Below are 59,464 nucleotides of genomic sequence, written 5' to 3' on the forward strand. Positions count from 1 at the left end.
GTGCAAAAAAACTTTACTAATATTATAAGTGGGCATCATGGAAGATAATACAATTAGAAACAAAAGTATGTCATGACTCATGACCCCTTTAACATTTCAATTAGAGATAACATACGAAGCATTGCCATCTCCCGGACATTACTGTGAATGGCATATGCAGGATCCTTGACTAGCTGACCTGTTCAAATAGCATCCAGACTTCATTCATTCCTTTCAGGATGTATTAAAATAATTTGCATGCGATAAATTATCTTATGGTTTATCTGGAATAGAACATTGGGCTTGTTGACAGAAAATGTTGGCCTGCCTGTCCTACCTAGTGACATGAAGTCATGTGCCAGGAAAATTCACACAAGTGATGTTTAGCAACATTGGATGAATTTCATTTACCATTCCATGTGTGCTCTCTCTCTCTCTCTCTATCTATCTCTCTCTCTCTCTCTCTCTCTCTCTCTCTCTCTCTCTCTCTCATGTGTGTGTGTGTGTCGCTGTGAGAGCACGGGTTTGAGTGGTTTACAAGGTTTTTTAGGTTTCAAACTGATAATTACAAGGGTATTATGCTATAAATATGGTTTATGAGGACATTTCTAGTGTCTCCATAATTCAATTTGATTAAAAAACATACAATGTTTTTTGAAAATGTAAAAATTAGGTTCAGGGTTATTTCGTACAGTATAAAAATGATCATGTCTGTGGAAAATCATAAAAATAGCCGCTCCAACACACACGCACATGTGTGTGTCTGTGTTTGTGTGTGTGTGTGTGTGTGTGTGTGTGTGTGTGTGTGTGTGTGTGTGTGTGTGTGTGTGTGTGTGTGTGTGTGTGTGTGTGTGTGTGTAAAAAGCCTCTGAAAATAGGGATAGGAAATATTCAAAGACAGCATAAGGTAATACATGCATTTCTATATGAATATAGGCACAGATATGCTCATGTGATTATTTGGTATTAATTCAGTGTTAAATATCAATTATGATTTTACATGAAAGGACGTGAGATGATTTATGTACAGTACATGTATTTATTGAGTAGAAAACAGAATGTAGTGCATTAACTTAAAACATTATGAAATATCTTATTAATATAAAGAACCAATTAATTTAAAAATATATATTCTATTCAAAAATTCAAATCAAACATTCAAGTACAAATTAGTATATTACACATGATAATTAAATGATTAAACTACAATTACTACAGCTGACAAAGCAGAATTTTTTGTTAAATGCTTCCAAGCAACTGAAAATATGTTCAGTCTTTTTCATGTTATATGCAAACCTTAATGTTTATACACATTTTGTTTATTTTCTATTAGAGAAAACAGAGTCCACCACTTGTACTTCCAAGTTCAGTCTCTTCACTGAGTGGAAATCTAGATACTGTTTTCCACCAAAAATACACAGCATCTAGGTGTGAACTGATGGATCAAATGTTTAGAGATAATGGGAGGTTCAAATAGTGAAGTCGTGAAGAACTATTCTGTTCTCCACAGAAGAGAAACTGTATATGTATTAGCACAAGCAAACTGGTCATCCAGTCACATCTGACCCAATCACTACATGGCAACATTGGAATATTTTCATAGAACCAGATTGCCAATAATAGTTTGAATCCCATTCTCAGTCTCTGCAAAAGGCGTCAATCATTTTTGGCCTTCTTTAGCCCCAGTCAAACCTCTGCCCCACCATTCTGAAAAATATTTGGTTGGGTACTTGTAGATATCGACAGAGTTTCTGGAATGCCTCATTGCTAAGTGGTGCATGTGGTCTTCCTTTCGACTCATCCAGGCACTTGTCTTGCCCCGCAGACAGCATACAATAAAAACCTTTTGTGATGTTGAAGTAGAAATTATCTGGCTTTATCCGAGGTGGAAGTTCCAAGAATTTCTCAGCTTTCTGGAGCTCAGGGAATGGATTCTGGATCAGTGCCTCTCCATCCACAATGTGAATCTGCTCCCTGGGAAAAACCTCCAACCATCTGGACAGGTGCTGGTAGTAAAAACTCCGCTGAAGGGCCTTGTAGTTGGGGTTGATGTGTCCTTGTGGCAGTAGCAGTTCTTCCAGTGGCTGATATGGCTTGTTCTGCTGAATTCTGTTGTGTAGAACTTGTGTATAATCTGACACTAGTCTCTCTGCTGGGTTGCGAACAATCAGCAGCAATTTCACAGCTGGATTTGTGGCCCATATCCTTTTTGGAGCTGGTGGTGCTGTGAAGTATCCAGGGGTCTTTTCCACTGTCAGCTGTCCAGGGAGGGTGATGGGCATCTGTGCACGGTACCAGTCAAGACCTTTCCGAAAGTTTTCCTCCAGGTTGAAGTAGTGGATCTCAGTTTTGGCTACCTCCACATCTGGGTGTAGGTTGAGCATCTCTAAAAGAGCCCTGGTGCCTCCCTTGCGCACTCCAATGATGATGGCTCCTGGCAGACGTTGCAAAGCAGTGGCATTGGAAGTTCCAGAAGGGGTTGTCGAAGTCACAGCGGTCAGAGTGGTTCGAAGTTGGTGTAGACAAACAAGCAGCTGAGCCTGGAGCAACAGCAGCAGGATCAAAGCCAGGAGGATCGTCCACAGCATGGCGTCAGTCCAGTCAGGTCAAGGGCGGCACGGGGATGCACACAAACAAACACACACAGCTGGAAATCACAAACACACAACAGTGGTTGATTTCTGCTGTTCCACAGCAGCTGTGCAGTCAATTTCTGAAATGGAAAATTAACAGGAAAATGTGCTATTAATTATACAATTTCAACATTTGCATGAAATAAAAAAAAAAACAGTTAACATAGTTAATGCATTATTTAGAGTAAAAAAACAAAAAACAAATATTAAATAATAATAACATTAAGCATAGATCTAAAATCTATCAAAAGACTTCAAATACATTTGAATAAAGTGTCGAAAAAATAACATGTAGGCTAAACACACACACAAAAAAAAATAAACAAAATAAACTTCCCTCTATTTCCTCAGTTTGATTTAATTAACAGAATTATTTAAACACAGAGAGAAGAAACGCATTAAACATTCATGAACAATAGCGCCTCGGAAATCACTGTGGGTTAATTCCCCTCGTCCCAACCCCACTGGAGCCCCAATGCTGCCCTCAAGTGGTCACAATTGGAACAACATTCAGAGCCCCAGTCATTACAATTAGGCTACTGGAATCTCACATGCTCATAGTATTGTTTACAATAACAATTTTAATATTTATTATATAGCACCTTTCGTAGTATCTAAAAGAAACTTACCTAAAAATTTAAAATAAAAAGTGAAAAATTAACAATTAAGAAATCCATAGTATATACGCAATAGAGAAGTATTTATAAAAATATGCGTAACATTAATGCATTTGGCAGATACTTTTATATAAAGCAACTTGCAGTGCATTCAAGATAATTATTTTCTCAATGAAGTTAAAACAAAACCTAACTGAAATTTCTCTGTAAAGATAATTAATGTAATTTTAATTAGTAATATTATTAATAAATTATAATTTAAAATAAATATTCTATTAATTGAATAAAAGTAACATCTGTAAATTTTTTTTTTTAAAAAAGCACTTAAAAGAACTAACCACTGTTTGTCTTTTGTGTCTTTTGTCTTTTTTTTACCAAAAAAATTAAATGGTTCCAAATGCGTTTGACTTTCTTTCTTAAGCCTAAAGTATACTTCGGCTGTCCATGTTGCTTATCGCCCCACGTACAGTATGCATGACGCAAATTTCATCATCAGCACAGTCTGCACGAAATTGAATGCTTTGTAATAAGAGTCCTTTTATGAGCGCATCGTCGTAGCATTCAGGCGTTGATTGTACAAAAAAAGAGCATCACAAAACAGTCGTAGTGCGCATGCGTGGAATGCATTCATATCCACTTGCATCGTCGGCACATCTACCAGTTGTTGACATTACTAAAAGAGTATCACAAAGCAATTCTAGTGGTCATGAGTCAGATGCATACATATTTGCTTGTGGTCAAAAGAGTACCCTTTGAAAGGCAGCACGAAGTCCCCATTCACTTTCATTGTAAGGAAAAAGATGCAATGAAAGTGAATGGTGACTGAGAAATAATGTGCAAGAAAACATAATGTCTAACATCTCCTTTTGTGTTCCACGAAAGAGGAAAAAGTTCAATGTGTTTGGAATAACATGAGGGTGAGTAAATGATTACAGAATTTTCATTTTTGAGTGAACTTTCCCTTTAAATTGTCTGTAACTACAAGTGAAGATTAATAAGCAGAGAAGGATATTGTAGCATAATGGCTGATCAGGACAACTGGCCATTTGAGGCATATATTTTCCCTTCCACTAAGCACAGGATAACAAAATAGTTAACACACCATTTCTGACCTTTATACTCTTTTAAAAACACACACTTGATTGCCTCGTTTCCTCACCTCACAGTTATAAATTCTGATGTTATCGTTCCCTGCTGCTGCCTGTGTCATGGGTTATTAATTTGCTCGTCATCTAGTTTTGAGCAGGCAGTCTTTGTAAATGAGCTGTGGTGTTGCTGTGTACCCTGTATAATTACACAGCTGGGAGTAAGTGTCGAGCCCTGTGGTCTTGCCACTCCGGCACGCCTCTGCTCAGCATCATCATCGTCATTAATTCTAAGCCTCATCAACTCTACCATTATGGGCCTGAGTGTCTGCTAAAGTCTCTCACTTTATTCCCTCATTTCACAGTTTTAATCTTTACAATGTGCTGTTTTGATTCCTCAGGTTGGGCTGCATGTTGGCAAATAACACAAAATGTCAGTTCTTTGACCTGATAAGCTTTTCTTTATTATCACACTCTATAGAACAGTATTCAGAATTGTGTTGACCACATGAACTGTCAGAAGCAATTGGATTTTTACAGGTATTCAACTTTGAATGATGCCTCAAGTCATGCAGGTTGTTAAAGGGCACCTATTATGACCCTTTTCACAAGATGTAATTTAAATCTTTGGTGTCCCCATAATATGTCTGTGAAGTTCAGCTCAAAATAACCTACAGATGACATATTACACCATGTTGAAAATGCCAATTTTTGGGTGGGAATAAAAACAAGCTGTTTGTGTGTGTGTGTGTATTTAAATGCAAATGAGCTGGTGCTCTCCGTCCCCTGTCCAGAATAGGGCAGAGTTTGGACATCTCTGCTTCAGATATCGAGACAGCATAAGCAATATGACTGACAGCGAAAATAGTGGTGTTCAGACCTATATGTTTGAACCGGAGTCAGACACTGATGAAGGAGAGACTCCATCAGAAACTTTGAGGAAGTTTCCTAATGGTTATTTGATACATTTATTTATTTGTTGTAGAAAATTTTCAGCAGTTTAGCAATGATGGATGAGCAAGACACACACACAAATATTGTTACAACACTCACTATGCGCTATAATGAAACAACACACACAAACAAACATGTCCGTTGGCAGTGTCCCTCCATCGAGGGCAGGGCCTGTACAAAGTGACATCACTTTGAACAGAATCTGCGAACAGCTTGTTTATTGATGGGGATTTAAAAAAAGGACTGGGTTTTATCATTATAGGGTGGTTGTGTACACACACTGCCCACACATTTATATTCAAACACCATGTAAATGTGAATTTTGCATTATAGGTTCCCTTTAAGGAAAGGTGTGCTATTACTTTTCATAGACTTAGCCATATCTAAATCACCAAGTCACCACCCTAGCAACGCCCTAGCAACCGTCTCTGTCAAACACACAGGCACAATGGCAGGGGTTGGAATTGCCTTTTTCACCAAGGATGTGCAAAGTGTATGTTTATCCTTATCAGGACTCACAGGCCTACAGATTGAGTCAGACTTCATGCAGTTAAAGTCAGCCTCTCCTTCTATCTCTCTCTCATTCGCACACACATAAACATCTCTAGTTGAGTACAAAAAGCTTGTGCCCGATAAACACACATTCAACTGTCACATCACACAGTGTGCATTCTCTTAATCCTCTTTCCAGAATGCCACTGCACACCAAAAGGAAACTACAGTAAGTTTCACACACACACAAACACAGATGCACACGCACGCACACACACACAAACAAACCTCTGATGATTTTCTTATACAGGTGAAACTCGAAAAATTAGAATATCGTGCAAAAGTTCATTAATTTCAGTAATTCAACTTAAAAGGTGAAACTAATATATTATATAGACTCATTACAAGCAAAGTAAGATATTTCAAGCCTTTATTTGATATAATTTTGATGATTATGGCTTACAGCTTATGAAAACCCCAAATTCAGAATCTCAGAAAATTAGAATATTGTGAAAAGGTTCAGTATTGTAGGCTCAAAGTGTCACACTCTAATCAGCTAAACACCTGAAAGGGTTCCTGAGCCTTTAAATGGTCTCTCAGTCTGGTTCAGTTGAATTCACAATCATGGGGAAGACTGCTGACCTGACAGTTGTGCAGAAAACCATCATTGACACCCTCCACAAGGAGGGAAAGCCTCAAAAGGTAATTGCAAAAGAAGTTGGATGTTCTCAAAGTGCTGTATCAAAGCACATTAATAGAAAGTTAAGTGGAAGGGAAAAGTGTGGAAGAAAAAGGTGCACAAGCAGCAGGGATGACCGTAGCCTGGAGAGGATTGTCAGGAAAAGGCCATTCAAATGTGTGGGGAGCTTCACAAGGAGTGGACTGAGGCTGGAGTTACTGCATCAAGAGCCACCACACACAGGCGGGTCCTGGACATGGGCTTCAAATGTCAAGCGTCTTACCTGGGCTAAAGAAAAAAAGAACTGGTCTGTTGCTCAGTGGTCCAAAGTCCTCTTTTCTGATGAGAGCAAATTTTGCATCTCATTTGGAAACCAAGGTCCCAGAGTCTGGAGGAAGAATGGAGAGGCACACAATCCAAGATGCTTGAAGTCCAGTGTGAAGTTTCCACAGTCTGTGTTGGTTTGGGGAGCCATGTCATTGGCTGGTGTTGGTCCACTGTGCTTTATTAAGTCCAGAGTCAACGCAGCCGTCTACCGGGACATTTTAGAGCACTTCATGCTTCCTTCAGCAGACAAGCTTTATGGAGATGCTGACTTCATTTTCCAGCAGGACTTGGCACCTGCCCACACTGCCAAAAGTACCAAAACCTGGTTCAATGACCATGGTATTACTGTGCTTGATTGGCCAGCAAACTCGCCTGACCTGAACCCCATAGAGAATCTATGGGGCATTATAAGAAAGATGAGAGACATGAGACCAAACAATGCAGAAGAGCTGAAGGCCGCTATTGAAGCATCTTGGTCTTCCATAACACCTCAGCAGTGCCACAGGCTGATAGCATCCATGCCACGCCGCATTGAGGCAGTAATTAATGCAAAAGGGTCCCAAACCAAGTACTGAGTACATATGCATGATTATACTTTTCAGAGGGCCGACATTTCTGTATTTAAAATCCTTTTTTTTATTGATTTCATGTAATATTCTAATTTTCTGAGATTCTGAATTTGGGGTTTTCATAAGCTGTAAGCCATAATCATCAAAATAATATCAAATAAAGGCTTGAAATATCTTACTTTGCTTGTAATGAGTCTATATAATATATTAGTTTCACCTTTTAAGTTGAATTACTGAAATTAATGAACTTTTGCACGATATTCAAATTTTTCGAGTTTCACCTGTATAGTTTTGCATTTATCCTCCTTAGCTTAGAGCAAACTTAGTCTCGCTTTTGTTTCCAGCTTGCAGTAATCCCTGTGCATGGCTATATGTGTGCAATGGACTCACTCATGAACACAGTGAGTTAGATAAGGTGACCAGATTTCTGAAATGAAAAATGGAGACATTTCAAGGTAAGTGTTAATGTGCTGAACTACTGTAAGAAATTATTTTGGTTAAACTTAAAAAAATGTATGTAACCTGGTTTCCTCAAAACGTTGAGTTCATTTCAAATTAAATTTGATAATAATATAAAATAAATAATAATTTGAATATAAAGGTCTAGTTAACTAACAATAAGTGGAATTAACTATTTAATTTACATTATATCAGTGCAGTGCCATTGTGCCATTAGTCTACTCAGTAAAAACAGATTATTATGTTATCTAAACAAATTAGTAAATCTAAGTAGATCTGGCAAAAATATAAAGTTATCAAATCATGGAAATATTTTTTTTTTCATTGTAGTGTATCACGCTGAATACTTGCCTATGTTTTATAATTTATAATTTTTAGTGGTCTTCTGTTTCATCTTCAATGAGTTCATTATTTTCTATGCCGTATAGATGACATTATGGCATACAAGTGGACTAAACATACATGTAGAATCAATGAGGAACTGTTGCAGCTGACTCCACAGAACAGGGGTCCCGCCCTTTGACCATCTTAATCTTGGAATATGCTGAAGAATGTAAACATTTAGCATCTAAAACATATTTTATCATATGACACAAAGATATTCAATATTGTATATAATGATTATAATAATCATCATAATACTGTTTTACATAACCGTTTGTGTATCTCACATGGACCTGGTTTTCTTAATTGCCATCTTTTATTTTGATCAAGTCTTATGTATAATGATGCTCCTTTTAACTCACTTGTTTCCCTGCAAGGGGTCATTTAACCTATGCTGTGATGTACTGACTTACTGTACATTTCTTTTTATTATTTTCTTAGACATTTTTATGTATTTTTCTATGTTATTAATGTCATATTCTTATTTTTAATTTATTTTGGGTATATGTTAATATAAATTAAAAATAAGAATTTTTGGGTATATGTTAATCCCCCCCAAGTCCTATTCGTCCGCCTCACCGTGTCGGGGGTGAAACAGGAGTCTGTCGTCGATGTACAGCGGGAAGCAATTCCTGGCAGGTTCAACCATGCTGAGAAGATGACAGACACCTGGCTAAGGACGAGGGCACAGACCTAGTGGCCTTGCAAGCCGAGGTCTGAACCCAACTGCAACGACAACGACAAACAAGGGCCTCAGTACCCTGCACGCCCCTGCGCCTGTTCTACGGCGGCGGAGCGATCCGGCCAGGGACGAGAGGCTGCTAAGAATCTCAGGTACCAGGCCGCCATCTGGATACCGACCAAAGGACCAGACTACCAACACCATGGCGCTCGACATTGCTACCTTCAACGCCAGGACTGTGTCGAATGAGGCCAACCTGGCTGCCATCCTGGAAGGCTTGAACAGCATCCGCTGCGACGTGCTCGGGCTGTGTGAGACCAAGCACCGGGAGCCGCTGCACGTGCGCCGCGACGATGGCAGGACGGTCATCTTGGGTGCCAGGGAAGAGACGCGACCTGTCGGTGGCGTCGGCTTCATTGTATCCAAACGATGGTCACGGATGATTGACCTGGTCGACGTGACCAACCCCCGAGTCGACGTACTCACCCTGCGCCTACACAACAAAGCCACCAACCGGATCGTGCAGACATATGCACCAACAGCAGCGGCTGTGGCCGAGCAAGATGAGGATGTGCTTGAGCAGTTCTACGAGGCCGTCGAGGCAGCCACTACCCCCGTGCCACCTACCTCGTCCTGATGGGCGACTTCAACGCCAAGGTGGGCAAGGGGTTGGATGGCGAGCGCTTTGTTGGCCCGTTCGGCAGCGGCAACAGGAACGGACCGGGCGAGCGACTGGTTGCAATGGCCGAGACCAACTGGCTGTTCATCGGCAACAGTCTGTTCAAGAAGCGCCCCGCCGCCGATGGACATGGATGTCTCCCAATGGAGAAACAACCAACGAGATCGTCTACGTCCTCTGCAGCCACCGCCGCATCCTGCAGGACGTCGCTGTCATCGGCCATAAGTTCTTTGACACAGGCAGCGACCATCGGCCGGTAAGGGCCAAGCTGGTCATCGATGGCAGGACCGAAAAGCGCGCACTGGCAGCCAGCAACCGGGCAAAGCAGCCGGCCACCACTGACCTAGCCGTCTTCCACATTCTGATCGACCACACCAACTGGGCCCAGCTTGAAGCCGACATTGACCAGGACTATGACCACTTTATAGGCCTGCTCAAGTCAAGCCGCGATGCAGCTACAGTGCCGACCAACAGCCGGGCCAGCCGAATTTCGGACGCCACCAAGGCCCTGATGCAGAGGCGGCGGCAGATGCGCGCTGACGGACCCACACACGTCGAGTATGGCCTGCTGTGTAAGCAGATCCGGCAGCAGCTCAAGACCGACCTTGACCAGTACAGACAGAGGTGCCTGCTGGCGACAGCCGAGGACCGCAAGAGCCTGAAAAAGTGCAGGCGGGCGATGCAGCAGCAGCGCGGCCAGATACCAGCACTGAAGACGGCCGACGGGCGGACGACCAGGACTCGGTCCGGCATTGAGGCCGAGTGCAGGCGCTTCTACAGTGACCTGTTCGCCAGCAAGGTCCCCGTCCCCCCACCTAACCTTCAGCTCGACCAGCTGCCGCCCATCCTGCCAGTGCTGGAAAGCGAGGTCCGACATGCAGTCGAGCAGGCACAGGCGGACCGGGCGCCCGGCCTGGACGGCGTTGAGATCAACCTGCTTAAGGCCGGCGGCCACTCACTTTGGACAGCCATGGCAGCCCGATTCAGCAGCTACATGGCACAATGCCAAATCCCCAAACAGTGGAAGACGGCCAAGACAGTACTGCTGTTCAAGAAGGGCGACCGCGAGCTGCTCAGCAACTAGCGGCCGATCACACTGCTGTCGGCCGTGTATAAGATCTCCACCAAGGTGCTGCTCAACCGGTTGGCCAAGCAGCTGGACGAACAGCAGCCCGTCGAGCAGGCCGGAATTAGATCTGGCTTTAGCACCATGGACCATGTGCAGGTACTGAACCAGCTGCTCGAGCGGGCCAGGGAGTATAAGATGCCGCTGGTCCTGGCCTTCGTCGACTACGAGAAGGCCTTCGACTTGGTCGAGATCAACGCCGTGCTGCTCGCCCTCCAACAACAAGGCATTGGGGACGAGCATGTGGCCCTGCTGCAGGAGCTGAACAGCAACTGCGCCACTACCATCACCCTGTTCGACCGGCCGCTTAACATCGAGGTCGGCCGCGGGGTCAAGCAGGGCGACACCATCTCGCCCAAGCTTTTCACCGCCTGCCTCGAGCAAATTTTCCGGCAGCTCAACTGGGACGAGGTCGGCATCAAGATCAATGGCCGCTGGCTCAATCATCTGCGCTTTGCTGACGACATCGTTCTGATAGGCTGCTCGGCAGTTGATGTACAGCAGCGGCTCGACCAGCTCAACCAGGCTGGCGCTCGGTGCGGCCTCAAAATCAATCTGGCCAAAACCAAGTGGATGCGCAACGACCAGGTGGCCGACACTACCCTTCATGTCGGCCAGCACCAGCTCCAGCAAGTCGATAGATACATCTACTTGGGCCAGGAGCTGACTACCGACCACAAGATTGGTCGAGAACTGGCACGACGACGCCGAGCCGCCTGGGTCAACTTTGGCTCAATTGCCGAGACGGCCACCAACAAAGCCATCGACCCGGATATCAGGGCCGCCCTATTCAACAGCACCGTCCTGCTGGCCATGCTCTACGGGGCCGAGACCTGGGCAACGACGGCGGCCGACCGACAAAAGCCCCCTCTGTTGATAAAAATAAACAGCACATGGTAGGCTTTGCTGCTCGGGATTTCTTGCAATGTATTTCACTATGAACGCTGTCTTGAACGCTCAGGGAAAATGGGGACATATATGGGGCAGTTCCAGTCAGGGACAGGCCGCCAAAAACCGGGACTGTCCCTGGAAAACGACGTCTGGTCACCCTATAGTTAGTCAAACACATACACTCACTCACAGACATATTCAAATGCATGCATGCACTACAAGAGTTTTGGCCTCACATAAAAGACGAAAGAGAACCTGCAGGGAAGGAGATCAAAGGGCTTCCTCATGTATATTAGCCTTTTATCTCAGTTCCTGATCCCGCTGGATTGTTCAAGGCTCGGTGTCATCAGGCATGACCAATGTACATTAGTAACCTTTCTTTGGTGTGTCTTACGTCTATAAAAAGATTCTTTAGCAAATTCAGCCTATTATTACTGATTGAGTCTTAGCACTGCATTGTTACCATATGTTTTTTGTTTGTTTGTTTTGTTTTTGCGTTTCCTGTTTTGTTTTGGGAGATTTTGCTGGTTTTAATGCACATTAGTTACCTTTGTTGTATCTGAAGTAGAATTTTCAAAGTTAACGCATTAACACATACATTTTCTTAACCCTGATTAATGCATTGTGTCATGCAATGACAGGGCGGAGGGCGGGGCCAGATCATGATTCTTCACACCTGGTCCCTTATCAGGCTAATCAAGCCTCCGAGAGGGATAAAGGCCGACTGCGGACGGTGGTGCGGCAGAGAGAGAGAGCATTTACGGGCAGCTGTCCGATATATGTGCGTGTTTGTGTCTTTTTATTTAATTAAATATAATTTATATTGTCAAGCCGGTTCTGGCTCATCCTTTCCCTTTTTCCCTTTACATGCATTTACCGTTAATAAAGCATTACCCAACATAAACACTGGTCAGAAAAGGGTCGGAACCACAAACATTCACAACAGCCATGTCAGTGATCAAATGATGGGGAAAGGATCTCGCAATTTATTGTGCAAAACAAACTAAGATGGGATAGAAATCAAGTAATTTGTAGCCCCTGTAATGCACAATTTAATTACCACAGAAGCACAGCAAGTCTCAACTCTCACGAAAATGAACTAGAAGGAGACGTTGTCTGCAAGCGCTTTTCATGTGGAGTTCAAAGCAGTGCTTGATAATTATGTTGATGCCCTGACACAAATCGTGAATGCAGCTTCACGATTGATGTAGCAAAGCAGATAGCCACAGTCTGTGAAAGATGAAGGCTTAACAGATTTAATGCACATTGCAATAAATACTCAACCTATGGCTGCATAGTTCTTTCATTCAGTCAAACTCCCACTTAGACTTAGGAAATGTTTAATGTTAGTTGAATTGGTGCTATTTTAGTGCATTTCTATCTTTATACTGTGGAAAGCTTTGTTTGGAAGATGTTAATAAAGCATTAAATTGTTACATATTGGTTTTTTTCTTTCCTAAGTAGGAAATAAGTGCATTTTGTCAGGAAAAGAAATATATACTGTTTAGGGTAACATTTTTGCACTTTCAAAATTTGCAATTAATTACGATTAACTATAAAAATATGCGATTAATCGCGATTAGGAAATTGAATTGACCGAAAGTATACATTTTTAGTTAATATATTTTAGCAAGTGAACTGTGACATATTACTGCTTGTGCTACCACTTGTTTGTTTCATTTAATGGTTTTTGTTTTGCACACAGGCAAATCTCAGTACAGTTTGTGGCATTGTTGAGATCTCTTCTGTAACCTGAGAATACTACTGTTTTTTTAGTAGTAGGGGGTTTACCAGGAAAAAGTCTTTAGGACATTTCCTGCAAGTTTAATTATTTAGCTTGCAGCCTAGATTTCAGTTGAAGTGAGTGAAACATGAATTTGTTAGAAATAGCCTGTGGATCACCAAATGAAAAGAGAAGCAAAAGAATTTGGCCCTTTCCCTAACAGGTGACTCATCAGCTGAATTGTCTCTCACACAAACAAATTCCCTGACACCACTCAGTGAACAGATAAATGACTTTCAAGCATTCACTAAGTTCTACTCTTTATCTTAGGTGAATGCAAATGGAGAATGAATGAGAGGATTAAACAGTGTCTGAGAGGATCTGATTGTCTCTGTCCTTACGCTGCTGCTGAAAGAAACAAAGAAAGAATGTGTGCAAAGTGTTTCATTGGATGCTACTGAAAGATCTCCTTTTATCTGGCCAATAGACACTGACCTTCAGTAAATCTGCTCGGTTTTTTAGCACACAGACACCCCACTGAGCTTTAAATTAGTCTCTTTATGAACCGCCCCGCACCCCAACAGTCTCTCACTCTTCCTCACTTCCATCTTTTTTTATTCCTCCCTCCTCTCTCTCTCTCTCTCTCTCTCTCTCTCTCTCTCTCTCTCTCTCTCTCTCCCATTTGCACTTGAAGATCTGGGTCAATCGAATCACACACTTTAAAGCCCCCTCTGGTCTGCATGTTCCTCGCATTGATAATGAGGAGTGAGTGGTGTGTATCGTGCTGTTTGTGTTGAATCTGAGTCGGGTGGGGGGGGTCTGGTACCAGCAGAAGGGACGCAGAGGGGGGATACAAGTGTTTCACTGTAATTAATGAAGTTGTTGGCATGGAGAACATGGCAACATCATTGGCAAACTATATTGCCATGTAAATGTGTCAGAGTTGGGTCAGGTTTAGCATATGGAAAGATGCAGGTAGATGAAAGAATTGAGAGCAAAGGATTGGGAGAGAAAGAGTTTAAAATAGGGTGAAGGAGAAATAAGCTAAAGAGAGTCTGAAAGTCTCAAATGAAAGCTTTTGGTTTGTATTAATTTATGGTCACCTTAATGTAACTGAGTAACTAATATTTACATGCCAAGAATCAATATATTTAGTTACTTTTTTATTTGATGTAAAAAGATTTCGGATTTTTCACAGGAAACTGACCGCAATTTATAAGAAGTTTGCGAAGGCGAAATGTAGCAGTCAACAAACTCTCAATTATTTATAGTACATTCATCCAAACAAAGAATATAATTGCGCAAAATCAATATAACCAATTTACTGTTTATAATCAATAAAACCAATATAAAATCAATATATGTATAATTGCACAAAACAAATCCAATGCATATGAATGAATAACAAGTGAGTAAAGATCACAGTATATCACAGTGTTGAATAAGTCATGTAATTTTTATTTGTATAGTGCTTTTCACAATACACATTGTTTCAAAACAGCTGCAGCAATGTCTGTAATGTCTAAAAGGCCTTAAAATCCCAAGTATAGAGTTTTATTGAAAATCTTGCCAAATACCTCTTAGCTGGGGGAGCCCATCCTCCTCTACACTAAACTATACTAATAATTATACTACACATAATTGTGATAATTATTTTGTGACCCACATATCGATATAATATTGCATTGCCTGGTCCCTGCTGATTCCCACTCTAAATTGAAAATCAATACCCTTTGAGCTTTCACAATGTCATTTTCCAATTTGGAATGACAAGCAAATGACTGGGAGATTAGCAATCTACATTATGCCACAGTGGGAGGGGATGTTGGAAATCTGGTTAGAAGTTCATGTCAAATCAGTTTTGTTCACCTTTCACTACAGGGGCAAGAATCTATTTCCCGTGTGTGGGCAGTATCAGTATTGTAGATTTGGAGGGAAAATAAACATTGAGAGTCAGTGGTCATGTCACTGCTAATCTGTCTCTCTGTAGGGGTGGGTGGACAGATGGTGGGTTAGACTATTTTGCACAAAACAACTACCTTAACCACCACCACTGAGCATGAAAACCAGACAGATTGTGGAGGGTCATGGCAGACCAGAGGGCTGAATTGACATGTCTGTTTAGTAGATGATGTTGCATTGTGGGAAAAAAAATCAATAAGTGATCGCAGAGATTAAATCAAGAGCAGAAAAACTAATTCTGTTCTGTAGGCTAAGTAATAACGTTATAAAGCCTATTAAGGTAATAATACCTTTTTACTACATATTTACATTTTTCCAGTGCATTGCAATGTATTCTGAGTGGTCTTTGGTGTATTGCTATGGGGTTGCAAGGGTGTCTTGGTGGTTTCTAGGTGGTTGCTTACTGGCCCAAGTCAAAAGAACCCACCCCCAGGTTTACAATATTTTGGTCCCTAGATATGGTTCAGATTGCTTCTTCAATCTATGTGATATGTGATAACCTGTTTCAAGTCCAGTTGCGTAGAAATGCAATAGTTTAACTCTTCTTAATAAGGTGGACACTCAAGTCTGTAGAGCAAATGGTGCAGGATGAGGTATGCACTGAAGTCTAATATTTAGGGGTTTGGGGTGTGTTCAAATGCCTAACCCTATTATGAGCAAATGTAGTAGTGATGCATGCCTCAGAAAGCACCACTAAAAATGTCTAACCACTTGGCTTTGAGTGTGTCATTTAAGATACAGAACACTATTATATTAAATGCTTACATAATTTTGCTTTAATTAAATTAAATGCTTTAATATACATATTGTTCCAAATGGTCCTCATAGGTAAAGGGTTTGAACCAGAAAGATTAAATGAGTAAGAGAGAGATGTGGAACCTCTCTTAACACCCTAACAATGGATAATACCATTTCAAGAATTCTTTAAACAAGACCCTCAATGGCTCTTAAGAGCTTAGCATGGTGACTTCTTTAAGAGAGTAGAAAATTTTAAAGTAGGTATGAAATACTGTGTATTAACTGGCTTTTTAAAGTTTTATGGGAATAATAATTAGAAGCAATCCAAAGCAGTCCATGACTGTGTGGCAACACATAGCTCCAATACCATCAAGTTCGCTGATGATACGACAGTGGTAGGTCTGATCACTGACAATGATGAAACAGCCTACAGAGGAGGTGCACACTCTGACATGCTGGTGTCAGGAGCACAACCTCTCCCTCAACGTCAACAAGACCAAAGATCTTGTGGTGGACTTCAGGAGAAAAGACAGAGTACACAGCCCCATCACCATTAATGTAGCACCGGTGGAGAAAGTCAGCATCTTCAAGTACCTCTTCTTCCTGTGACGGCTGAGGAAGTTTGGAATGAACCACCACTTCCCTGCACGGTTTTACACCAGCACTTTAGAGAGCATCCTGACTGGCTGCATCACTGCCCTCAACCGCAAAGCCCTGCAAAGGGTTGTGCGAACTGCCAGACACATCATTGGAGGTGAGCTTCCCTCCCTCCAGGACATATATACCAGGCGATGTGTGAAAAAAGTTCGGAGGATTATTAGAGACTCCAGCCACCCGAGCCATGTGCTGCTCTCACTGCAACCGTCAGGCAGGTGGTATCGTAACATCAGGGCCCACACCAGCCGACTTCACGACAGCTTCTTCCCCCAAGCAATCAGACTTTTAAACTCTTGATCTCACACGATCAATATACATCAGCACTGCACTTTATTAATTTTACACTGGACAGTCATAAATTATATTCTCTCTTAACAACACACTGGCAACTGACTATCAACCGACAGCCTGAATGTCAATACAGCACAATACAAACTACTGTATATTCTATATATACTATATTTATTGTACATTGTTTATTCTATATTGTGTGTATGTGTAGTCTATATTGTGTGTATTGTATACTGTACATTGTATATTATTATTTGTATATTGCGTTGTGTGTAAATATGTGTATATTAGATATGTAAATTGTGTTGTGTTAATCTGATGTTTATTGTAATTGGTATATGTCTCATCATTGTCATGACTGCTATGTTGCTCGGAACTGCACCTAAGACTTTCACCCACTGTTGCACTTGTGTATATCGTTGAGTGACAATAAACGGATTTGATTTGATTTGAAACTACTGGTAATTCTCACACTCTTGTAAATTTTAATCCATTTGTCTGCCGAATCCCAAAGCGAGCAGATAGATAGATAGAGTTTCCACAAAACAAACTACAAGAGGGTGAGAGTGAACTTGTGCCAAAACAGTGCTTTTTTCTAGATTTGTCTTGCAATTGGCAATTAATCCCTAGAAAAAAGAAGTTGTTTGAGGGCCAGATAAATGAAGTCTGTCAGTCTCGGAGCAGGTGGTTTGCAGTCCCTGTGCATGTGCAAGCGAACTGCGTTTCAGTAACACTAAAATCTCAGAAGCTTTGGTTTTCTTATTTGTCTTCTCTTGTGCCTGCGTTTCCATGCCAGGTTGTTGCTTTTGAAACCCCCTAACATTCAAAGAACAGTGAAAAACAGCTTTGTAATGCATTAACCCGCTTGTAATCTGAAAGGGCCTCGAGTGCTCAGCTATATCTTTCGCTTATACTATAGATATGCTTTCAGTGAAAGAAGGCGTTGAGCAATGGATTGATTGTTCTGCATCGCTGGCTTGAGTTTTTGTTCTTCTATATCTTGAAGGAACAGTGGAATGTTTTTTTGAGTCCATGTGTGTTTGTGTACGTACTTTAGTTTGTGAAAAAGAATTCCCAAAAAGTGAGGATAAATCTGATAAAACTTCCCTTTGTGGACATCCTGAATTAAAAATCGACTCATAAATAAAGCAAATTCTAAATTGCAAAACGTTTTATTTTAGGGGTAGTGTTAGAGTGTATAGCTTTATATAAAAACAGTAGAAGTACATGACACATCCCAATTTAGCTAAATAAATGAGTACAGGTTTGGCGACAGTATAATTGTGAGGGCCACATCTTTGAAAATGTCATCACTAATAGTGAAACTTAAAAAAACACCTTCTGAACATTTAAAGTGATCCTCGAGCATTCAATATGGCTCTTAAATCAGCCAAATTATGTTTGGCTTTAAATCTACTGATAGTGAGAAATTTAGGTGTAGGGTATAGAAAATATTATTACATCCATAAAATCACCATTTCGTCTATGCAATATTTTAACTAGTGAAACTATTAGTGTGTCAGTGTGTGGAGAGAAGGGGGGATCTTCTGGGCTATGCTATGTTATGCCAAACAGTTCTGTACTTTGCCAGATATTTGGGACAGAGATGTAGAATAACAGGTTATTTTTCTTATATTGTGGTGTGTTGGCTGGTGTTGGTTTTTCATTGACAGGAGAGTAAAGAAGACCTGTACTGTGCTGTTGTGTGGAGACGATTTAATGCATAATTCTGTATCAGGATCCAGCAAGATTTGGTCAAAGATACAGTCGAATTTGCTATTTGTTTTGCAGGATGTGTTTTGCAATGCTTTCATCCCATTACAAATGTCTTCACAGCGGGGGCCTGGGTAGTTCAGTGGCAAAAGATGCTGGCTACCATCCCTGGAGTTCGCTAGTTCAAATCCCAGGGCATGCTGAGTGACTCCAGCCAGATCTCCTAAGCAACCAAATTGGCCCGGTTGCTAGGGAGGATAGATTCACATGGGGTAACCTCCAAGTGGTCGCTATTATGTGGTTTGTTCTCGGTGGTGTTGAGATGAGCACGGATGCCGTGGTGGATGGCGTGAAGCCTCCACACACGCTTTGTCTCCATGGCAACGTGCTCAACAAGCCACGTGATAAGATGCGCGGGTTGATGGTCTCAGACACGGAGGCAACTGGGATTCGGTTTAGAGTGCATTGGGAATAGGGCATTCCAAATTGGGGAGAAAATTAAAAAAAATATCAGAGCTATGCTATCCACATTCATGGTATTCTGTAGCATTAAACTACACAGCAAAGGAGCTCTCCAGTGACCTCCCACTCCCATAACACTGTGAATAACTCAAACAAGTTGGCACGCTTACACTCTCAAACTACATTTATATTTGTATAGATCTGAATATTTTGCAATCAAAGTAAAACATATTGTTTCTATTCTTAAAAAAAACTTAAAATTAATAGTTTTATATATTTACATTTCATTTGCAGTGCTTCATGGGATTGTAGTTTATTCCCTCATGAAAGACGTTAAGTACACAGTCTTGTACCTTTGACTTTGTGTCCCATTTTAAAATACATATTTGCTTCAAATCAAAGCTTGTAAACTTGTTATTGACCTCAGAGCTGATTTGTTTGGTCAATGCTTAGAATGCTTTTATGAAGAAATTCAATAAATCCTTATGAAAAGAATTATTGGGAAAACACTTCAGAAACCAAGACTGTTAAAAAGTGGGCAGCCACTGTTGAGCATTATTGGTATGAAAGCAATCCGTCCTGAACCTGTTTAGATGACATACAATTTGCATCTTTACATATTCCTGGTAGCATATTATAGTTGGGTCAGAGGAGGCATGGTTTTGTGCAGTGCTTTGTTGTGTAGTTTTTTGTTATAATCTGCTGTGTGGTGTTGCGCAGAGCTTTGTTGTGTGGCTTCATCCTTTATTGTGCTTTTCCTTGTGTTTGGACTGCAGGGGAGAGCAGTGGCATAAAGGGCGGTCACACTGTCATCTTGTTGGGCTAAAACTGTCAGCACTAATGACCCAAGAAACAACCACAAAGTCCTCCCTGTACACAATTGCATACTGTCACATGTGAACAAATACACACATACACATATCCCTGCCTGCTTATCCAAAGATGTGTCAGTCTAATAATAAAAGGATTTACTTTATTGTTTTAATGACATCATGAGGATTTGTCAAAGAACAGAGTAATATTGTCTGGAGTACAGTCTCTGTGACATACATAATGACCTCTGTGCCACAGTGTAACCCTTCCTCTCATCCGTATGGCCCTGGGCTGCTCACTTTACCGTCAGATGAGAGAAGCTGGCACATTAAACACATAGCAGGAGGGCACAATTGCAAAGTGAAGTGATGACTGCTTAACACCCCCCACCCTCTACCACCACAGAATGAGACAACTGACAAACAGAGATGGGCACACCTATAACAGGTTCCCAGAGTCAAATCAGTTTATTCACTCAAGTCCCCTCTCATTGCAAAAATTCATCTTTTGTGTTTTATGGAAGAAAGAGAGTCATACGGGTTTAGAACAATATGAGGGTGAGTAAGCAATGGCAGAATTTTCTTTGGGTGAACTGTTCTTTTAAGTTCTTTGGTACAATATTTGTCCGTCATACTATTTTGAACAGGGAACCCTGCACCAGATTTGACCATCTGTCAATCAATGGGGTTTCCAAGCTGTCCAGTTTGGACTTGGCACTCTCAACCCTATAGTCTCGATGTGTGGGTGTGTGTGTGCTTGTTATGCTGTACTACTCTCTCTCTCTCAATGGGATTGTAGTTTCTGTGTGAGTTACGATAGCCTAATGTCTGGGTAGGTGAGTCACTGACAAGTAAATGACACTCCATATAATTTAGTTATCCATGAACTAGTTAATTTAACAGCTATGTGTCAGCCCATTGTGTAAAGTATCTATGATCTTTTAACTGCAAGGAAGACATTTGTATAAGAGAAGTTATCGCAATTACAGCAGAGTTAATTTGTGAGTCAAAGCTGGAGTTTAAGCAAACATATAAACCTAGACCTGTACACATCCAGGCACTTGAGTATAACTGTTGTAAAGCAATATGAACTGTCAAGGTTGACAAATGGTACATTTTACTGCACAATGTATAATTTAGCATTAAATGGTAAATGGTCTGCATTTATATAGCTCTTTTTTAACGTTAGCGGTTTTCAAATCGCTTTACACTGTGACTCATTCATCCATTCAGACACACAATCACATACCAATGACGGCAGAGCTACTATGCAAGGCACTAGCCTGACATTGGGAGCAACTTGGGGTTCAGTGGCTTGCCCAAGGACACTTCGGCATGTGGGTCAGGAATCGAACCGCCAACCCTGCGATTAGTGGCCAACCTGCTCCACCACCTGAGCCACAGATGCCCCTAACTTTATGTAGCATTAAGCCTACATAAACTTGTACTATACAGTACATATACAGTAGGCCTATTCATTTTAACATTAATCATTTGGTTAAAAATAACAATAATTTGGTCATTTTCTTTTAAAATATTATTATGTTTTCAGTGTTACCTTATTGACTTTAATCAGGGTTGACACCATATTATTTTGACATGAATAAAAATAAGGCTGTGAGGAATAAAAGTACAGTCCATTCAAAAGGTTGTACCATTATGTACCATGGTGTCAATAATTCAGCCAGCAAAACATTGAAAATAATTATTTCTAAAACATTTCCATAGGACAAAAAACAGAAAATGATATGTGACCAAGGACCTTAAGACGATTCAGCAACAGTAGATTGAAAGTTCTTCTGCTGAAATCAGACTATGCTTACCAAAATTCGAAGCACTGCATCCTGTGGCCAAAGCTGGAAGTGTTGTTGAACGTATGGGCATGTGTGAGCTCCATTTTCCCGAGAGGAGTCTGTCTGCACTACAAGACACCTTCACTACATGGCACTCCCACTACAAGTTATGCCTCCTACAAATAAACAGCAAAATCCTGAAGTCTTGGAATAGTTGGATGACACATTAATTCACTGTTTGTTGTTTTATTTGGAGTCCCACAGCAACTATACACCTACACCTATCCATAACTCTAAACTTAACCATAACCACAAAGATTTAAAAAATAAAAAATTTGGAGAGTCACTTGATATTAGGCAAGGAGCGGATGTGTAAACAGTGAGCTCTGCACACTTTGCTATTTTTTTATTATTTTTATGTCATAATCCGGTGAGATTCGATTCACCTTTCTACATATCTGTTCCTTGAAGTCAACATGGCAAAGAATTAAAAATCGTCTAGGTTACTGTTGTAACCTAATGTTTCCCTGATGGAGGGAACAAGACGTTGTGTTGAAGAAGCGACAGTAGGGGTCTCTCTTGAGAGCCTCGCGCATCTCTGAACTTGAGAAATAGGCCAATGAGAAATTGGCAGACAGAATTTGCATGTCCCTCCCTTGGACATATGGTATAAAGGGAGGGAATCATGCATCTGTCCATTCAGGCAAACATATCGATCCCTGGGTTGTCCGTCTCAGGAACGCTTGGGAGCCTTCCGGGTCCTGGAGAACGTCCGGGAGACGGAGGGCATGCGTTTCCTGCGGGGCACTCGATGCTGGGGCTGAGAGCTGGGCCCAGGTTGGGGCGGAGCTGCCTGTTGTCTGGAAGCCATAGGAGGACACCCTTGGCGAGCATACGGAGCATGGCCCGTGCTGGTGCAGCGGCGGGGCATGATGTGGGAAATGGCCTTCGTCTTTTAATCACCACTGAGAACTGCTGGGTGAAGTCCTCCACGGTGTCGAATGCCGAATAGACCGAACTGGGAGACTGGGGCATTGAGGAAGCTTGCTTTCTCCACGTCCCACATCTCGATCAGGTTCAGCCAAAGATAACGTTCCTGGGCCACGAGGGTGGCCATCGCCTGCCCGAGTGTCCGGGCTGTGACCTTCGTGGCCCTGAGGGCGAGGTTGGTCGCTGAGCGCAGGACCTGCAACACCTGGGGGACCGCCAAGTACCTGTGGGCCGCAACTTTGCCATGGTGAGGTTCTCGCAGTGAGAACATGAACCATCCTCAAATGCTGCCTTGTGTGATCGCTGCCCAGACACACGAGGCTGCGTTTGTGACTGACAGGAGCAGAGAGAAAACGACCGCATCCAGGAAATACACAGGGACGAAAGGGCATCTTTATAAAGATGTATCCTGAAAAGGACATTCAACTGTGTATTGCTCTTTTAGAGAAAATAAACTCTTTTAAGAAATATTCTCTATTAGATGCGCTGTCAAAGTGCCCAGGGGCAAAGCTGCACTGCCGTGCAGAGGAGAAAGCCTCTGATATGCGGCGTAGATCCAATGGCATACGGATGAGTGGAAGAGTAAGTGACTGCAGCTCGCTCATCACACAACCGCTCGGCTCCGAGGAAAAAATCTGGATCAACATCGAAGTGAGTGACAGACGGGGAACTTCAGGCTCTGGAGATATTAAAAGACTCTTACATGCTCAAGCTGATACCTCAGACAGGCCCGCAGACCAGGGAGTCAGTTTGGCCCCGATCAATTCTGGCCAAATTTCTGAGATCATCCGATAAAGATCTTGGGTTGTGTAAGGCGAGGAGCAAATGAAAGCTTTCTTGAAGGAATCACAGCATTTTGTTGTTCCCAGAATTTGTGAATTTGACAAGAGAGAAACGTAGATTCAAGTAATACTAGAAACTCTTACATCAACGGAAGATAGATTTTGCTCTGATGTTTCTGTCCAAACTGATAATAGATACTAAGGATTGCCGCAAAACATTTACAAGCCCACAACAAGAGGTGTTTTTCATAAAATTGATGGACTGAGGAAGTCATGGTGTGTTTCTCTTGTTGCCCCAAATGAGCTTGTCTCGCTGAACATACACTTGACCGTCCGAGGAAACTGGGCGCCTGTTTGTTTCTTTTTGTGCTGGTTCTGCCTAGGGGATGGAGATTGTTTTGTGGAGTAACACTACTTCAGGGCAGTTGTGGATGAGTCTGCCCCTTCTTTGTGCATGTGCCTCTTGTTGGTTGGAATTTGTTTTGTGGGACATTGGAAGGATTAGCTCATCTGCTGCATTAATGAACAGCTGGCTCACTGAACAAATGTTTGACTGTTCAAGGAAATGGAACTGATTTTTTTTTTTATTTTTGTGCTGGTTCCGCTAGCGACTGAAGTTTGTTTTGTGGAGGAACACACATTCGATACAGTTTTGTGAATCAATCTACACGTTCTTTGTGTTTATTCTGCCTGTTGTCTGGAGTTTGTTTTATAGATTATTTTCTGTTATGTAAGTCTTTTTTGTAAGAATTTGTATAGAAACACCGGAATTGAGCAATCTGACGACAAAGTTGTCGTGGGGACACTTGTAGACGTTCATGGACTTTTTGAGTATACAGGGATTACAGCGGTTGGCACTGTCATGCATGGGGTTTGTGCATGTTTCTCTTTTTTCTGTTTGTTTGGTTCTGGGGGAAGTTCAGGGTTTGACTGTTGCAATAATGTTGGAATGTGGTCTTTATGTTTGACACACAATCTATTTTTTCTGATATGTCAAAATGTCAAATGTTAATATGACGGTCTCTCTCCACGTGGAATGTGAACGGGCTGGGGCACCCCATAAAAAGAAGGAAGGTTAATTATTTTTTTAAATGTAAGATATTTGATATAGTGTTTCTCCAAGAAACGCATCTTGCCCCGCAGGTAGCTGAAAAGTTTGGGAAGATATGGGGTGGAAATGTTTTCTTTATTGCTCGCTCAAGTAAGAGCAGGGGAGTCATTACATTGATAAGTAAACATCTACAATTCAAATGTCTCAAACAGATTAAAGATAAATTAGAAAGAGACATTATTGATTAAGTAGAAATTCAGGGGTAAAGGTTGATTTTGGCTAATATTTACGCTCCTAACGCTGATGATACAGGCTTTTTATAATTTTTTTGAAGGGATGTTGCAAGCCGCTGAAACCCCTCATGATATAATATTGGGAGGCGACTTCAATCTTTTGATGGACTCAGTCCTTGATCATAGTGAAACAAAAGTGGGTAAGCCCCCTACAGCAACATTGATGCTTCACAGGATGTGTAAAAATCTTGGTCTTACAGATATTTGGAGAGTTTTAAACCCATCTGGGAGGGACTATATTTTTTTCATTAGTCCATAAGATTTATTCTAGAATAGATTTTTTCTTGATTTCTAAGTCACTCATTTCATCTTTTGTTGATTGCTCAATTGGAAACATCTTAGTCTCAGATCACGCCCTGCTGAGTTTAGAGGTGTTGCCACATATGCAGAAAAAGTAATCATATAGTTGGTGCTTTAGTTGATCCCTTTTGCAAAATCCTGATTTCCAACAAATGTTAAAGGCTGAAATTAATGTTTATATGGAGACCAACTGGTACTCAGTATCCTCTGTGGGTGTGGCTTGGGAGGCACTTAAGGCGGTTCTTAGGGGTTGGATCATACAGTATGCCTCATTCATCAAAATATCCAAAGCAAGAGAACTCGTTGAGTTGGAATGGAATATTAAAAATGCAGAGGCAGAGCTGATGCTGTCTGATGGCCTCAGAGATTTGACCCAACTGAAATACAGATATAATACTATTTTATCGAGTTTTGGCTATTGAGGGCAAGACAGTCATACTTTGTGTCGGGGGACAAAGCAGGGATAGAGTCTTTTTCTACCATTCCCTCAGTGAAATCTGCTGATGGTAAAATATTGACCTCACACATTGATATTAATAATGCGTTTAAATAATTATATTTTGATCTTTATAGTTCCAAATCTTCGTCCAACAATGAAGGGTACTTTGTGGAACCATTAGAACGTCCTAAACTGACGACTTCTGAGATAACCTTGGAGGAGCTTGGTTAGGTAATCAAGCCTTGCCTACAGGCAAGAACACTGATTTTTTTTAGATCTTATGCTACAGAACTTGCTCCACTTTTGTTAGAAGTTTATAGGGAATCATTAAAGAATGGAAAGCTTCTGCCAACCATGACCCAAGCCCCGATCAGTCTGACTAGTCCTAGCTAGTGTAAGAGTAACCATTCAATTACATCCAGCTAGATGTTAAAATTTTGTCAGAAATATTGGCTAACCAATTAATTATGACATCACTTATACATATAGATCAGGTGGGATTTATTCCCCCAGAGAACTTGAAGGCAGCCATAATCTGCCTCCTCTCCTGTAGACTTTTGTATTGTAGACACTACAAAGCGATCCATTTTGCAACACGCATATAACACACAATTTAACATGCAAGCTAGCAGGACAGATGTGTACAGACGTGAACCGTTATGTTTTTTTCCCCACGCTGCGCCTCCCCTGGGGCTCTCTGGTGCCCCTCCAGGGGAGATGTGCCTCACCAATTGAAAACCTCTGCTCTAGATTGAATAGACTTGGTCTTAAGGCACACCCACCAGCTGGCGATGCAATTCAGAAGATGGTGACACAACCCATGTTTTTTGGGAATGTGTTAAGATACAAGAATTTTGGCTGAGGATTCAGAGATTTCTGTGTGACATATTGGACACACAATTTTCATTTTGCCCCAGAATCTACGTCTTAGGTGATGGGGCGGTAATTAATTTTGGGGATAGTCACTTAAAAAGTTGGGTCCTAACCAGAGTTATGGTTGGCAGACAAATTATTCTTAGGGGGTGGAAGACAGCTGGGACACCCTCGTTTTGTGATTAGGGTGGGGAGATGGCAGGGATACTTGTATGTCAGATTTTTAGAAGTTTGGGAAAATGGGATTTATTTAATAGGAAGTGGATGAATATTTGTTTTTTTTGGAGGGTTCTCGGGGAGGGGCAGTGGAGAGAGATTTTTTATTTATAGTTTGATGTGTATGTGCATTCTTCTTTTTGAAAGTATATTTTTTAGGTTTAACATTTTGTTTTATGTTATCTTTGTAAGTTACCTGTGTAGTGTGTGTTTGGGTTTGGTGTGTGTGTGTGTGTGGGGGAGGTCGTATTTTATGTTAATTTGTCTTGTGATGGAATCACTGAAAAATGTTACTAACAATTTTTTTTTTTTTAAGTTTGTAAAATGTATTAAATATATGCAAAGTTCTTTTGAAGTCAATCATACCACCATATCACTAGGTGGCGACAGTGAGGAGAAATTTAATGAAAGTGAAGAGGAGAAGAATTTTCATTTTACTCTCGTATATGTGCAGCTCGACAGAAAGCAGCGTCCCCATAGCAACATAATCCCTGTGACGCTTCTGTAAACAGTAAACATGGCATCCGAGAAAGAGTTTGCTAGCTGAGGTAATGAGCATACAATATTAACATAACTATTATAAGGCAAGTGTTTATATTCATCCTGTACGTTAACTGCGTCAGCCTACTTTATTAGCGGATTTGTTGTTTTTGATGTAATTAGAAGCTGTTTTTTTTTTTACGGTGATGCAACCGTTATGACTAAAAATATTTTTTTCAATGTCTCATTCTCATTAATTACCTTCATTTAAATAATAGAATATTCGAATATTAATTTTTTATGAGCTTAAATATTCGAATACCAAATTATTGATGAATGCCCATCCCTAATGAGTAGTATTGTAAGGATGCCATTCCGAACTCAGCCTCATACACATGATTTTCCCAGGTGAAATGTTCACAGAGTGGAACCAAAAGCGAGTTGTATTTTTAGGTGTAAATGATGTAATACAGTCGAGAGAATTATTATTTTTTTTTTAACCATTGACCTAACCCCAACCCTAAACCTAACCATCAGTGGAGAAAAAAAATATTTTAGAGGGGAAATGCAACCACTGAATCGTGTTCATCATGGAATATGTGAACACAATTCATTCCTGGTTCACGTGGGACAAGAAGCTGTGTTTCTGAGGCTTGCTCAACATGCTGTCAGTAGCTCCACAGGTAAAGGTAACCTTATTTGAATTGATGCAGAAATGTCTGATAGGAGAAGCTGCTTGTCAGAAACTTGTCAGAATGGGGTTGATTGCGGGGTTCCAGAACATTTGGTATCAACATGTAGATTTCCTGAGTGATCATGTTGATCCCTCACAGCCTTAAATGTGGTGTCTATCCTGGCAAAGTTCCTTTTGGTCGTTGATGATCGTTTGTTTTTGTTTTTCTGATAGACATTCAGTTAAATTTTTTCTGTCGTTGTGTAATGTACACATATTTTAATAATCATTATTATAATAATATGTTTAATAATCCCCCAATATTGAGCTTTTTTTTTGTATTGAAGAGTATTTAACTATATATTAATCTGTGATACTGTATATGTTTTGTACAATAATGTAAATTAATTTTCTGCGCTTCAAATATACTAGTGCTGCAAGAATAAAAACAGCCCACACACCTTTGACAGTGAGCGACTTCAGGCAATCCTACTGAATACAGTAATGCTTTGGAGTGAAACTGTTTGATCTTGTTCTTATCTGAAAATTATGCAGACAGTTATATACACTACTTTTTTATGTCTATTTCTCTCCAGTATATATGGCTCATTGCACTTAGAAGAGCAGCTCTGTACTCATAAAAAATTATATCTATTATTCATGTCTTCCTCTATCACTAATGCTCCAATATGTTTATGCCTCTGTGTAGCACTGCTAGCACAGAGGAGATGAAGATTTGCTTAACCTCACATTCACCATCAAAAGGATAGCTGACTGTTTCCTTACCCATCTTTTTCTTTTCTTATCCCTCTATCACCTTTTCTTACTATCCTTTGTTTACATTCCTCTCATTTTCAATCCGCTCTGAACATCTCAAATATGTGTATGTGAAGGAAAGCAGCTTACTGTGATTTTGACAAGTAGGACATGTTCATGGATCAACATCCTTGTTGGTCCTGGAACAACAGCCAACCAATCAGATTTTAAGGATAGGGAAAGGGTTCGACTAAGGGCTGGTGTTAGGCACTTAAACAACGTTCTTGTCAACCTATTATCCATGTGATTTAGGAGTAGGTTATGATTATGGCTAGAGATAGTTTTTCAAGAATGTCTGTTTGAGTGGAATGTTGTTTCAGGATCAACAGGAAATGTTGAGGGACATGTCTTTCTTGGTAAAATGATGGGTGACCACGATTTTGCCAAGTAGGACGTGTTCCTTAATCAACATCCTTGTTTGTCCTGAAACAAAATTCCAACCAACCATTTGGATTGTCTGAATAGGGAAAGAGTATAAGGTTATGCCTGATTCATATATCCTTCATGAGCGAGGCATGAGCAATGTGTTTTAATTTTGGTGCCCAAGTTAACAGAAGTGTCCTATTTTTCCGGTGTGGCTCACGGTTAACTCAGCGGCTCAGTAGCAGAAAAATAAATAATCAGTAGATTATTGAAAAGACACAAAAGCAAATTTTCATGATATATTTGAGGAAGGACCCAAGATGCAGGATGTCAATGAAAGGTGTTTTATTGAAACGAAAAAACTAAACTCTCACAAGTGAGAAATAGAAGATAAGACAAAAACTTAAAAACAAACTGACAAGGAAAACTAAATCAAACATGATACAAAACATGAAAGAAAAATCAAAACAACGAGTTAAAAAGAACTGAGAACAAATCGACTGAATAACAGGACAGGATACCAACAACACAACCAAAAATGGGAAGGGAGTGTGGGGAAAACAGGTGGACGGCATTCACTCGGTTTTGGTGCCCCAACTGGAAATTTCACTAGGAAACTGCAGCCAAACATGTGATGAAACACATAATTTAGATTTGCAAAAAGTTTGCCATTGTCACATAAATTTCATGAGATTAGGCCGTTTAAATAAAAAAACATACCTACACTAAACCTAAAACCTAAACCTAACTGATTGTGCCATACAGTAAAAAACAACTGTGACATGAAAAATGTATTTGGTGAAGCAACCTCGTCAACACCTCTCATGTCATGCGCTATAGTAAAAGTATTTAGATGTCATAAGATTGCATTTTACACTTTGGTGAAAGTGAATAAAAAGTAATTGTTGTTTTAGTGCCCTCTAGTGTGTATTTCATCAGCAAACTTCTGCGAGAGGTACAACGAGCCACGTAAAAAGTAAAGTAATTCTGTGAGATCAGCCACCAGAATTATTGTTGTTGAAGTCTGTGTCCCTTCAGATTTACTACCAAAATTTGACATACACAGAACAGCATTTGCATTTATCTGCTGTGGATGTGTTGCAAGTGATGTTCAGAATTTGAACCACTAAATGTATTTTATTTGGAGACAAGCAGCTATGAGAAATGAATAATAGTATAGTGTGAAAATGGGTGAAAGCAATCTTGAAGCTGTGGGTAGGGATGGTGTTAGGAATGATGTTATAAAATGTTGTTCCAGGACCAGCAAAATACGTTAATCCAGGAATACATCTTACTTGGCAAAACCACAGTGACCAGAATTATGGTCAGCAGGGAAGAATGTGTTTTTGGATCTATAAATAAATCTCTCTTCTAACGCACTCTTCACTCAAACGTTTAAATATCCTGTCTTTGATGCAAAGCACCTTAAACTGATTCAATTTCTTTACATGGACTGTTTTTCTGGCATAAAGAGCCAATGTCTTTGAAATACACACAGTGTGAATGCAGCATGAGTTCAGCTTAATGCTGGTCTCTATCAGATTCACCTATAGCATTCCACGTTGGACAAATCCCTTCCATTTTTCAATTTAAGGGAAACCACATGCCACAGGCATTGACCAAACTGACATACAAGTACAGATAAGGTTTTGCAGTGCACTTGGATTGCCTCTTGGTTTTTCCCCTTTAATGACGCCTATATCTCCTTTCTGAAATTGTGAGCTGTAATTAGTGTGAAGTCATATGCTGCATTTACTTAGAATTATGATTTGAAACAGTAAATGATGCATCAAGTGTGAAGTACACAACATAAAGTATTTGCCCTGCTTACAAGCTCACTTTGACTCCAATGGCCCCACAACCTTCCAGCAACCTTACACACACACACGCACACACACGCACACACACGCACACACGCAAACTGTACTTGAACACATATGGGGCAGTGGTGGCTCAGTGGTTGAGGCTCAGGGTTACTGACCAGAAGGTCAGGGGTTCAAGCCCCAGCACCACCAAGATGCCACTGTTGGGCCCTTGAGCAAGGCACTTAACTCCAGGTTGCTCTGGGGGGACTGTCCCTGTAATAAGTGCACTGTAAGTCGCTTTGGATAAAAGCGTCTGCCAAATGCATAAATGTAAATGTAAATATGCATTTGCACAGCAGAAAGCATGAAAATGGAATCTGAGACAAAACTTGTTTTCTCAACAATCTAAAACTGAAATGTAAATTCAACTGTTGATTGTTTTATAAAATAATTTGAGCAATTGAATAGTCTGGCATTTAATAGCATCAATGGAAAGGTGATTTAGCAATAAATAAAAAATACAATAAATGTAGGTGTACATAAAACATTCGTTTTAATTTTTCCAGGCAATTTGCAGCCATAAACATCTGATTAAGTAATTTCACAAGTATAATATTAAGCAGTTACTTGCCACATTATTCTGAGGCAAAATTAACACATATGTAACAAAGACACATAAATGGTTAAGGAAAGATCAAATACAATCATAAAAAAAATAATATATATATATATTTAAAAAAAAAGAGAGAAATGTGCAAGTAGCCTAGGCTTTGAAAATGTAAAAAATAACAATTAAAATAATAATAATAATAATAATAATATTTTTGGACAAAACACTATGAAGGAAAAGGAAAAATATTTGTTTTGTTTGGAACTCAGTGGTACTTAATAGAGATTCCACACTGGTCCCAGAACAGCATGAAGTTACCATGTTTAAGAATAATTCCATGAGTCTCAAATAAGAGACTGGATCTTTTGAGCACTCCTACGATTTGCACTAAGGAGTCAGATTAATACTCTTAAACCCTATTTTAGCACTGACATTCTGTAGGCAACCAGACACATCCTGAGACTTCTCAAATTCTAGCCTAAGCAGAGTTCAAAGTTCTGGTTTAAAGTCATGCTTTGCCCTTCACATCTTTACCTGCGGAACTGCAAAGAGTTATTCAGACCAAGTAACACCTCCCTTTGAAATATGAGAACTGAGACAAGAAATAAAGAGAATAGAATAAGGAGACAAGGAAAAGACATGGCAAGAGCTTACCTGAGCTTTTGTCTTCTTGAGTTAGATTATCTCCAGAAGTGCGTCTGATAACACTTCTTCCCGATGGCTTGGGTGAATTTCATTCTACACTAGTCCATCATTCTGAGCTCTTCAGCACATCTGCAACCCTTTCTGTTTTGTTGTAGCTGTCTCTCCCCCTATCTGTCTCTTGTTCTCTGAGCAGTTTTTATAGTTAAGACAGTTTTTTTCTCTGCAGTGTCTCTAGACTCAGAGACAGGGAAAGTGTGATGATAATATCTAAGGTTGTTCAAGAAACTGTGATGCGTGTGTGTGTGTGTGTGTGTGTGTGTGTGTGTAGAGAGAGAGAGAGAGAGAGAGAGAGAGAGAAGGTGAATGGATAAGAGAAAGCGTCTACATGTTGTGTCTGTCAAGTATGTGTGGACGGAGTGTGTGTATGAGTGAGTGAGTGAATGAACAACAGACAGAGAGAGAACACATAAACATGTCGCCCGCTCACGGAAATTCCTCCCTCCCTCCTCTCTCTCTCTCTCTCTCTCTCTCTCTCTCTCTCTCTCTCTCACTCTCTCTCCGACTCTCTTTTTGAGCCCCCCTCCTATCTGTATTGCTGCTTTGCCTCTTCCCCCAGCCTCTCCTCCACATCATTTGATTTGTGTTTCATCGACTTCTCATCCAAATACACAAACTCAGTCTTCAATTTGTCTCCAAATGTCATAAAATAAATTTTCCCTTCTCATATGCCATGCTCAGAATAGCCTGTTTCTTTTCCAGCTCCCTGTTTTTTGTTTGAGGTCTTTGGAATATATTTGCCCCAGAATATCCCCAAAATCATGAATAACTTACTGTGTTTGTGCTGGCACACAAACATACAGGGCACAAATAGATGGGCAGAATGTATCCCTAATGTGTATGTTAATCTCCAAATACACTGCACACATTCACTGTATAATGGTTCATTACCTACACTGAAAATAATTATTCTGTGCATTGCAAAAAGTATGTTTTGAATTATTTTTGTCTGTTTCTTTGTGCTTCATGTGCTTTAAATAAATAATGAGCTGGACTTTTGTCAGTTCTCATTCAAGCCTTAGAAATACAGAAGAAAATATTTGGATAGTATAATGATTTGATGCTATTCTATTTATATATACAGTATATATATTTATATGTATAAATACATTGTGAAACTTAGCACCATATTGTATCATTACAAGTACTTTTATAATCCACACAATTAATCAAATATGACTTTTCAGACTACTTCAAAATCTTTCAAAAATGTTATCAAATTAAATGTAGCCTGATTAACAAATGTAAATGTATAATTATAATAATAAATATAGTTTCTTTTATTTTAATAATATTAACAGCTGAGTAAATAACAATAATAAGCCGTTTAAATAAAAATATTATTATTATTATTATTTTTTATTTATATTAATGTTTAAGTAGGTAGTGGCGATTCTCTCTGACCAATCAGTGATCTGCAGGATGTTGACATCACATTTAGTATCGGCTCGGCTCGCATGGAAACTCGACCGAGGTGGTACTAAAAAATTTTACCAGGTACTAGCCACAGTGGAAACCCCCCAAAAAGAGCAGAGTGGAGTTGTACAGTACAGTGTAAAAGCCCCACATGTGACTCTACCCTCCCTTGCAACTGGGCCAATTTGGTTGCTTAGGAGACCTGGCTGGAGTCACTCAGCACGCCCTGGATTCGAACTCACAACTCCAGGGATGTTAGTCAGTGTCTTTACTCACTGAGCTACCCAGGCCCCCTTGATATATTAATTTTTAAATTTGAAAAGAAAGTGAATGCTATATTGTTATGTGTATGTATATATATATATATATATATATATATACTATTTCTGTATGATGTGCATGTCTCTCTGTATGATGTGCATGTCTCTTAATATTTAAGTAATGAATAAATTAAAAATAACAAATTATTTATTTATGTTAATATTTTAATAATTCATAAATTTAATTTATAAAATTATATGTATATTTTTATATATTAATTTGAAATTTGAAAAGAAAATTAATGCTATATTGTTTATATTGTACAGTATATATATATATATATATATATATATATATATATATATATATATATATATATATATATATATATATATATATTTTTTTTTATACAGTGCTGGATGGATTACTTGTGAATTGTAATCAGGTACTGATTACAAATAACATGACAACAAATGCAAGCAGTAACGTAATCATATATTACATTTGTGGGGTAATCTAATCTGATTAAATTTGGATTACTTTCAACCTATTTCTATTTTATTTGGAGTCACATGCATTTGAGTTGGATAATCATTTTAACATAAAAGTACAAAGAGGAAGAAGATGTACTCCATTCTTTATTGCTAACAAAAAGAGCCTCACAAAAGAGCTCCTTATGACATTTATAAAAAGTGCATTAAACATTATATGAATTAAATAAATATAAAATCTAACAGCAATGACAGTGCATGGCCAAAGTTTATAATTCAAAACACTGAGACATCAGGTTCATTTTAAGTGCATAAAACAATAGCAGCATTACGAATATTAATGACCATAAAATCAATATAAAACGATTATAAAATTGATCGTAAATTAATGACCATAAAATCAACAGCAACAACGTTGCCTAGGTCAAAGCTTTCATCAAAACACTGAACCACTTAGTCAATCACCTATTCCAAAGCTGTGGTGCAAGATATTATCATTTGAGCACTGAGAATATTCTAAAACAGCAGAATATTTTATAACAGCAGAGTTCCACCGAGTCACACAAGAAACAATTGTCAAGTGTCAAGTTTTATGTCAAGTTTCATGCTGTGGACTTCACTGCATCAGCAGGAACAGTAGAGCGATGGTCTTTGTTCCATATTGCTGCACATTTTACAGTTGAACTATTGTGTACCCTGCGGGCAGGACCCTTCGAGATGGCATCCATTAACTCCTTTCAAGCAGTAAAGTTCAATGTGTGAGCACACCACTGGAGAGTTAGTAAGAAATAATATTGTGATGGGCCCCTTATCAGGATAATCAAGCCTCCGAGAGAGATAAAGGCCGACTGCGGACGGTGGTGCGACAGAGAGAGAGCGTTTATGGGCAGTTTTCCGTCATGTGTGTGTGTCTTTTGGTTTAAGTTCTTAATTAAATATAATTTATATTGTTAAGCCGGTTTTTGCCTCCGTCTATCCATTAATCCTTTACACTGGTGCCAAAACCCGGGAAGGAGGAGGGAAAGGCCATAGTGGGTTTCTCGCCGCTACCATCCACCCCAACGGAGCAGCCACAGCCATCTGCCGGGCTACGGAGAAGCCCGCCTGCCTGGAAGCGGAGGAATGGCCTTCGACCACAAGGGGAGAAGGGGCTCCTAGCTGACCGCCTGGTGACACCTACCAGCCGCTAAACGTGGCGGAGTTAAGAGAGGACCGCCAACCGCGAGTGGGGAGGGGCTCCCCGACAGGGGCCGGAGCACTGCCTCCGATCCGCCCGGGATGCGTGGTTGTTGTCCGTTAGAGGGCGGAGGAGTGCCGGAGAGTAAGTGTTTTTTTGTTGTGGGTACTGCAACATTACAGGGAGTTTCTATTCTAATCATTATTGTTTCCCTCCCCCTGTATGTGACAGGGCGGAGGGCAGGCCAGTTCTCGCCTCCTCCTTTCCCTTAATACCTTTACAAATATATATATATATATATATATATATATATATATATATATATATATATATATATATTTAAACATATCTAGTTCATTCAGTGAACCTGAAATCAACAGCAATAACATTACCTAGGGTAAAATTCTGACACACTTACTTTGTACCCTTACTACTTAGTAACAGTACATCACCTATTCCTTAGCTGAGGTGCATATCTGACTGTTGTAACGTAAAAGGAACATAGCTCAAAATATTTATCTGTGTGACTATTGCACTTCAGGTTAAGAATATGATGATATTGATTTGAAAATGATCAATACATTATTAACAATTTTATGCCATGACTTGTTAATATGTAATCATGTAATCTATAAAACGTTACTGTAGTCCGATTATGAGTACAATTACAAGTACTTGATTTTTGTAATTTTATCACATAATTACATGTAATCCGATACTACTCAGGACTCTCTCTCTCTCTCTCTCTCTCTCTCTCTCTCTCTCTCTCTCTCATATATATATATATATATTAGCTCTTTATGATGTGCATGTCTCTCCTTTGCAATCTATACTGCTAGTATAATATGAGCACAACTTTGTTACAGTAAGCGATGCTAAGTGTTCACAAAGAACCAAATTATGAATGTAAATCTAAATTCTTTCCCTGAAATTATTGCAGTGCACAGGTCTGACTGCACCTTCCTCTACTTCACCGAGGTCTCTGTCGGATTATGGATTACTATGGCGTTTTATTATCTGCCTCACCCATATGAGCAGTAATACAGCGTGAAGGAAAGGGGTTGAGAGTTTTAATGAAGACCGCCTGCTGGTTAAGATCTCAGAACGCATACCCCCACCTCCTTCCACTCATCACATTTGTGTCTCTGCATCTCTACTTCCAAACCTGGAGGGGGGCAGTAAGAAAAAAAGCTGCACCCTGTGATGTCGCACCAATGGGGGAGTTTGCCTCCCGTTCTCCTCTTCCTCCTTTGAGACATCCAAGAGTTCCTCAAACCCCCAATCTTATTAGCGAGAATGTCTGATTTGGCCCTTTCTCTATGTGTCTCACACTTTCTCTTTTTGCACACTGTGTCGCTCCATGTACCAACCGTCAGCTGTGGTCACAGCAGTCTTCTTTTATGTTTTTTTTATGTTTTTATCTGTCTTTCTTTTTATAGAGAGAACACTCTGTTGAATTCACTCTCTCACTCTGGCATCATAATCTTTGTAGCTTCATCCCTCTAAGCAAGATGCTTATCTCCCATGGTTCCTGGATTCCTTTCCTCTTCATAAAAGTTTCTTTTTGTTTCTGCTCTGTAGGCTGGTTTTAGAGGAATCAGAGGGGAGTCAGACCAAATCACACAGGGTGGCCGTTTCTCAGGTTCAGACTTTCAAATAAAGTGATTGTTTGGAGATTCAGAATGTTCCTCCTCTGAATCTTTTCAACGTCTATCTTGGCATGGACGTCTGAAGATTAGAAGACAGCCCTGAGATCAGTCTAAGAATTGCATTTTGTGGCTGTCAGTTCAGTTCTCTCTCTATTCTGTCGGTTTTGTTATTCCATTTACATTAATTCATTTTAAACACAGAATATCTTTTATTTGATCAATACAAAGATAAAGGCAGAGAGCAAATTTAAAATGCATTTTAGGTCAATTGCCACTCTACTTTGCAGACCATTCTTAAAAGTTTTGAATAAGGGATACTATTTTGAGAAAATAAGGTCTGAATTATTTTAATTTGTTTTACATAAAATTACCTTAAAATCCAGATGAGGAGAATTTTCATAAATTCAAGCACTCTCAGCAATATACTATTAGAATTTCAAATGCATTAAATTGAGCAACAGTACTGTGTAATTTGAGATTTGACAGCAGACCCCCTTTCATTTAAACAAATGCAGAAAATCAGTGGAAGCGCAGCGTAGTTCTAGCGGGAAGACTAGCAGCTGTACATCATCACATCATTAGCTGGGTAATTCCTAGCCAATCGCATGTAAGCCATTGCTTTATAAGTCTGTTCACAATCTATCACACTGCTGTTTCAGTGTGCTAACACGGCAACCTCCACCACCACACCACCACCAGTTGAGCCCTGTCCCGCACGGGGGCAGGCCTCCTATCTCTGGTAGGACATGATACTCCTATCCGGGTACAACTCCCTCTGACCGCCGGACGGGGCCACGCCAAAGAGAAAGACATTACTTTCTGTTTTACATTTATCAATTAACGGCATCTTAAACTTCACTCAAGCCTGCGTGTCTTCCCGATAGAACTGTCATTCAGGGTCCCAGACAGTGCAAGAGTTTCAACAGCAGGTCGATTGTGAATGTATGAAATTAATAATGCAAGTCAGGAAACAACCTCCAGACAACAGATCCTCTTCAGTGCTCACATAACCTGAAAGAAAGGTACATACTGCATCCACAAGTGCACTATTCAGACAGAGATAAAAACTTCATGTGTTCTCATTGAATGCTCTTTGAGCAGAACTATCAAGTAATTATAACATAATGTAATCTCCACAGAAATATAACATTTTCTTTGCTCTTTCTTAGTTGTTGGTTGGGCAAGAGAGCATCTGCTAAGAACATAAGGAAAAACTCAATGCTTTAGAGTCATATGTACAGAGTACACTGCAAATACAATTAAGTTCTAACTTGGATGCTTCTATGCATCACCAAAACAACATTCATTGGTACATTACTGTAGCAACAGACAAATGATTGAACATACAATAAAATAACAACAATAAATAACAAATATATTAAAAAAATATATTGATATTGTTAAAAAATATAACATATTTGTTTTAAAATGTAAGAATGAGAAGTAAATCTTAAAGAACATTTTAAAGTGATTTTTTTTTCTGAAAAAGTTTGATTTGTAAATTATAAATCACCCTTTGATATATTGAAAGCTGTACAACTACACATTATACACATTTACCCTGTGAATTTAATTGTTTGTTTGTTTTTAATGTACAGTAATTTCAAATCAGATGAATGAAACACGCATCACAAAAGTTGGAACAGTCGAGTGTTTACCACTGTGAAACATCACCATTTTGTCTAATAACAAGTTTTAAGCATTTGGGTACTGAAGACACAAGTGTAACACAGTTAAAGAATGGGCAAGGAGGAGGCGAGAACCGGCTTGTCAATATAAATCATAATTTAATGAAAACTCAAACCAAAAACACATAAACAAACACACATGACGGACATGCCCGTAATTCTCTCTCTCTCTCGAACAATCGTCACCGGCCGCCTTTATCCCTCGCGCGCCTCATCAGGCCGATTGGGGACCGGGCGCGCGATATTCCGACCCGGCCCCGCCCCCCTCCGCTCCACATTCCTCCCGGCGTTATCTCAGGCCGGTGTGCCACCGGCATGACGTACACCCCCCCATCCCTTGGGCGGGGTGTATCTCGCCTCCCGCGTGGTCATCCCCGCCTTCCTCACCCTGGGAGGAGACAGGAGGGGAAAAACAACAACAAAATAGGCGAGGGAAAAGGCAAACACGGTGCGAAAGGGAGAGAGAGGAGAGAGAGAAAAAGCTCACTCACCGGTTCTCTGATGTACCGTCGCGTGGTCCTCGAACACTCCTCCACACTCAGGCGGACGACAGCCGCTCCAACCCCAGGCGAACCGGAGTGAAACCTTCGAACCCCAGCGGGTAGAACGCGCCTCCGCTTTTCTGGTGGCAAATGGGGACCCTCCTCCGCCCCTGGCAGCGGCTCTACTGCTCCGGGCGTTCGGAGAGTTTCTTCCCTCCTCCCCTCACGGACGGCGGTCTTCCCACGACCCCTCCGCGTCTCTGGGGACGGCAGGGCACTCCTCCGCCCCCGGCAGCGGCTCCCTCGCTCCAGGCAGTCGGGGTATCCCGTCCCCACTTGCCCCGCGGACGACGGCCGTTCCCGCATTCGGGCGGTCAGGCTACTCCGTCACCCGGCAGATGGCAGCGGCGCTCCCCAGGGTGGACGGCAGTGTCGAGGACTCTGCGACGGGCATCCCTCCTCCTTCCCGGCTTTCGGCACCAATGTAAAACAGTTAAAGAATGGGCAAGGAGGAGGCGAGAACCAGCTTGTCAATATAAATAATATTTAATGAAAACTCAAACCAAAAACACATAAACAAACACACATGACGGACATGCCCGTAATTCTCTCTCTCTCTCGAACAATTGTCACCGGCCACCTTTATCCCTCGCGCGCCTCATCAGGCCGATTGGGGACTGGGCGCGCGATATTCCGACCCGGCCCCGCCCCCCTCCACTCCACAACAAGTTTGTCAAGTTTAGAAAGTGGAATTTCCCCCCATTCATCCATTATGTAAGTCTTTGGGTGCACAACTGTACGGGGACTTCGTTGCAATCTAATGCACTTAATAATGCGCTACACTTTATAAAGTGGAGACAGGTTAGGACTGCAGGCAGGACAATCTAGCACCCACACTCTCTGCTTACACAGCTATGCACTTGACTTTCGGGCAGTATGTGGTTTGAAGTTGTCCTGCTGTAAAATGCAGGGATATCCCTGGAAAAGACAGTGCTGGATGGCAATATATGTTGCTCTAAAATGTGTACACATCTGTCTGCATTCATGGTGTTCTCAACAGATGTGCGAGTTACCCATGCCATGGGCACTGACATACCCCTGGCCCATACAGACACTGGTTTTTGGACCTGATGCTGATAACAGCTTGGATGGTCCTTTTCCTCTTTGGCCTCTTTGTGTTTAAAAACAAAACAAAAAATCTAAATGTGGACTCATCAGAACTAAAAGCACAGTTCAATTGTTCTACTTTCTATCTAAGATGAGACTGAACCCAGTGAAGTCAGCAGCGCTTCTGAACAGTGTTTATGTAGGGCTTTTGCTTTGCATTGTAAAGTCTTAACTTGCATCTGTGGATGCAGCAGTGAGTGATGTTGACTAACAAAGGTTTACTAAAGTTATACCAAGCTCATGTTCATGATATCCATTACAGATGAATGCTGTTTTTTAAGACAGTGACGTCTGAGGGATTAGCGATCACGCATGCAGAAATGGTTTTCTTGCCCTTTAAGCCCTGAGATTTGACCAGATTCCTTGAATCTTTTAACTATATTGTGCACTCTAGATGCTGAAATGACCAAAATCCTACCAATTTGTCTTTGGGAACATTGTTCTCAAAGTGCTGGATTATTTGCTGAGGCATCTGTTGGAAAATTGACAAGTCTTGAATGATCCTTGCTCTTGAAGGACTATGTTGTTTTTGGAGGTTCCTGTTTCACATTGCCTTGTTATTTTAACTCGTCAAATTGTTATTAGTCTTAAATTGCCCCTGTCTCAACTTTTTTTTGGAGCATATTGCAATCATCTGATTTGAAATTACTGTACATATAAAACAAAAAAATCAAAAAATCACAAGGTAAAACATCACATTATGTGTACTGAATATACAGTACAGTGTGTGTGTGTGTGTGTACATATACAGATGGCTAAAGCTAAGCAAGTTAGCACAGTAGGGGGCACAGTCGTGTCAGTCCACCCGTGGCATCTGGGTCTGCCCCATGACCTCCTGCAGGCTTTCGACACTTAACGTGGCCTCAAGGTGCATATAGCCTGGCACAAGTGTCATGGTGATGTCACCGCCGCTTAATGGCAAATGGCAGTTTTTGATGTGTTATATACATATATATGCAAAATGTACTGTATTTTATGTATATATAAAAAATTTGGAATAATGTACAGATTTTGCTCTTATGGATAGAAATTGGTACTTTTATTCACTAAAGTGGCATTTAACTGATCATGAAGTATAGTCAGGAGTCAGGACATTACTGATTTAATAAACAGCACCATCACTATTTGAAAAACGTCATTTTTGATCAATCTATACAGGCCACATTTCAAACAGCCATCACTCCAACACCTTATCCTTGAGAAATCAGGCAACATTTTTTATTTGGTACTAGAAAATCACTTGCCATTCTATCAAACACAGTTTAAAGCTATCTGGTTCATTAAATGAAGCTTACTATTGTCTTTATGTTTGTTTTTGAGTTGCCAAAGTATGCAATAAACTGGCATATCTTAAGGTCAATATTAGGTCAAAAATGGCAAAAAAAGAAGCAGGTTTCTTTCTAAACTTATCAGTCAATCATAGTTTTGAGGAATTTAAGCTATACAATGCTTGAAATTGCCCAAAAAACTGAAGAATTCATACAAAGGTGTACACTACAGTCTTCAAAGTCAAAGGACTACTGGCTCTACAAGGACAGAAAGAGATGTGGAAGGCCAGATGTAAAACAAGAGGATAAGTAGATCAGAATCTCTAGTGTGAGAAATAGACACCTCACATGTCTTCAGCTGACAGCTTCATTGAATTCTACCTGCTAAACACCAGTTTCATGTACATCAGTAAAGAGAAGACTCAGGGGTGCATGCCTTATGGGAAGAATTGCAAAGAAAAAAGCCACTTTGAAACAGAAAAAAAAAAAAAAACGGTTAGAGTGAGCAAAGACACACAGACATTAGACAACAGATAATTGGAAAAGATTATTATGGGATCTAAATCCCATTAAGCTTTTGTGGGATCAGCTAGACTGTAAGGTGCGTGAGAAGGGCCCGACAAGACAGACACATCTATGGCAAGTGCTGGAGGAAGCATGGGGTGAAATGTCACCTGAGAATCTGGACAAACTGACAGCAAGAATGCCAAGGATCTAGAAAGCTGTCATTGCTGCACATGGAGGATTTTTTTATAAGAACGATTTGAAGTAGTTTAAGTAGTTTAAGAAATTTAAGATATATATTACCTATCACTGAGCAGCTTACTGAACACCTGTACACCTACTTATTCATGTGATTATCTAATCAGCAATCATGTGCCAGCAGTTCAATGCATATAATCAAGCAAATACAGGTCAGTAGGTTCAGTTAATGTTCACATCAACCATCAGAATTGGGGAAAAATAAATGTCAGTTATTTCAACCATGGAATGATTGCTGGTGCCAGTTTAAGTATTTCTGTAACTGCTGATGTCCTAGGATTTTTCACGTGCAACAGTCTCTAGAGTTTACTCAAAAACAAAAAACATCAAATGAGTGGCTTTTTTGTGGATGGAAAAGCCTTGTTGCTGAGAGAGGTCAGTGGATAATGGCCAGACTGGTTTGAGCTGACAGAAAGGCTATGGTAACTCCGATAACCACTCTGAACAATTGTAGTGAGCAGAATAGCATCTCAGAATGCACAACACGTAGGACCTTGCGGAGTATGGGCTACAACAGCAGGAGATCATGCCAGGCACTTTATTAGGACCATAGTGTTCCTATTAAAGTGCTCAGTGAGAATATATATTAAAAACAAGGCATGCAAGAGAAGAGAACTATAATACCGGTAAATAAGAAACCACAAATTGTACATATCCTGTAATATATGCAGCCACTTTGCCTTCATATTATTCATGCCTTACTGTCTAAGTTGTGTTGCTTTATAAATAAATAGTGTTTGCATTTTGAAATTTTGAAGGTCAGCAGTGTGTGCCTGTGATTGTTTGATTAATGGTTAATGTGTTGTCGGTCTGTGTAGTGCTAACAGCATTTGGAGATGCATGCTTCCTTACCCTGTCAACATCAATTTATAGAATACGAAAAGAAAAGGAAGATAACTGCTAAAGGGCACTGTATAAAAGGATATCTTTGCTCTTGCATTGTAATGATCACCATCCATACATTATACTTTACCAATGACTTTGAGACTTTTGCTATCCACTTGATTTCAAAAGGATGTGCTGTACTTTTTACTGCCTGCTATATGTGCATTAGCAGGCCAGTCATAAAATCTCTGCTTACATTGCACTGGTGCTGGGCAACAATAAGAAAATACTCTGTGCAGTACTGTTCAGTTTCCTCTGAGACACTGGGCCTCATAAATGAAATGGCCGAACAAACTTGCAAACGTGCATACATTACTTTTTCAGCAGCAGTGTCAGAACTGGGACAATAATATCTGTGATGCTGACTCAGTAAGGAGCATTCCTGCCCACACTAGTGCACTGATTACTTCAGATTGTTCTGAAGGGACCAATGGATGCCAGTAATTTCCTATTAGCATTGCATAGACCAAAGTGATAAAAACATATCCAAGACTAGGGAAGACAAAATGTAATAGATTAGGACGTGGCTATTGAAAAATCCATATTGATCTAGACTAGAGTACCAATTATTTGAATATTGGGACATGGGCAAAGCCCCTTCAATGTCTATAGTGGTTAAGGCCCTGGCAGAGATAAATACAAACATATATGATGGAAAACTTAATTGGTATTTAACTGATATTCACATTTTTTAATGGTTCAAGAATGTAAAAATCTTTACCCCCAATTTCTTATTGAGAAAATAATTGTCCCTCAAGTAGGAAAAGACTTTTATATTGGCTAAATTGGCTTATTCAAAAGGGTCTGAACATTAATCATTAACATATGTTGGTAATTTTTGGGGAATTTAAAACAAATATTGTGCATGGGGTTAATGTGCATGATTCTCTTTTTCTGTTTGTTAGGGTGGTGAGCATACACAGGATGTTGAACGTCTTAAGTATCATTGAGCGATTTATGAGTGAGAATTTAGATACTAGAGCTGGGGTCAGTGGTTGAAGGACAGTGGAAAAATGGGAGGAATCTGGGGAGTAGGCCTGTAATCTGGAGAGTGTGGGAGTGCTAGTGAGCCTCATTTTCCTCATTTGACTTTCCCATTTTGCATCTCTCCTCAGAAAACAATCTGTTACAGCCTTTTCTAATTTTTCCAGTGCCTTAACAAAGTAATCCTCCAACCCTGCCAAGCTAGAGTCCACGGCTTGCCTAAAGCTTGTTTCCCGATTCAATGTACTGTCCATTGACTGTTTGAAATCTTGTTCCAAAGTATGTAATTTTTGATTTAGGGCCAATAAATTACCTTTACATTGAGTCAAGTCAGCATGCATCAATTGTACCATGCCTATATTCAGTATGCTACTTTCATCATCATCATCATCATCATCATCATCATCAGATTGTTCAGTGTCAGACATGTATAATGAACTAATCATTGAAGTTATTTCTTCAGGCGGATTACACCTGGTTACAAATGGACCTTTGGTAAAATCCACCTCTGTCTGTTCAGTATCATTTTGAACATTTACAGATTTCACAGAGTTATCAGTATTCTCATCAGGGACTTCCAGTAAATCAAAATTTGTCACATCAATTTTGCAAATTGGAAAGAAAAAAAAAAGAGCAAAGCTCCCCACCCCAAACAAACACAATATTAAAGGGTCCCCGTACGGGCCACCAATATGTAACGCTCAGCTTAGATTATAGGTGATGATACAAAAAAAAAAAAAACTTTACGGTCTTACCCTTCTTAAACTTGTGTTTGAATGTTTATATATATAAAAAAAGGCTTGGATAACATCAACTCGATTTTAAACCCAAAGTGTATTTACAAGAAGTAGAATAAACAAACATTAAGATGTACCAGGAAATAAACACACATGATGTACAAAGAAAACAAAAAAAAATTAAATAAAAATAAATATTATTTGTGAAAGAGAGCGGAGGCATAGGCGGAAATCGCGGGGGGGAATTCGGGGGTGTCGGGGGGCATCCCCCGAATCCTCTGAGGGTTGTCCCCCCCCTAAAATATCATTAAAATATGTGTATTGTAAATAATATAATGATATATTCTTAAAATAATTGTTTAAGAAATAAAATAATACAAATGCAAACGGGCAACAACAAAAAAACCTTGGTGTCCCCTTCAAAAATTGCTCTTGAGAATTGTTATGTTTATTGTCCCCCCCCCCAACATTTTGATGAAATTTTCGCCACTGAGCGGAGGAATTGTCAATAAAAAGTCCTGTACCATGGTTGTTATGTTTTTTGAAACCGTGAGCTCGATGTGAAGCAGCGCTGTTCTGTGAAGAAATTCAAAGGCAAAAAATCCAAGAAAATAAAGATAATTCCACAATGTCTTCTCATTCACAGTCTGGAACAGCTTAATATGGAGGTTTTAGCGCGATCGATCGTTAACCCCCTTGAGCATCAATGTGTCGCTCCTGAACGCTGGTTTACCGGCCCCTTTTAAATGGAAGAAAATGGGTTCTAATGGTTGCACTACTGTTGGAATGTGGTCTTTATGATGTTGTTTTGATACACAATCTATATTTTCTTATATGTCATATGTTAATATCAGTGGATTATCTCTCTCCATGTGGATTGTGAATGTGTTGGGGCACCCCATAAAAAGAAAGAAGGTTATTTCTCTTCTTTAGCGTAAGAAATATTATATAGTGTTTCTTGAAGAAACACACCTTTCTCCGCAGGAAGTTGAAAGTCATTACACTGATAAGTAAACATCTACAATTCAAATATCTCAAAGAGAGTAAAGATACAGTAGGATGAGTCATTATTGTTTTAGCTGAATTTCAGGGGCAATGTCTTATTTTGGCTAATATTTTTGCACCTAAAATGGATGATCAGGGCTTTTTTTATATATCTTGAAGGGATGTTGTAAGCCACTGGCACCCCTCAATATAATATTGGGAGGAGACTTTAATCTTTTGATGGACTCAGTCCTTGATCATAGGGAAGCAAATGCCTAATTTCATCTGTTGTTGATTGCTCAATTGGAAACATTTTAGCCTCAGATCATGCCCTGGTGTGTTTAGAGGCCACATCTGGAGAAAATGAAATCATAAAGTTGGTGCTTTAATGTATCCCTTTTGCAAAATGCTGAATTCTAACAAATGCAAAAGGCTGAAATCAATGTCTATATTGAGACCAACTGGTCCTCAGTATCCTCTGTGGGCGTGGCTTGGGAGGCACTTAAGGTGGTTCTTAGGGGCCGGATCATACAGTATGTCGCATTCACCAAAACATCCAAAGCACAAGAATTTTTGGAATGGGAAGGGAATTTTCAAGTGCAGAGGCAGAGCTGAAGCACCAAATTGAAATACAGATATAACACTATTTTGTCGCGGAAGGTAGAGTTTGGGCTATTCAGGGCAAGACAGTCAAACTTCGAGTCAGGGGACAAGGCAGGAAAACTTCTGGCTAGTTATATAAAACAGAGAGAGTCTTTTATTTTTACCATTCACTCAGTGAAATCTGCTGCTGTTGAAATATTTACCTTGGCCATTGATTTTAACAATGCTTTTAAAGAATCTATCTTGATCTTTATAGATCCATGTCTTCATCTACTGAAGAGGATATCAGAAACTTTGTGGAACCATTAGAACTTCATAAACTGACGACTGAACAAAAAATATTCTCTTGATTCTGAGATAAACTTGGATGAGCTTGGCGAGTTAATTAAGGCCTTGCCTACAGGCAACAGCTACCGTACAATTTTCTTGATCCAACTAGACGTAAAAATATTATCAAAAATGATGGATAACCAATTAAGTAAAGTTATGACATCTCTTATACATATAGATCAGGTGGGGTTTATTTAGGGCAGTAACTCATCTGATAACATTAGGCATTTCATTAATGTCATGTGGTCAGTTGCGGATGATCAGACTCCGGTCACTGCCATCTCGCTTGACACTGAAAAACCAATTGATATGGTAGAATGGGATTATCTTTTTAGGATTTTGGAAATGAATGTTCGGGAATACTTTTATTGGGTGGATTACTACTATAGACACCCTGTAGCAGAGGTTCAAATGAATGGAATCATTTCAAATAATTTTACTCTGGATAGAGACAGCCGGCAGGGTTGCTTCATATTGTTGTGTCTTGCCCTGGAACCATTAGCAGCTGCGATAAGAAAGGAAGATGGTTTTCCAGGGGTGGTGGCGGGAGATGTGGCATGTAAGCTTTTGCTATACACAGATGATATTTTATTATTTGTCTCTGACCCTACTAGATTCATTCCTTTTCTATGTTCTCAGGTTATATCAATTGGTCTAAATCCAATTGGCTCTGACAGCATACTACTCGTTAACAGATTTTCAGCTGGGTGCCTTACAGTGGCCCAAACAGGGCTATACGTATTTTGAAATTTTATTCCCAGCAAATTTGTCAGTTTGTCAGAGTTAATTTTGACCCTTTAATAAAAATATTTGAGAGTGATTTGAGCAGGTGGGCTTCATTACATTTATCTATGATTGGGAAGGTTAATGTTATTAAAATGAATTGTATTCCAAAATTTAACTACCTGCTGCAATCTCTCCCTGTAGATGTCCCCCTCTCTTATTTCAAGCAATTTGATAGCATAGCGTAGTCATACATTTGGAATGGTAAACATCTCAGATTACACTTCAATAAGGCTGATTGACAAATGTGGACTTGGCCTATCCAAGATTTTGTTTTATTATTATGCATTCAGTCTCAGACATTTGGCTCATTGGTTGCTTCCACCTGAGAGACCCCTTCCCTGGTTTTGTATTGGACAGGAAGTTCTTGCTCCTGTTTTGCCATTGCAAAGCATTTCTATAAAACTAACCAGAGAAGTTAAGTTGTACCCCGTTATCTTGCATTTGCACGCAAAAGTGTTTAATTAAGATATTTAGGTTAATACAATTGGTGACATATATGAGAGTGGAGTGTTGAGATCCTTTGAACATATGCTTCAACATTTTGGGATACCCAGGTCTCAATTCTTTAGGTATTTATAGCTGTGCCTCCTGCTTAGTACTATTTTTGGGAGTAGCATACACCCCCTAAAGTGGCAGATACTCTGGGAGAGGTGATTACTGCTTTTGGAAAAGGTCACAAGGCATCAGTTTATTACTCCCTGCTAATGCAGAGTCAGAGGGACGGAGCTTCAACTTCTCTCAAGAGATTATGGGAGAAAGTAACTCCTTTTTTTGTCTGTAACTCAACAGGGATATTTGTTGCAGGTCAGGGTGGGAATGGGATGGGGAAAGGGAAAAATGGGGGTTATAGTTGATTCTATAAATATATGTTTTGCTTTTCAAATGTGTGAATCAATAAAAATGTTCATTGGAAAAGAAACCAGTGAATAGACCTAACAGCATTACCAGATATTGTATAACGGTTTTATATTGTCCATGTACAGCTATTGTGGTCTATATTCTGTTTGCAAACATTTGTTGTAGTTCAGTTGCACAATTTTCCTTCAGGGATCAATACAGTATTTCTATCTGTCTATCTATAGAAATACCACAAGCCACCTTGAAATGTTCATTATCCTTCCTTTCCAATCAACATGTTTATTCTTAGCATTCCAGTATGATTGCTTCATGCCAGTTGAATACGTTTTTATTACCTGTGCATAATACATGCAAGAGTGGAAAGTTTATAGAGACAGCAGCCGTGTTGGTATACCTAAAGTAAACTCTTCTGTGGAGAGCGCAATTCTGAGGTCATTATTGCATCAAACTGCAGGCAGGTGCCCAAGGCTAGTCCTCAAATGAACAGGCCTCAGGGCAAGCAATTGACAATGGACTAATAGGAAGCTAATAGTACAAAGATGTCTTATAACAAAGGTTTCATTTCCATAGACCTTTAGACTTCTTTAAAGGGATAGTTTACCCAAGGGATAGTTCACCCAAAAATAAAAATTCTGTTACTATTTCCTCACCTTCATATTGTTCCAAATCCATATGAAATTCTTGCTTCCATGGAATACAAAATGTGGATTTTTGAAGGATATCCAGGTGTGACGTTATAGTAATGGTCTACATGTGTGCGATCCGCAGTGCTGTGTTGTTCTGTAATTGATTACATGCAATCTGGATTATATAATCAAATTACAAAAACCAAGTACATGTGATTAGATTAAATTACATTTGAAAATACTCATAATCTGATTACATATACTTTTTATGGATTATATGATTACATATTAATTCACTAATTCCTCTTATTCTTCATTGTAAATCAGCCTACAGCTGATATACGTTTGTTAAATCTTTGCGTGTTTTTTAATTGAGGTGGAATTGCACACACAGACCTGATTCTAGCCACCAGCCATAATTACACTGAAGATGGAGCATTAATCCACACATAAATGCAGAACAGATTGCATTAGTGCGGTAAAGACACTTCTAGTTTCACCAGCGACTTTTGTACTCGGCTTAAAAAATTTAAATTAATGTGCTTTTGCGACATACAGTATCTAATCAAAATTCATTTATTTATTTAGCACATTTAAAAACAACCGTGGTTGACCAAAGTGCTTTACAGTGGTATCACAGGCAAGACAGTATAACAGAAATAAAACATATGTGATAGGGCAATTTTACAGTTTAACCATGATTTTTAAAGGTAATGATATAATAAATTTAAAGGTAATGATATAATAAAGTTTTAAGCAACGATTTAAAAACAGATAGAGAGGAGGCGGTCCTGAGGTAATCCGGTTAGCCCTTCCACAGTTTGGGGCCAGCAACACAAAAAGTACGATCACCTCTATGCTTCATCTTGGATCTAGGAACAGACAGAAGTCCACGACCCCCTGGAACTGAGTGATCTGGTTGGGTTATGCGGACAAATATTCGAAATCTGAATATTTGAAACAAATTTTTAACATTGATTTTCAAAAATAACTGGTCCAATCTGTTGAAATGATATCAGTTCTCATATTTTGATCCAATAAGAACGTTTCTTTTAATGCATTTTCCGGTAACAACATTATGTCAAAAATTTACAATTTTATCCTACTCAAATGCATGTTAACAAGAATTTGATCAGAAGTAATACAAAAGTAATTCAAAGCAACCAGATTAGATTACATTTTACTCATTTACAAATTAATTACATGATGTCCCGATTAATTAATCGCGATTAATCGCATATACAAATATTTGCTGAGAAAGCCCTCATATAACAATAATTCAATATATAAAGATTATATATATATATATATATATATATATATATATATATATATAATAAAAATATTCAGATAATTAAAATGCATTACATTCTTGTAGCAGAAGAGTTAATCATTGATAGGACAATACAAAAAGCGGCTTTACAATACAATGTATTGTTTACCAGCATATTATTGAAGATAAGTCAATCATTGGCATACAGTTCACAGCAATCCATTTCACAAGTGAATTTGTCAATCAGTGGGAGACTTATTATGAGGGCTTGTTTGAAAGCCCGTCAATCTGCACCTGCGTCAGACATGCTTGTGTAGCGTCTCTGGTGCATTGCGTCATAAACATAAAATGTTTTGTTCACTGTTTCATGTTAAATATAGTTTAATTCTCAATCTTTAAACACACCTTGGGATCCTCCTTCAAGTGTTTTGAACGCAAGAACTGTGTTGTGGGTTGTTTTCTTCACTGTATAAACTGTGCATTGCTCATACAGCTGAAATTTCACTTACTGCCCTCTGGCGTAAACAGGTGGTACTACAAGCTTGCATTCCTCAGGAATCTTCCTTATTATGGTCCGATTAATTGCGTTAATTATTTTAACGTGTTATTTTTTGTCAAATGAATCGCACTGAATTAACGTGTTAAATCGGCAGCCCTATTTTTTATGTAATCCAAGAGATTATGTTACAGACTACAATTTTAGTCATGTAATTTGTAATTATAACCAAATTACAATGCAAAAGTAATCTACCTAGCATCGGTTTATGCTTAAAACATTTATGACCTTCCTTCAGTAAAGGAAAACTGAACGACCTGCGGTCACATCAGTTAATGGCTCATTAAATAATATCGATTTACATTTCAGTGTTCCTCACATATTTTATATTGTTAACAGTCCTGCTTGACCTGCCCTGAGCGGGATTCAAACCAGCAATCCTTGACATGGGAGTCGGACGTGCTAGCAAGGAGGCTATAAAGCCATAGCCTCCAGCCTCGTCACTAGTATGTCTCTTAAGAGGTTTACCTTTATACTATCATTTGGCTTTAGAAGACTTGTAATATAGTGTAGAAATCGTATGGATCCCATTTATGATACTTAAATGGATTATCAGGATATTCTTCCAAAAAACTATCTTTTATGATTCATGAAATAAGTAATAGATCAGAAAAGATATAGATCTGAAACAACATGAGGGTGACTAGAATTGAAAGATTATTTATATTTGCGTAAACTATTCCTTTAACTATATTTTGTTGTATTTTTTGTAGTTCTCTCCTCTAAACTGGACATTAGCTGATGTATTGTGATATATAGTAGAATTTACAGAACAGAATAGATCAAGTGCTGGGGGAGGGAGGTGGACTTGTGCACCTGTGTGCAGCTGTGACTAATTACCTTAAATGTGTGAGTGTCTGTGGTTCCTTTCTCTGGAGAAAAAAAGTCATTTGGACAGAGAGGAGCTTGTGTAGGCTGCTCTGTCTTTGGGGCCGGTGCGAGTGCACTGCAGGGGCGCTGGACAATTACCAAAACTCGCACGGCATCACCTCAATCAGAACTGGCCCAGAGCGATACACTTTCCTACAGCTCCATTTGTGGGTTGAGTCAGTAAAAGGTGATACATGCAACATTCTGTCAATGACATTTCTGGCAGATACACACACATGTGGAGGAGAAAGATAGAGCATTAACATGTTTATGTAGCCATGTTTTTTTGGACATGGTACAATGGTAATCCCATTATTATTATTTTTTTGCACATGTAGGCATGTATAATGGCAGAACCCATTTTAAGTAAAAAGCTCAACAGCACAATTGTTTTTCTAGCGTGGTTTCAGTCACCTTATTCAAAACTGTCATAAATTAGATTCCCCGTCTGTTGCTCACTTCGACGTTGTGACTAAGAAGCGACACTAGGGGTCTCTCTTGAGTGCCGAATATGCCTCTGAACTATGAAAAAAGGTTGGCAGACAGTATTTGCATACCCCGCCCCCGGACATACGGGTATTTAAGCAGGCAAATACGATGAGTTCATTCAGAAATTTTCTTCGGAGCCGATGATAGTGCATGCAGTCTTCTGCGAGTGACACACACCAGTTCCTGCCTTTTCCTCTGACGCTCTGCATGCTGTTGGATTGACGGCGCATAACAGCGGCATTCTCCTTCTTGCACGGCTGTGCATAGGAGAGCGCGGCATCTGACGCGGAGGACTCCCCTGGGCTGCTGCTTTCGGGCCAGCACGCCCAGGCTGAGTCCGATGCGCAGATGACCGACATGCTTTCCCGGGCCGCCGCTAGAGGCTTGCGGCGGGGCATGATGATTGGAACCCTCCCACCTTATTTCATTTTCCATCCTCCCCACAGCCATCGCGATGACTGGTTCCTGGGGTCCGGGCGCCGCTCACAGCCCCCCCGGAAGTGCACGATGAGCTGACGTCATTGTGGAGAGCACCCCTCTCCACTCGTCACATTTCACATGTGAAATGAAGAAGGGTTTCTACGACCGATCTTTGACTTGCAAGTTTTCAACCAGGCTCTTCTCAAACTCCCGTTCAAAATGCTCATGCAAAAACATATCCTGACTTGCATCCGGCATCTAGATTGGTTCACAGCGGTAGACCTGAAGGACGCGTACTTCCATGTCTCGATTCTGCCACGACATCAACCCTTTCTACGGTTTGTGTTCGACGGCCAGGCGTATCAGTACAAAGTCCTCCCCTTCGGCCTGTCTCTGTCCCCTCGCGTCTTCACGAAAGTCGCAGAGGCAGCCCTTGCCCCGCTCTGAGAAGCCGGCATCCGCATACTCAACTACCTCGAAGACTGGCTCATCTTGGCCCCCTCGCGAGAGTTACTATGCGCGCACAGAGACCAGGTGCTCAGGCACCTCAGCCGTTTGGGGTTTCCTTCAAGATAGGCACAATAGTCCCTTTAAAACTTTTCCAAAGCCCCGTGGGGATATGGCATCCTCCGCAGCGGTCGCGCCGCTGGGGTTGATGCATATGAGACCACTTCAGCACTGGCTTCAGACTCGAGTCCTGAGACGAGCATGGCGCCGCGGCACGCACCGTGTGATGATCAGCCTGTCCCTCCAACCGAAATGTCACAACGTCGAAGTGAGCGACAGATGGGGAACGTCTAAGTTACATATGTAACCTCCGTTCCCCGATGGAGGGAACGAGACGTTGTGTCCTCCCTGCCACATCGCTGAGCCGAGCCACTGTTGGGGCCGGACCATTTCCGGCTCCTCAGAAAAATCCTGAATGAACTCATCGTATTTGCCCACTTAAATACCCGTATGTCGGGGGGCGGGGTATGCAATACTGTCTGCCAACTTCTCATTGGCCTTTTTTCATAGTTCAGAGGCATATTCGGCACTCAAGAGAGACCCCTAGTGTCGCTTCTTTGACACAACGTCTCGTTCCCTCCATCGGGGAACGGAGGTTACATATGTAACCTAGACGTTAACTATATAATGAAAATAGATTTTAACCAAAAGGCTAAACTGTGTTCTCAGGACTATGCTATTTTTCAGACATTTTGGCATATTTATATCGGGGCAGGTTGTCACATGTTCTTTTTATGTTGTAATTTTATAAAATGCATCAATTACAATTTCTGTTGATCAGAACAATTATTTGATCATTTTGCATTGGGTGTATTGAAATTAAATAAAGATATTGTAAAGGATGCTTTATTTACTTCAGTATTTCATGTTTCAAAAAAGGCATTCTTATAAAGAGCAGAATACCATTGTGACAACATATCCCATAGTGTGACAATATGCCCCATGTATTTGGGGCATGTTATTACAAAAGGTCAACATGACTTCACTGAACTGTATCTTTTTCCCAAGACAACTGCCATTGAAATTTTCAAAACTTGTAGTCAAGTCTTTAAGGTATTATTTTTGAAATTGACTTTCAAAAATAAGCAAAGTACCATGGTATTACCATCTGATACCATCACTATACCATGAGACCACCACGGGACTTTCTTGGAAAAAAGAGAATGAGAGAGCAAGTGGGAGTGTTTGTGCAAGAGAGAAAAAGGAAAAGAGAGAGCATGATAGAGTAAGAGTGAGAGAATGAAAGCAAGAGAATTATCAAGAGCACCATTGTGTAATTCTATGGGCTTCATTCTGCTTCTTCTTCAGCTGATTTCTAGCGAGGTTTCATCAGTCATCTTGCCCATTACTTCATTAAAGAGATTTGATTAGCAGACTGCCTGTGTTTGTCTTGAAAATAGTGTCAGTCCTCCTCCAATTCTGTGGTTACTTTTGAGATTAACACTGAGGGCTTTAGACCTCTCATCGACGTCATATTGGTGCCCCTACGAGGATATGGACCCGCAATGGAACAAGACTACAGGGGAAATGTGTGCGTGTGTGTGTGTAAAGGAGAAGGCACGATTAGCTTCAGTAAGTTACAATCCTGTTAGAGCAGTGGTTCTTAACCTTTTTTTTTATGAACAACCCCCTACTTCATTCTCTTACCCCAGCTTCTCACGCCTTGCTTCTCACTGATTCTCACAAAGCTGTGAGTTTAAGAGATTGAGCTTTAAGAGCTTTGCTCTTGTGTTGCTCTATCCATTGAGCCGTGTCCATCTACAGAACCATACTGGTGTATTAGCCGAGGTTTTGCCTCTGCCTGTGTATTTGATGCTGCTAAACCAGATACTTCAGATGTGTCTCATGACTTCATAATCAGATGAACTGTGGTACAAATGTGTATCAACTCATATAATTGAGAACCAACTGATTTATATATTTTGTGAATGTTAATGCAACATTTTTCAAATAGCATTTCAATGTTTAGCATATAACTCATTGAATGTCCATTTTTCATGTATTTATGGATCCTTTTTGCTGAGAAGCAACACAACCCCTCAAAACAACTGTTGTAAGAATAGTTCTTGCAAAAATGCTAATGCAATCCCCAAATCACCACATCATACATTTTATCTCCAAACCTTCAAAGGTGTACAGAAATCCCTGCAATCATACAAACAACCCACAGCTTTTTTTTTTTGTGTGTGTGTGTGTGTGTGTGTGTCCAATAATAAAGACAGACAAACAAAGATGGAGAGCGAGAGTCTGGTTTCGATAAAGGAAAATAAGCATGTGACACTTATATACCATTCATTCCCTTAAAGATTAAATTAGGAGGGCTATACTGTTAGCCATGCAATCATTTTCCAAACATGGGACCTTATAATAATGGAAGAGAAAGAGAGAGAGACCCAAATTCAGAATGACTCAGCAGGTTTTTCTGACCTAAGGATCCCTCCTGTAGTGACACAGTATGCTACTAATGATGGGTTGTAGTTTCTTACCTGCCAAAAGAAGGCTTTTCTGTTTTGTTGGTGATTGGGATCTAATTGCTGAACTAATTCAAACTACTGCATACAAGCATATTCTTGAATAAGTAGTGGTTTTTCAAAAACCCTAAGTCGGCACATAACATACCTCAAAGAGAAAAGAGGAAAGGTGTGCTGTTACCAGTGTGGGGTAGTAATGGATTACATGAACGTAATTACTTAATCAAATTACAAAAATCTAGTACTTGTAATCAGATCACATAACATGTTTGATTACTGTTACTTTTGTGTGAATGACATGATTACATATTTATCAGGCTATGTGTGACAGAGAGGCTGAGGCAGTTAGATCCATTTGCAGAGGTTTATTTAACACAGGTAACAGAACGAAGAAAGCTAGACATAAGCTCAAGCTGGCACTCATGGAGAACTCAGGCAGGCATAAGTAGAATACTCAGGCTGGAATTAGTAGAGGGGTGATCCAATATTCAGATCGAAACACAGGCCAAGGTCAGGGCAGGCAGCGAAGGTGCGAAAGTTCATTAAGCAGTCCAGGTCAGAGATAGTAGGTCCAGGGATAACTGAGTTATGCGTGAAACAGACGGATAGGCAAATCAATACTTCACAGTGAACAAAAGAGCAAGCAGTCCATATAAAGAGAGGATAGGGAGCAACAGGTGATAATGCTGATAGATAACAAGGGAATTCAGCTGGGCTGGATGGTGATGAGTGCAGAGGGGAGCGATGGGAGATGAAGTGTTAATACTCAGGGGAAAGGGATCGGATGACGCCAGGAGGAGGTGTTGTAGAGCGTTCTGTGACACTATGGCAGTAAATTGTTCATAATTTCTGATTACTCTAATTCTTCTCAATCTTAATCAGCCCACTGCTGATATATGTTCGATGAGACTTCGAGTATTTTTGGAAGAGAGGGGGAAGGGGAGGGTTGTGGAATTGCACCCACAGACCTTATACGTACTAGCCACTCAGCTGGTTAAAATTACACCTAAGATGGAGTGGCATTACTCAGCATTTGACCACTGGATTAACATAAATAATTTCACTTTTAAGGAGAAACAGGGCAAAATCATTACTGTGCAATGTAAACTCTGCCTTCCAAAACTTCATATCCTATCCACTGCAAAGAATTCTGTGTCAAATACAAAGATGCATTTGGAGGTGTATTTGCATAGAATATCTAACCAACTCCTGATGAACACATTTTAATTATTATTTTATTATCACTTTATGTGTCATATAACCATGTGTCCAGGGGTGTAGATTCTGGGATAAGGGGGAGGTAACCCCCCAATAATCAAAACAAGCAAGTACAACAAAAATTTATATTATGGTCCTTTTGCAATAACATTTGAGGCTGTTTTTTGTGACATTGATTCACTAATATAACTTGTCTGATCTGTTACCTCACATGTATACCATTTGTTATGCCAAAATTGCTAGAGTAAGACCACGTTTGTTAAATAAGCCCCAGTTTACCTGTCCATAATTCTAGAAACTGCCCTGTAAGAAATGTATGTTCAAAAATAGGTATGTTGATAGTGTGAATTATTCTTATCAGTTAAAATGTGTTTTTGTGTTTCTAAGTATATTTTTCACTCATGATCAGACAAACAGCGAGCAAAACAAAAAAGATCATATCAATTCTTATAATTTGCTTCATTAATTAAGTTTTCTTAAATGCGTTTAAGAAACAGTATGTCAAAATGGTACAGGATTATATATATTTGGGCCAGCGAAGGCTAGAACAGCTCAAATTTTCTTCAAAATATGAAGAAATCTATAGTCATATTTTTTTCTTCACTGGCATCATGACTAAGCTTAAGTCTAAATGTTAATGAAATATAACCCCATTTTACATTCTTGATTGTTCTTGAATTGAGAGTTATGCAAGACCGGACCAAGAATTACATTGTGTCGACCACAAAATGGGGCGAAACCTAGTCAATGTCCTCTGAAGGACAAAGAAAGAGAGAGAGAGAGAACAAATGTACTGTATATGTGCCCACTTTTAGAACAATAGATTTGTCCTTGGCCCAGATTTGCCATTACTCTAAATTCCCCACAGGTGAAAACTTTACATCCATTTAATGCAAAGCTGTCATATGTCACACTCTAGTGATTTAAGGCCGTCAGGGAAGTCAAAGTGTCTATTGGGTTAAAGGTTTGTCCTGCACAAGTGAAAATAGGCAGCTATTACCTTAAAGAGCCATTTCTACCTGATCTGACCTTTAAAATGGCTTTCATTGGTGAAGCGTTGTCAGGTTGATTCAGTCATATTAAAACCAGATTATAAAACCAGTTAATTTAGATGTGACAACAAGTATCATGAAAACATATTCTTATTTCAGGCTGCTTATATCTCTAATTTGTTGCTTTGGATTAAAACGTCTGCTAAATTGATAAATGTTCAGTAAGTTTTGTGCACTTTACATGCAATGCTTTTTTCCCCATAAATTATTACAAAACAAACACGCCACTTTACTCTTATCCTTGAGTGAATCGGTGTTAATGTGGCATGTGAAAAGAACAGCTGTAATTTGTCTTTCATTTAGTTACAGAGTATTTACTAAGAGTCTAATTAAATGAATTATTGAATTATTAAGTGTTATTAAGTTCACTGTGAATTGTGATCTGTCATTGATTTTTGCAAGTGAACAAGCACATACCCACAAGGAAACACATTTGCAATGGGACAATTTAACTGACATCTTAAGTTCTTGCTGATGAACACTAACCAGCTGGCGTGGAAATCAACTTACCTAAAACTCCTTTTATGGTGGTGTTAGGGTAGACCACTCTCCGTTGAACTATTAAACTGGTGGGATCCCCTGCACTGTTAGGGAGTAATGAGTAAGTTCAGAGAGATCCAAGTTACATGACTGAGGTCTGCTGGGATTGAGCTTTGTGCCGTTGTCAAGCACCACAGTCAGCAGGGAGTCTGTGATGTGTCATCACATGTGATGTGTGCAGCATGAGCCTTTTGGAAATGTGTTTGCATGTGTGTGTGTGTGTGTGATTATGCACCTGTATGTGTTCTATTTTTCCATTTATATTTTTGTTCTCGGCTGATGCTTTCCTAACAAAAATACCCTTTTATTGAGAGTATTCATTATAAATGCCCATGTGTGTGTCTTTAGGCATTTTGTGTGTGTTTGTGTCGGTTTTCCGGTTCAACTATTTGTCAGATCCCCCCTGCTCCTGCATGGTGGCCTGGTCCCTTGCGGTAAAAGCTGTTGTTTGCTCAGTGCAACTGTCGTCCTATATTTGTCTCTCCAGACAACTCGCACAACACGTTACCTCTCTGTTACCCTCACCTCAGCATCAAACAAACAGCACAATTCAGTCAGGGTTGAATGGCAATCTCTCCCCACCTCTTACGATCATGACCTTATTTCATCTTATGTCATAACCTCACACGGGCTAATTGTAAAGTGGGCTGGTGTGCACTTAAAACCAATTTTCAAGAACACTTCAATCATTGTACAAAGGGCAATTTCAAAGAGTAGGGTACAAGTTGGTGTATCATTCCTTTTTTTTAAGCTAATAAAGGCACTATTCCCATTTTAGGTATGTTAAATATAGTATAATCTAACAACAACAAAA

General features: G+C 40.0%; 1 protein-coding gene across 2 annotated transcripts; it reads right to left on the reverse strand.

The window, feature by feature from the left end:
- Positions 1 to 1,032: 1,032 nt before the first annotated feature.
- Positions 1,033 to 32,326, reverse strand: LOC127631119 (heparan sulfate glucosamine 3-O-sulfotransferase 1-like). 2 transcript variants are annotated; one of them, XM_052109122.1, is made up of 2 exons: positions 32,053 to 32,326; positions 1,033 to 2,626 (listed from the first exon to the last, which is right to left on the reverse strand). In XM_052109122.1, exon 2 carries the CDS (start codon positions 2,565 to 2,567, stop codon positions 1,656 to 1,658), a length of 912 nt encoding a protein of 303 aa, XP_051965082.1. In that variant the 5' UTR covers positions 2,568 to 2,626; positions 32,053 to 32,326; the 3' UTR covers positions 1,033 to 1,655. The 2 variants fall into 2 exon arrangements, with proteins under 2 accessions (XP_051965082.1, XP_051965076.1); XM_052109116.1 differs by having other exon boundaries at positions 1,033 to 2,692.
- Between the last annotated feature and the right edge of the window lie 27,138 nt (positions 32,327 to 59,464).

This window comes from Xyrauchen texanus, chromosome 3 (assembly GCF_025860055.1).
Source record: "Xyrauchen texanus isolate HMW12.3.18 chromosome 3, RBS_HiC_50CHRs, whole genome shotgun sequence".
NCBI classification, from domain to species: Eukaryota; Metazoa; Chordata; class Actinopteri; order Cypriniformes; family Catostomidae; genus Xyrauchen; species Xyrauchen texanus.

What these genes read in the sequence shown, in the direction of transcription:
- LOC127631119 (XM_052109122.1), bottom strand. Translation starts at nt 2,567, where the DNA reads ATGCTGTGGACGATCCTCCTGGCTTTGATCCTGCTGCTGTTGCTCCAG.